Source organism: Notolepis coatsorum, assembly GCF_963971535.1.
Source record: "Notolepis coatsorum genome assembly, chromosome: 8".
NCBI classification, from domain to species: domain Eukaryota; kingdom Metazoa; phylum Chordata; class Actinopteri; order Aulopiformes; family Paralepididae; genus Notolepis; species Notolepis coatsorum.
Window position 1 is genome coordinate 108,527,786 of NC_140172.1, and position 72,089 is coordinate 108,599,874.

The 72,089-nt window shown below is 40.8% G+C and overlaps 1 protein-coding gene across 1 annotated transcript; it reads left to right on the forward strand.

Annotated features, from left to right (window-relative positions):
* The first annotated feature begins 1,221 nt into the window (after positions 1-1,221).
* LOC311233812 (uncharacterized protein) lies at positions 1,222-60,422 on the forward strand. The gene is made up of 12 exons (XM_084320838.1): positions 1,222-1,326; positions 6,301-6,453; positions 15,415-15,522; positions 19,771-19,966; positions 28,885-29,118; positions 29,635-29,741; positions 30,336-30,483; positions 32,976-33,028; positions 33,714-33,811; positions 50,624-50,807; positions 51,762-51,947; positions 58,270-60,422. Exons 1-12 carry the CDS (start codon positions 1,306-1,308, stop codon positions 59,962-59,964), a joined length of 3,183 nt encoding a protein of 1,060 aa, XP_084176964.1. The 5' UTR covers positions 1,222-1,305; the 3' UTR covers positions 59,965-60,422.
* The last annotated feature ends 11,667 nt before the right edge of the window (positions 60,423-72,089 follow it).

Consider the following 72,089-nt stretch of genomic DNA (forward strand, 5'->3'; position numbering starts at 1 on the left):
TGGATAAAGAAGAGAGCAAGTGAAAACAACAGTTTACCTGCCTACCATTACATAACGAAATGCATCCCCCTTGTGGTAGAATGAGGTGAAACAGTTTACCTGCCTAGATTACCATTCCCTTGTTATCACAAAATATAAAAATCCCTCAGCCTTTGTTGACCAGATATTATGGATGATATGTTTGAAAACGATAATATCTGCCTGTAGATTTTAGGCATGGAGTTATAAAGAACGACAGTCTGTCGTTCCCCATCCCCTGTGATTATTTTGGCCACATCCTACTTGCTGTATGCTGTTTATGGCCTACAAGCAGCTACATCATGGTGGAGAACCAGCCAACAACAGGATGGAATTAAACACGTGTGCACGCCCCCTGTCGACGGGAGTTTGTAAGTACAGGTTATGTGATCATTAGGTAATTATTACAGTATTATTATTTCCGTGTACTAATCATATTGTCTACATCACAATACCATAACCAAATTAAACTCGTTAACGTGCCTATAAACACTAAATGTGTTTAATGTTTTCCGGGTTGTGATTTTATTATTTCGGCAACAAAGTTAATAATGTGCATCCACTGCATTGACTTTATTTTTACGGTGCAATTTAAGATTGAATCAGTATTTTTGAGTTTGAGGCTGGATCTGGGGTAAATTAGCCTATACGCCGGTTGATCAACATTCAATAAATGAATCATCTTGAGCTACTACTACTGCCACCAGAGGTTGTGATGATTGTCACAACGTTGCCATGGCATGCAAATCATGACGAGACTGCAGGAAGAAGAAACCTCGCTGAAACTTTGTATCAATCATGCAACGAGTCGAACACAACGTTCACATCCTGCACAGCATACCGTGCTTTGGGTTTATGCTTATGGAAATCATCATCATCATCGCCACGCGTTATGCCCCACGCATGCTCCGTACTTACAGTGGATCAGTTCAACAATTTTAATAACACAATGTAAAAAAAAAAAAACATTTCCTTTCTACCACATCCAGCTTGCAGGATTGATACTAGTACGCTTTCGATAAAGCACGATCACAGCAATCATTTTTGGGTTGCCTGAAAAAACGTCCTGCCATTTAAAATAAAAACATCCCTTTTCAAATTAACAATAAGTTATAAGTCTACTCTCTGCAAAACTTTGGCCACACCTAGATCCTGTCCTATTTTCACCCAAAAAAGAAACCATTCCATTTGTTTGTGTGCCGGTGGGGATCAGGCCTGCTGCCCGGCTGTGTGTAACTTGAGAGGGGAGAGGAGAGAGAGGGAATAAGGGAATGTAGTGGGACTGCAATGGAGCAGAATGCAATACAGGTAAACCCCGACACTCGCTTGATATTATTTTCAAATAAATTGTCATATTTGGACTCACGCAGATCGCCACTCTAACCTGTTGCTATCGGACACAACCCGGCTGTGTGTCGCTCTCATTTTAATTAGAATCGCACTATTATTTCGCCTGCATTTTTTAAGTTTAAAATGTCGCATTGATTCTAATCCAAACCAGCAACAGAGAGTTCTTCTGAGTGCAATTACAACTTTATTGGAACGAGAGTGAACTTTTCTCTGAGGGGGGGATAGATCGCTGGTATATTTAAAAATATAATATGACACGATCGTACAATTTATTTACAAAGGGGCTGCTATTTTATCCAAGCTTAATATTTTCATATTTTGACCATGTTAATGATTAATTTCTTTGTGTGTGTCGTGTCGATCTACGTTCGCCTCCCTTCTTTAGCTACCAACCCCCACCCCCACATTTCCACATAAAATAACATTTATTCTGCCGATTTGGTTATTATCAGAAAACTTTTAATATGCAGCCTTTTCACCCAAAGCAATGTTGGCATTATAGGAACACCGAATACCATTTTGTTGTGACGAAATAAAAAAAATCATTAATTTTTAGACCGACGTGATATTAAAAAAGATTGAAATATCTCCCGAGTGAACTAGGTGGAGCAGTATATGTGAAGCATATTGGTATTATTATAATCAAACCAGCGACATTTTGTCTACAGCTTAAGTTGGAATGTCGTGAGGAAATCTCTGTACTTTTGTACTTGAAATAGCGAGGATTATCTTGATTGTATCACACAACACAAGCCCACATCAAGATATTCGCAGAGGACATTGTGGCGATATTAGGCTACATTTGTCGAAATTGAGGGACGTTAGGAGTCATATTTTGACCAAACGTCTTTGCTGCTTGACTACTAGAAATATTTTAGAACCGAATGTTTGAATTTTGATCACATCAGCCTATATTTTTATAATGTCGATATTGGAATTATAAATGTTGATTATGGTGAATTTTTTTTTTATAGCATGTGAGATATATTTCTAGTGCTGTAACTTTCCTTCCTCTCTGTGAAAAGAACCTTTTGAATAATAGGATATATATCCAAGGTCAGATACAGTATGTGTTTTTAGACACTTTGTTTTTTTTATTCCTCCTTTTTTTTATTTATTTTTTATCCCCTCCTTCCTTTCCCTGTTGAAACGAGTCTTATTGCATTTCCAACATCACGAGAACTGACGTAAGCTGGGTTGTGCAGATTAGGGTTTCCATCTTAAATTCTATATTCAAATTTAGAATGAGAACCAGAGGCTGGCTGAGTGTTATATTCTGTGGCTGCATTAGTAGCCTGCTCCTGGGGGCTGCGCTGCCTCGTTTCCACCACTAGCTGGCCCACTGAGCAACGTGTGCACGCAGTGGCTGGCTGTCTGCCCCTGCAGCAGTGAGGAAGGGGGGGGGTTGGGGTTTCCAAAAGGATGGGGGCTGGTGGTTGGGGTGGGGGTAGGGATGACAAGTAAAGAAGGGGTGAGAATTTGAGAATTTTCCGCATTTAGGGAGCCGGGACATGAGAGGGCAGTGAGGTAGATCAGTGATTTTAGAAAGCTATATAGATGATATAAATTATGGGATTGAATGAATGTTTATTTTAGAAAATGTAACTCAAGAGAAGCCTGGGTCTATTTTCAGTGTAGCCTAGGAATAAATTGAAGAATTTCTATAAATATTTCTATTGGGAGCTTATGATGACTATTTATTATTACCAAATGAATAGCAGCTGCCAACCACACCCGAGTCTATACACTAGGTGTATTATTCTATATGTGGGCCATATATGTGCATGTGCCCGCTTGACCCTCAGCTTAGTTGAGCTTAATATTGCTTTATTTTTTAGTTCTTAACTATTTTCACAGTGTGATAGAATGCATTACATGCGATTGCAAAAATAAAACAATTCAAAAGAGGAGGAAAATATCCAAATGGAAACTGTTAGGCATAAGCTTACGGAAATATCACGCAATATAGGCCTGCAGACTCGTGGTATCTATGAGTAATGTTTGTAGCTAAGCAGATTAATACAGAGCCATGGTTTCTTACACTATAGCTTATTACCCAAAATGGGTCATAGACCTACTTCTCGAATGTTCCCATGTGATGGCAGCTACAGCTACTGATGTGTTTTTATATCAATGATATGTTTTCACATGGGGTCCCAGAGCAAGACACTTAAGATTATCATTTGGAACCCATGCCACAAATAGCCTGCATCTATGTATAGGGGAACTGTTTTTCTGAAACCCTAATGGTTTTACTCTGTCCAGTGTTGATGGATGAGGCATTATAAATCTCTAACCTTTAGGGTGGGGGAAAATATTACTACACATATGATATTGTAATGTTTGCCCTCACAATATGTTTTTGATATAGGCTATGTTGAGATTGTGATGTTTTTTATAATAGTATTTCAAGGCTGTTAGTGAAAGAACATAATATGATGATCTGTTAAATTAGGTTCTTTTTAAAAAGGTCAACTTGACTGCTTAATTGTTTTTAAAGGCCTTGTGAATACATCTAGTAACTAGATTTAAATTACTTTTTAAAAAATAATGCATTTTATTTTCCACAAGGGATATTGTTTTAGCTTTTCGTTGTGGTCAAATGAAACAAAAACAGTAATAAATATAGCATACATTCATTGCACTATCGAAGGACATCACTTAAAGCATTACAGACCATCGAGAATCACAATATTGTTATAAGGTATATAAAAGTATCATGAGAATATCATATGAGGAGCTCTTTGATGATTCCCACCCTATAATGAAACGGCACCAGACCTCGACAATAGCAATACTTGAGAAGTGCGTGCGTTATCATTTGACACTTGAAACGGCCTCAAAAAGTGCACATATCACTCTCCAAATAAAACAAACGATAAAAAGTGTTCCTTGGAATTATTTTTTTCCAAAGTACTGCTCATAATGTTTTTCAGTTACAGACTTAGCCATGATCTTGTATAACGCTGCACAGTGAAAACACAGTGAAAACATGGAACGTCACAGACCCATAAGAGTGAGCCTATAGATTAAATGCAGCTACTCTGTGGCTTCCCCCATGTCCCTAGTCCCTCCCTACCCCTGTTGAAACAGTCTGAAAATAACACGGAGAGGCGTCAACTTGTTTAGTTTGCTTAAAAAAAAATATATATATATATATATATATACATTTTTTATATATATTAGTAATAATAATACATTGGCTACTGTAAATGAAAGCCAATTTGGAACAAAACTACCTCTGGAACAGATGACCAGGCCCGAGACTGGGTCTAGAACACAACATTCTTAAATCCACCACTGCTACTGTACAAAATGCCCTCAGGGAAGCCCTGTTACAGTAGCCCACATATTGAACTGTGGTGATCACAAAGGAATGCAGCAGCAGTATAGCCTATGTACCCAGTGCTGAGATGGGTAATTTGTGTCATGTGAGTGTGTGTCCAGCAGGCTTAGTGTTTCAACGTTAAGAGTTATTTTTTCCAGATGCACTTTATCTGAGCATTTGGGTTTACAAAACGGTTATATTCTGTTCAGTTTTTGACCTTCCTTTTCATGTTGATTTTGATTATGTTAATGCTACAGTTTTTTTTAATGGGCAGGAACTGAAAAATTGTTGTGAAAGGAATAATTCATAATATGTAGAAGTGAAATCTGACCGTTTGGCCTCCTCTTCCTTTTCAGTAGCACAAGTTTCAAGTTTCTTTAATAGTTGTCATACAGAAGTACAGAATACTTTTATACAAAATGTTAATACTGATATGTTATTATGAGCGCAGTTATGGCTATCAGTTGGTTGAGATAGCTTGGCCCACACCATATTGTCAGAAGTTAATTTTTAAACCTTGCACCCAAAGTTGTTTAATATATATGCAGCCTTCGAGGCCACTGTATGAGAATATATTGCTTCTCGTGAGAGGGTGTAATCAGCAATGCAGTAAAAAAGTGTTATGTTATCAGTTGGCAAACAAGATATTTAGAAAACTGATGCACACAAGAAGTATTTTAGAAAGCGTATCAATTTATTTTTCTATTATTCAATAGACAATAGACTTTTTCAAAAGACCAGCTTTTCATTTAACTTATAGTAGTGAAACTGAAACCCTGAAACTCTTTACTGTATGCATTTGCAACCTATATTATGGGTTTATGTAGTAACTTTATTTTATTTGCTTACGATAGCGATTCATTTTATTTTTCACATTTAGAATGGGCCGATAAACCGTGTTTAGGTAAATGTACCCTCCAACATACCTCTGGGTGTAATATAGTACATGTGTTTTATTATTCAAAATGGCTGCGTTCATGTGGTTTTGCTTTCATTAAACTCTGCAATAGTGGATTGCAGTGAATTTATATGGAAATCTAAGGAACGTAGACTTGTAAAAATGTAGGGTACATTCTGTTTTTTAATACCCTGTAAATATGTGATCTATTCAGACATTCTTGATTTTAGAATTTTGTAAATCCAATGTTCACAAACATTTACCAACCTAAACAAACATTTTACAGCCACAAGATACAGCCAATACAACTGACATTTACCTGTTATCTTTTTATAATGACTGATACAATGACATAATTGCATGCAATTTTTAATACCCGCCCTTGGAGCCGGTTGGTACATATTATATATACTGTACACAGGGATTATGCACTTGCCCTGGGGGGTAGTATTGGTACTGGGGATCGAACCAGCAACCCTCCCTATTCCCTAACCAGCCTGCTAACTGTTCTAATGTTAGCTCTTGTCTCAATCTGTTTGGATTGAGCCTTTTTAATGTCCATTAACCTTCTTGGCCAATGCAGATCACATGATGCTGGGTCAAACTGTGCTGAATAGGCTAGAATGGCTGAGTGATTTCTCTTCCACACGCTGTCCCTGTCTTCTACCCCCTCCCTTCCTCCCCCTTTCATCTCCTCCTCCGTCAGTGGTTAGGTGCTCCCTCCTGCCTGCGAGGCAGCTATGCCTTCTATAAGTCGGTGAGCAGCAGAGACCTGGCCGGCGGTCCGGCCCAGGTTTGGAAGCTGGGGGAGTTCTACTACGTCCGCTGTGGACCCCAGGAGCCCGTGTGCATCGCAGAGGTAAGAGATGGTCGAGCTGAACAATACTGTTGAATTCATTGTTTATTGCAGCGTGGATATCTATGGCTAAGACTGCAACAAGGGAATACATTTTTTTTAATGATTTTTAAAGCAGCTAGAAGGTGAATTTCTGCAAGACATATCATTGTCATATTGTTTGATACCTTAGTGTAGTTACAGTAAACAATTGAGACCACTGCTGAAACAACTGGCAGCCGAATTCTCATAAGACTACATTTCCCATAAGCCCTGTCGCTTTTTGTTTTGCCATTGGCTCCGCCCCGCAGCAAGACAGAAACTAAGATAGAAACTATTTTGATGAGCGAGGAGAAGCTGAGAAGCCTTGCCAGCGGTGAACGTGAAGTTATTTTTTTTGATGAGGCAAGTTTTGTTTAGAAAGGCTTCCTTGGCGCCATAATGCCTTCAGCAGAACTCCGTGGATCCGGCCAGAGGACACGCACAATATCAATAGGAAATAGAGGATATTGATGGACGTGTGACGGTCGCTGCAGTTGTCTTTCAGTCTCTTATCGGTCTCGACATGTTTCTTCAGTAATCCTGCCAAGGTGTAGCCATTGAACTTAAGATGATATATTGCTGTCAAAATCTTCATAGTAGCTGCTTTAAAATACACATAATGAATGTTATATTTATTTATAGGCGTCTGGCAGACGCGCTTCACTGACACCTAGAAGTACTAGGCCTATTGTAGACCTTTACACACTGGGCCAAGTTTGGGGCCAAGTTTATTTACTGTTGCAGTGCTTGCTAATATCTATAACTGACGGGCAATAAACCTGACTAAAATGACTGAATGTAAACATGGGCCCAAGCTGTTCCCTAGCAATGCAATTCCACTGGAAATGTCTAGTACATTACAAGGACATTGATATCCAATGGGACAATGTCATAGGGTTACACTTATATAGCAGGTAAATGTATTCCCATTTACTACAATATGATACAGAAAAGGTTTTTAACCCTTTCTCCGCCAATAACGTCATACGACGGGTTTCAAGTTCATGCGAATTCTGCCAATAACGGCGTACGACGTGATTCTGATCATAATTTCATATTTTCGCCATTGGTATTCATATTTCACTCACAGAGCCTTGTCGGATGCTGTGTGAGCCAGCACAACTCTGCAACGCTTCAATACTGCCACCTGGTGGCTGATCGGCGAGTTGCAACCGGAAGTGGATCTCTTGTGATCCCGGTGCGTCTCCCTATTCTGTCCGGCCACTCGTTTATCGTCGCGGGACTCAATACACACACCGTGGATATGGATCTTTACCACCATAACTCAATAATCTACATGATTTGGGCGTGTATTAGTAATATACAAACCGGAAATGGATCGCCTCGATCCCCACCACATAACTGGGATCTGTTTGCTCCACTCTCATCGCCCAACGGTACGAGGAGACTGACGTGAGTTTCAGCGTTTTTGTTTATCATTTTCGATACAAACTGCTCTGATCAAGATATCACCCATACTACATAAACCATTTAACGTCGGTCACGGAATTACCCCTCCGTTCACCCGCGCATGATCAGTCATAACGTTTAGGACCATGTACAGTTGAAATTTTTAATATAGCGTGCATCGGTATCAAACGGCATTTGATAATCTAATATATGCATTTATGTCTATATCTCACGTTCTAGGAAATACTGCAGAAACCGATAAAAACATATTTATACTCTAGACGGTATTTTCGTATGAATGTGTGAATGAAAAAGTAAAACGTTCCTATATCCTGAACGATAGATAATCGATGTTGAATGGGCCATAGTAATGTCAATTTAGCAATACAATTTAAAAAGTTATAGCCCTGCAAAGAAGGTGAACATCTCCATAGACTTACAGTACTGGCAGAGAATGGTATAAGATGATCAAAGTGGTGGCAGGGAATGGGTTAATTGCATGAAAAGGAAATTTAGATTAATGTAGACCTTTTAAAAGTTGTATGTGTAATTGTGTATCACAATATCTGCAAAAATAATAGCAATATATGTTGCCCAGCTTATGGCAAAGCTGGCCATTACATTAAATGTGTTGCACATATACAGTATATGTTCTACTCTAGGGCCTGAAAGCCAAATTCGGCGCTGCTAAGGCATAAAAGAAAATATTGTTTGTTTCCTGTTGGTTGTCAGTTAAGGCCATGGGATTTTTTATTTTTTTATTCTTTCCCACGGCGACTATGGATAGGGAATTTCTTTATTTAATAAAAATGTTCACAACAACATGGATGCATGTACTCTGCAGCATGTTTAATATCCATAATACTAAAGGTTTGACTAAGATTTTTATGAAACTTTATTGTAAACTTTTTATTCTTTTTATAATTTTTTATTTTTAACTCATAAAATAAATTGGGTCGCACCTAAATCGGCAGGGTCGGTCGGCAACCGGAAACAACCCATTTTTTCTTTTAGGCCTAAATATTATTTGGTACCCTCCAAAGGGTTCCAGTGAGTGGTTTGTATTGGATTTTGAGGTAATTTAATTGTATCTTAAGGGGTGATTTTCAAATAACTTGATAAGGAACAAACACATTGACATATTGATAAGGAACAGATGCATTGATATAAGACACTGATATTGTTATATTTCTAATTGATCAATGTCATTTCACATTCCTTGGCCCACCATGATGACCCACCTCCCATATCCTGTTTCAGCCCTTGGTTAACTCATTCAGAGCCACGCCCCTTTGACCATATTAGGGCTAGCGTGCCAATAAGGAAGTCAATGGGAGGACGGGGAAATTTGCGAACGGTTAAACTATATCTTAAATTATGGCTATGGGTCTAAAACACCCCTCGCTTATCAATGACTTGCTTGCAGTCAACATGTACGAAACGGATTGTTTTTCCATTGGTACATTTCCGTTTTATACCGTTTTGAATACGAGTATAGTTTTGGAGATGTCTAGTAATTCCAGAGAAATTCCGCGATAATCGCCCTTTACTGGAATACACAAAACACGTTGTAATTTTTCGGCTGATTTATGAAGGGTTTTCAAATAAACGCTAGATTATCGATAGTATATACATGCACGCTAGACAAGCGGGCTGAAAAATCGATTATCCATGCCGTGGTTAGCGCTAACGTTACGCACACACACACACACACTGCGATGGCGGAGAAAAAACATTGATTAACCCAAGACTGGTAAAATAGAGTCCTTACCTCACATCAGATGTTCTGCAAAAAGATTAATCCAATTCCTGATCGCCATTCCAAATATTGATTGCGTTTATTGATCCAACGTTATAGCACCAAAACACATAATCGACGCTGCTCCCAGTTTTTTGATGCACAGTCCCACCCAATCCAATCCAATGATGTGCAATACCATCCGGGAGACGATAGGCGGCGGTATTTGCCTTTTTTGAGCTCAGATTCATTCCCAATGATAACGTCAGGCTGGATGGATGACAAATGAATGGATATTGCTAATAAAAGAAATAACGATTAAAGCATGAGTTTTCTCGGGTCTTGGCACTCAACGCATGGCGAGTTAAGGTGAGACACCCCAGGTGAATAGGCAAAAAATATATTTGAATAGATATCACTATGAAACTTTCCCAGTTTGTTATGTACCGTACATAACAACTTAGAAAAAATGTATTGCAAGTTTTCTGAGATCTTATATATCGCTGCTGGCGGGACAAAACCTCATAACTCCAAAAACCCAACTTTTCAGCAGATGAAAAAAACGAACACAGATTTGAGGGCGAATAGAGTTACGAGGTTTAGACAGATGATGGCAAACAAATATTTGAATAGATATCACTATGAAACTTTCCCAGTTTGTTATGTACATATAAACTAAGAAATATGTGCACATGTATGGATGCAATAATGCAAAATGAAGTAAAATAAACAACTAAATGTGTGTTATTGACGTTTTATTGTCACTAGTTTCATAGAAGACATGTTTAGGAAGCAAAATAACAATCTCAAAATCAAAAAAAAAAAGTATATTTGCCTATTCACCTGGGGTGTCTCGCCTTAACCCGACTAATCTCGTGGTTGGCATCTAATGTCTACTCTTCTATTCTGCTTTCTTCAACTTTCATTACCTTGGGACCCAAATTGAATACATTAAAGGCTTACCCTGGTACCCAGGTGAGGCTACCATTGCTCTAGCCAGAATGAAGAGCTGTCTTTGTCTTCTATGTACCGGTATTTGTGTATGTATATATATTAGGGGTGGGGTAAAAAATCGATACGTAGTAGTATCGCGATTAGGGATGTCCGATATTATCGGCCTACCGATATTATCGGCCGATATCGGCATTAAAAACAATATCGGTATATCGGTAAAAAAGCCAATATCGAGCATCCCTAATCGCGATACTTTGCGTGGCGATACTGTATCGATACAGGGACGCCAAGTATCGATATTTAATTATTCATAATTTTTTTTTAATAAGGAAGTTGCATTGTTAATTTCAATACCTATAATAGTACAGTAGTCCACACACACACACGTGCATTCAGTTAAGTTGGAATATGACTGTAATGTAAACAGTTCAGTTTGTCAGGTACATGCAACACAGATTACAGTGTTTATATCTGTCTGCTTGAGTAAATACCATGTTCTGCAAAAAAAATTACTTTATTTTATTAGATAAAACATGTTGACAGTTTTACTTTGCAGTTAAAAATATATATATATATTTTTTGATATCGTATCGCGACTCAAGTATCGCGATAGTATCGTATCGCGAGGTCTCTGGCGATTCCCACCCATATATATTAGGGGTGTAACGATGCATTGATTAATCGAAATGCATCCATTCTAATGTGTTCGATTCGATGCATCGATTTGAATATGTTAGAATCGATTATAATCGAAATAAAAAATAAAATAAAAAACTTATTTTTTTTTAATGTTTTTTTTTGTGTGTATTGTTTTTATTGACCTATACTCCATTCATGCCGAGTGAATCAGTTCCCCCAGCCACATTTGTGTATTCAAAATGTTTTGGGGAATTAACTGAAAATTTACAGAAAATTTATCGAAAATGTATCGAATCGAATCGTGGTCAATTATCGGGTCAATAATTATCGGGCCAATATCAGCAATTATGACGTCATCCCGATAAACCTGATAAAAGTAAAATAATAATAAAAATCTATTTTCTTTTCTATTTTCTTTTTTTCACTTTTTTTCTTTTCATGTCATCGTTCACACGCACAATATATGCTTACTTAGGATTTGACTTGATTCAACAACAAAGCAGTCGGGGCAATGGCAAGCCGAAAATGTGGTTATTTGAAGTTTGGATTTTTTTTTTTTTTACAACTGAGGTAGGTAGATTACATTTTTAGAGACTAAAGTACCGAAAAAAGGTACCGTTGGATACCGGTATCGATTCACAGGAACCGGTACCGTATCGGTTCAAATGTGAACGGTACCCATCCCTACTGACAAAGCACAATACCTGTTGGTTTTTAGTTCACTCATTGTTCAGGGAAACACATTGTTAATGACATTGACGGATTGTGAATTTTGTGATTGACTAAAATTATATTTATTTGGAGAGTCAAAACTGTTCTCTTGGCTTTGTTTTGTTCATAGTAGTAACGCTCATGTCATGATAAATCTGGTTAGGTCAAAACTACAGGAATATACATAAAAAAATATATAATATAATACAATAAATATATATATATTTATCGGTATCGGTATCGACCTTGAGGAGCAGAAAGTAATCGGTATCGATATCGGGGTCAAAAAATCTATATTGTGCACCCCTACATTGAATCGTTGCCTGAAGAATCGTAATCGAATCGTTGTGAGGACGAATCAATCGTTACACCCCTAATATATATGTGTGACTGTGCACCAATACAGCGATCGAAAATGTATATGGCTGCAGTTGGATTAAAAAAAAAGCATTTTTAGCTGCGTCATATCAGCTAGTATAAGTTCATCCATCGGTCCATTCCAAAAATTAAAAGACACAATGATGGATATTGGTGTGTCAATGCATCACCATCATGGCCTGGTGGTGCTCCAATCATAGGCCCGAATGTCAAATTCTGAAAAGCCAAAACTCATGCCATTGACGCAAAATGTTGTACACGTATGCAGCTATGCTTGGTTTACAACTTTAAAACTAAAGCTATTAGATTACCCATATTGGATTTGACGCAATTTAGTTTTTTTTTGTTTTCTTCCATAACCTTTCCACTAGTCCTCCTAACTAGGTTGTCCATCTGATTCTCACAAAAGCTGCTGTGTGGCATCATGGGATGAACATCGTTCATCGTGTAATTCCGAAAAGTTGCCAGCCCAAACCATATGACCGCCACATCCAAACTAATTTCTGGAAATCTCATTGCAAACGGGAAGTGAATTGATACTGGGTGAACACTTTCACAAGCGTGTTTCCACCACGACACGGAAGAGGTGTGCAAAGTTGTGTCATTCAGCCATGTGGTGCTGCTATTCACAAAAATAACACGATGGAGACGTGACATTTGCCACACGGACAGAGATATTGGCTCTACAGTCGAAGGTAAAATGGACCACTTTGAAAAGCCACTACTTGTACACCACACATCTGACTGACGCAACACTTTGTACACATATCCAGCTCTCCTCAATCTACAGCACTGGTCTTTGCCGCTACATAATTACATAAAGATAATGTATACAGTGCTCTGGTTCAAGCGCATATCCAGGCAGCAATAACGGGTATAAATGAGGTTTCCTGCAGCCCAAACTGTTGTGGCTTTATAATGAAGAATTTCACATGTGTTTGTGTTACTTCAATTGAAAATGAACCCATACAGCTATGGATTTGTACTATACTGTTATCAACTATATGAAACGAAAATGTCCTTGCAGCTGTATTATGAAGATTTTGGGATACATTTAGTCATTTAGCTGACACTTTTATCCAAAACGACCTACACGTTCTGTACAACAGGTCAGCAGTAATGGTACAACTCTTTCAGCTGAGTAACTTATGGTCATCAAACAGTGTTGAAACTCTGGTGCTACAGTCTTGAGTGCATAAAGACATTGGAGATGTAGGTAGTAATATAGGCATGGAAGATGCACATTTGATTAGAGGATATACCCTTTTGAATGGAAAAAGCACCATGACGAGTGTATTACAAATCAAATGGACATAATCACACTGTACTTGGAACTGGAAAAACCAAATGCTGTCAAATAGGGGTGTAAATATTTGACCCCACTTCGATTCGATTACGATTCGTCAGGCAACAATTCAATGCATCATGAAATCTCTTCATTCGATTCAAAGTCTGCTTTATTGTCGCTTCTCATAATGTGCAAGACATAGAGACATTCGATGTGATTAGATTAATATTCTATCAGTTAATTCCCCCAAAAATGTGGCTGGGGGAACTGATTCACTCGGCATGGATGGATAATGGGTATAAAAAAAAAAAAAATGCGATTCTAACATTTTCAAATCGATGCAGTTGAATCGTCACCTTAGAATCAATGCATTGTTACACCCCTACTGTCAAATATATACAATTAATAAAATCATTTGAACTATTTTAAAATGTTATATTGTGATTTAATTTTGGCTCATTATCGCCCCCCCTAACGTCAGTTACGTGGCGAGAAGGACCCCATGGTATATTTTGAACGACGTCACACTTTGCTCCTTCTAATTCCCTCTATTTCACCATGACATTACTATGAAAACAGAATGTCTCACATGGGGGGAGTTGCTCAGTCAACATGAATAGGGAGTTTGCTATTTTTAGCTATTGCAATGGCTGTTTGTCTATTTTTACTTAAATCATTCACTTTACAAAAAAACACATTTTGTTATTAGGTGATTCACAAACATTTATTAAATACAGATAGTTATTTTCACTGAGTGACCCCCCCCCCCCCCCCCCCCCCCCCCCACGTGACTCATGTATTCCGTTTATATAGTAACGTCATAATAAAATAGGGCTATTGTGTTCATGAATACAATCACGTCTCAGAATTTGCCAGACAGGCGATAATACAGAAATAGTTACGGAATATTGATTGTGACTCATTGTGTGAAATCAAGGAGTCTAGGTGTTGTTCTTTCTGCATGATTGTCATTTCTAAATAGGAAGTTGCACTGATGTTTTTTAGTTTTTTCTCATCAGGATCTCTTTTCATATATATTATTTTTTTGCCACAATTCTCTCATTCCTTTCCCATTGGAGACTTCCTGTTTCCCTGCCTGCCTCCTACATTTTCTTCCATTATGTTTTGTCCTGCTACACAGATGAGGGAGAGGGCTGTGCGTCTCTTTTGATCATTGTCACACAGCATATCTACAGAAATCCCTCTGAAGATTAATTATTGTTTAGCTTAAAGCCCAAATTTGTGATATATAATTTTACCCATATGATTGTGGGCTATATTCTCACATGACTTTGATCTTTAAATGGGAAAATAAGCTGTTTGCAACGTCCATAACAGAATATAGGTCTATTTTACTCTACTGTTTATTCCAACATTACTGACGTGAGCAAACATTTTACAGCCATACAATACAGCAAGTACAAGTAGCCTACAGAATACAGAAAATATTTCTGGTGGCGGGGCTACCCATTTGTTTACGTTTGGATCACTGATGGTATTTGTACTAAAGATGCAGTGATGAGATTGTTCTTTCTTTCAGGATTGCATTTCTCAGTCTCCCTCTATTATATCTTGCTTGTTTGGATTTTCCCCACATCCCCGTAGACGACCGTGTTTATGCATGTGCTAAGATGACTGAATGTTATTTTCTTAGGTGTGGTTGTCAAGCGAGCTAAAAGACTAGGACTGAAACACTGCTGGCTTGGACGTGGAACCAAAACCTAAATTACCCATAACCCTCACTACTGCTACAAAAATGATAGGGGAAACACTAGTCTTTAGGTATTAAGTGCTAAGATGACTGTTTTTTTCCCCTTATGTCCAGGTGACTTTATTATGGGAGGACCAAACACAGCGCCATCTCCTGGCCAGCTCCAGACTGTACTTCCTCCCAGAGGACACCCCCAAGGGGAGGACCAGAGAGCATGGAGAGGTGAGCGGGAGACTGGGGTCGAGGGTCAGAGCTGCTAGTACCTCATCAGAATCAGAAAGGTCTTTATTGCCAAGTATACTTTTCACATATAAAGAATTAGCTTTGGACGTTACTGGTGCGACATTAGCGGACACACATTAACAGACGGATAATACAATAAAGTGGTGGAATAAAATGAAATATGAGCCAAGTTAAGCACAATATAATAATATATTTATGAAATAAAATATAGGCCAGGGCTGTACGACTGTAAGAGGTTTAATACATTTATGTGGGATATAAACTAAATTAAATATAGCTCAATAGATGGATATAGTACAATTATAAGTAAAAATGTAATGGGAGTAGGTCAGGGCTGTGCAACTGGGCAGATGTGGTCAATTATACAATTATATACACTAGTTGAATGAACTAGAATGAAGTAACAATACAGTGGGCAAGTATATAGTCCAGTAGGGTCTCATGCCTTCATTCATTCATTATCCATTAGTTATTTCTTTGAACTACTAATACAATATTTATTTAATGAATGAATTAGTTGATTGGTTCATGGGTTGATCATTGTCCATGGGTTATGTATTCCTTTATTTACTAATGCAATGACATTTACACATTGATAATTAATTCCATCATCCTTGACGGGTTTCATTTACTCGTTCATTGATGTATGCTAACCTCTGTGCATATTCATTCATTAAATATGAATGTGGTTTATTACACCACGGCCTGGGAGAGCACCAGATAATGACGACTGGGAAAGCGGACATCGTTCCAGTCAAACTGTCTGATCACTTTTCCAAAACACCATGCCAGCTACAGATCATCTAATACCCTAATAATCCAGCAAAGCCAAAATACAGACGCATCAAGGAGATATAGATTTGTTTTCCATTTTGCTCGCCTTTTCCTCAGAACAACATTTATTTGCCACATTATACATGTGCAATGGCAGTGAAAGGCTTCCTCTGTGAACCCCCCCCCCCTCCCCCACATCAAGAAATAACTTGATAAACAATACATCTCAGTTTAGAAAAAACATGGAGATCCCTCGCTAGTGTAAACAGTTAAAGTAATTAAAATCTAAACTAAGGTCAGGTATGTGGATGTTCCAAGAAAATAGGCTGTTCATACAAATACAGGAAATATGGGCTACTTCTGTATTGTGGTTATTGGCACTGGTGTGGTGCATTGTCATTATAGTATAGTCTATCGATATTTATCTTTCACACTCATCTGTAGTTACTATATATAGTACATACATAGTTCACTTTGAAGTATTTTATACTGTAGTAACCACTTTCTAAATGGCCAAGCAACTGACATTTTTAGTTGGGTGAATTGTCTGCAACATTACTTTTGAAACCTTGTGTAGGGCAATCGTTCTCTCTTAACCTGTAACATATCACTAGCTGGCAGTCGAACTAGATTACCCCTCAACATATCACTAGCTGGCAGTCGAACTAGATTACCCCTCAACATATCACTAGCTGGCAGTCGTACTAGATTACCCCTCAACATATCACTAGCTGGCAGTCGTACTAGATTACCCCTCAACATATCACTAGCTGGCAGTTGTAACTAGATTACACCTCAATTGAGCTTGTTCTTCTCATAAGTATTTCTCAATCTCAGTTTCCAAATCATTTCTCCATTAAAAAAAATGAAGCGAAGGCATTGAATGGGATGCGTCTCCTCGGTTCTCCAGAAGGAATGTTTCAGATGAACACACACTCTCCATGTGAGCCACAGTTCAATATCTAACCATGTAAGCCTCCTTCGAGGTGCGGGGGGGGGGGGGGCAGGAACTGATCTATTGCCCAAATGTAAATCCTATAGCTGCTCTACAACCAGATTTTCCACATTTTGAATTCTAGATATTCGATAGTGGGAACGTGTCGGTTTCATTTTGAAAAAGTACATTTGAACCCCCAAGCCATGAATGCGTGTAAAACAATTTTTTTTTAAATCCAGACTGCCAATGTATTTGCATTTAATCAAAATGTAATTAAATTCAAAGTAAATGTGATATATCAAACAAAAAGATCCAACCTGTAGCCTGATATATTTAACTAAGAACGCACACAACACTAAAACTTACCGTTTGAAACCATTGTTTATTTAAAACGGGACTAAATAATCTTAAGTATTAAATCTTAAAAAGCCACAGCCTTTACCCAAAGCATTGTGTTTTTAAGGTGTAAATGGGATTGAAACTGAACAGAATGTGTTCTATAAATGTGTGTGTGTGTGTGTTTAAGTGTCAATGCTACAAGGACACTCCTAGCTGGGGGTTGGAATGTGAGCACATTCTCTATATAAAAGGCCCAGCTTCCACCTGGCAGCAGCACTGAGGTGCTGTAGAGAGAGGTTTGGGGGGTGGGGTACGACGTCTGCCTGAAGCACCGTTACACTGGAGAGGGGGGGGGGGGGACACAAGCTTTGCAAGGTATTTTATCTTGTTTTCCATACTTGTTAAGGTTATTTAAGTCAGTTTATCTTACTCCACTAGCTGATGTTTCAACAAGAAGGTTTCAAGAGGCTTTGCTTATTTTCAAAGAAGTATTTTGACACAAGTTACGTAATCATGAAGTTGGTGAAATGTCTTTTTTTAAATCAGCAAAATGATCCGCCATAACTTGAAAGCTTGCAAAGTTTCAGTGTGAAATAATAGAAAATCTCTTGCAACGCCTGCGTTGTGTTTTGCAGTCTGTGTAGCTGCTGTATCATTGTGTCAGCTGAAAAACAGGAATGGGAGGAGGACTGACTAGCTCACCTTCCACTGCAGGGCCAAAATGGGCCAGGACTTCCCATTAGTCATCTACTGTAGTACAGATGGAGTTTCACCCCAAATTACATTTCAGTGATTCGTCAGCTTGGGGGGGGGGGGGGGGGGGTGGTTAAATAATCAGGATTCTTCAGCCAGATTTAATAAAATAAGAAATAATATCTCTATTAAAAATAATAAAGTTATTGGTATGATCATTATTTTTATTTATTTTTCTCTGGCTAACTGGGTAATCCTGCTTCTTGATATCACCCCAGTGGCATAGTGTCAAATTAACAAGAGTGTGGTCAGGTTAATTTAAAAAGGGTCCCAGCCCTGTTAAACCTCACTGCTGTGGGGAGATGTGGGTACTGTTACTCAGGAGCCTTTCAAACATGCGCCACAGGCCATTAGCTCACTGTCTCTGGGTGAACCCACGGTAATCTGACATAGAATTACCTTATCTGTTGAACAAATGTTTTTTATTTTCCCTTTTTTAACATAATATGTAATATGATAAATCACAGGACAATGACAGAAATAATAATAACCATAATGACGGTCCAGTAATTAAATCAAAATAAATGTAGATTAAAAGACATAAAAATAATAAATACAATACAATACAATACAATACATGTGCTCTTGCTCGCTCTTCCTCACTCTTTCCTTCCCCTTCCCTCCCCCTCCAGTAGAATTACCTTATCTGGAGTTGTGCAGGGTCTTTGTGTGTGTGTGTGTGTTCTGTTGTTAGAAATGGCAGGCATTTTGAGTTGTTCTTAGCTGTGTGTGCGGTGTTCAAGCATGTCTGTGTGCTTGTCTATACATTGTGCACTAGCATTTGTCGTTCTAAAGCTGTAAGTACAAAAGAAACAAAAGATCTGTCGCAACTTCGTCCTTCAACCAATGTGCATGAACTGGAAACGACTAGCAAGAGAGAAGAATTCAGCAACTACTTGGAGGCCGATGGATGTTCTAAAAATAATGTTCTTTATTCATACAATTTTAAGTTTTAATTATATGAATAAAGAGCATTGCTTTTGGAACATCCATCGGCCTCCAAGTAGTTGCTGAATTCTTCGATCTTGTTATAAAGCTGTGAAATATTATTATATATTTCATTATTCTTATATATTTATATACTTAATTTCAAAACAAGATGTCCACCGTTATAAAAGAGAGTGGGAGAAAAATAACATGCATGCAAAATGACAGCCTACATAAAGTTCTACCTTAAATTACGAGCTGCCTCGAGACATTCACTGAAATAAATAGTTTCATTGTTGAGCGTGGGATTTGCCCGTATGTTTAAATATAGCCTTTTATTTAAGTAGTCATTCTTTTATGAGAGTCTTCATGGTGGCAATCCCTACCCAGCATTCACTGTGTACAGTAGGAAGGCTGAGAGCGCTACACGGGTGAAACATTTGGACAAAAGCACATCTCAAGCTAGATGGAAACCTTAACGCTTTGTGTGTTTTCAGGACGAGGTTCTGGCCGTCTCCAAGAAGATAGTGCTTCGCGTGGAGGACCTGGTGAGGTGGTCGTGTCCGGAGCCTATAGTGTGGACGGGCAGCAGCCACAAGCCGCCCAATGGCACGATCGGCGTTCATCACACTCCCTCGAACCCCGCCGTCGTGCCAGACAAGACTCCCGAACCCCTCAAAGAAAAGGCAGACAGTAAGTAGCAAGCGACTGCTAATATCATACAGAATTTATTTTTTAAACCCTCTCTGAAGGTTTTCATTTAAATAAAATATAAAAAGGAAAATTGTAACACAAATACATTCTACAGGGATTTCAGTGAGCTAGTCATGTGGCCAGTTGCCGTTTAATGCACCATATTTGTCAAAAATGTGATGAGCTATAGAGGAATAATTGTTTTAGACAAAAGAAACAAATTCTAAATGGCAGAAAGTCTGTTGGGGCAAACTTCCATGGAAAAGTAGTAGTGTAAATGGAAGGTGCTGTTTTGTTTTTCCTAAATGGAGAGTGGGCAGTCCACTCCCCTTTTTACTCTCTATTTTCTTTATTGAGCTTCCATGGAAAAGTAGTAGTGTAAATGCTAGGATGCTGTTTTGTTTGTTTGTTTTTCCTAAATGGAGAGTGGGCAGTCCACTCCCCTTTTTTTAGTCTCTTCTTTTCTTTATTGAGACAGTAAGCCTGAGAGGGAGACGGAGTAGGGGAGACACCGGAGAGAAGGTTCTTTATTTAGACGGTAGGAAGGCCGAGAGGGAGACGGAGACACCGGAGAGAAGGTTCTTTATTGAGACGGTAGGAAGGCTGTGGGGGAGAGAAGGTTCCGGCAGAACTTGATCTTATAGACCAGCAGGTTCCAGAGGTTCTGTTTTGACTTAAACTACTGCACACCCCTCTGGCCAATATTGGGTAATATCACATAAGATACTAGTACCATTGATTCTATCTGTAATTATGAATCAAAACTAAATAATTGAGGCACTGTGTGAACCAAACATAAGATACCGTACTAGTAAATGTCTGTTTAACATAACAGTGAAATTGTAACTTTTCAGGTAGCTTTCTAGCTTCAAACGGTGTTCCAGGAACCCGAATGTCTGCTGAGGACAATTTGTTTACTCTATTATAAAAACACACATCTCTTGAGCTTTTCTCCCAAAACGACATACTGCACCCTTATCGAAGTTTGTTTTATCCAATTGGGCCTGTTTATTATATTGCACATGTGTATCTTTAAACATTTACTTTGTAACACAGTTGGCGTTATCAAAATGGTAGGGGACAAAAATCTAAATGGTGGAAGATCCTGCTTGAATGTCATGGTCCAAGTCATGGTTGTAGGAGAAAGATAGCTGGATATAATGTACTAAGTTTCATTCACTTTTGATGATAACATGCCTAGTGCCCCTATCAGGCCAATTATTTGTTGGAAAGCTGAGAATAATACTTTCATAAGTCTTTCATCTTCATTATCTTCCTTGAAGACGGCTCTTATATAGCATCTCGCAGGAAATTAAGTGACTTAATTGCCTGTGAGAGGCTATGTGAGAGCTGTCTTCAAGGAAGAGAATAATTAGTTTCAGCGCAGTTTCAGGAAAACAAAAAGGTTTCAGTCCTGTAGCACTGCACCCCGAATATGCAGTATGATGAGCCATTACCTGGAAGCATGTTGCTCTACCGACATTACACAGCTGTACAGGTCGCTTCTGAACCATCTAAAAGAACATTATACAACATAAGTGTTATGAAAGGATGTTGAAGTCAAAGTCTTATCTAAAGAGCAGTCTGTTCATTCTGATAACGCAGACTAACGAGACCAGACTCCTTTGTCTTTGAATGGGGAATGACTGAATCTAAGAATATAATTTCTCTTTCATATTTCAAGTCACTGGTAAATTACTGACGATACAGAATTGTCAAAAAGAAAAATTTTGTGATTAAAAAAAAAATTAAAATACCTTTTTCCACCTAAACAACTTTACCAAGGTAATCACGTTGAGATTTCCATCTCTTTTTCAAGTGGACCCTGGGTTGTTCCAGACAACGCCCTGCTTAACACCCCCTTGATGCCACCATCCACTCCCAATGTTAACGTTAATATCGCCTAATTATGTTTAAAATTATGTGTCTAATCTGCCCGTCGCTTATCAAAGACTCATTTTCCAGTCAACATTGGCAAGGCAGATTGTATTTTTATCGCTTCATTTCCGTTTGATAGCATTTTGAAAATCACCCGTTTTCCAGGGAAAAACAACACATTCTATGATAATCGCCTTTTACTGGAATATTCCAGAACGGTGTCATTTGTCGGCCTATTTATGAATAGTTTTCAAATAAACGCTAGATGATCGATAGTATATTTGTGCGCACGCACGCTCGTGCCGTGCGCTGATAATCGCTGCTGTTATTTCCTCATGGCTTTTACAGTCAAAACAGCTATATCACATATAGTGGAAACGCTTATATCTCCGTGAAAACGAGTCTGATTATCCTAACACTGATAACATAGCTTCCTTACCTGAGGTCAGATGGTATCCAAATGGTTTATTCAAATTTTCGATCGCCATTCGAAAAAATCTATAAATGTATTGATCAACCGTGTATACAGTAGAACACATGATCCGCGCGGCTCAGAGGCTCCAGAATGAACTCTGGTAGACCCCGGCTGCATCAGTGAGAAGTAAAATGTGGAGTCAGAAATCCGTTCTCCCATTCACTTTCATTGAGTCCATTCCAAAAGGGTGATTTACCATCTGGGAGACGATAGGGGGCGTTTTTTTCAGATCTGAGCGCCGGCGGTCCCTGGATCTCCAACGGTAGGCTCGCGTGATGCAATATGATTTCAGATCACTAATAAAAAATAAATAAAAAATAACCCGAATATTCTCGGGCGTTTCTACACAACTGCCAGTGGTTGCAGAGTTGTTAGTTACCGTAGCAACAACTTACTACCTTTTGGCAGAGATTGTGATTCATTGTAAACATCTTCAAAGGAACACGTCAACATTATGAGATCTTCTCCAGAGTGAGACGAGAAGATGGATACCTTCCTCTCCAGCTGCACGTTAGCCTAGCTTAGCACAATGAATGGAAGTGGAGAGTACCGGTTAGCCCTAGGCGTTAGCCAACACCTCTCTTGGAGTTTAAGCTAGGCTACTGGTACTGTCAACTTCCATTCATTGTGCTAAGATTCAGATTCCTTTAATTAGCCATATGTGTAAACACATTGGTAATTGTTACGGCAATTACAGTATTTGCATTTTTACATAGGTCTTTTTTCCACATAACAAACAGCAACAACAGACACAGGACAAAGACAGTGCAGCGAAGGATTAATAATTTGAATAAATATATAAAGTGTATACATTGTAAAGTGCAGAGTTCCAGTGCAGTCATTGTTATTATGCCAGTGTCACTTGGGGGCGGGGGGGGCCTGAGGCATTGATCAGCCTGGCGGCTGAGGGGGAAAGTCTGTGACGAGCTTTCACAGCCTTTGGGATCCGCAGCCTTCTCCCAGAGGGGAGCAGGGTGAAGACGCTGTGGCCGGGGTGGGAGGGGTTGGCCATGATCTTTCTTGCCCTCTTCAGCGCCCTGGAGTCGTGCAGGGACCTGGGAGAGGGCAGGGGACAGCCGATCACCCTCTCTGCGGAGCGAATCACCCGCTGCAGCTTGGCGAGATATTTTGCCGCTGCAGCGGGGAACCAGGAGATGATGGAGTGGGTGAGAATTGATTTGATGATGGCTGTGTAAAATTGGACCATCATGGTCCTCTGCAGTTTAAATTTCTTCAACTGCCGGAGGAAGAACATCCTCTTTTGGGCCTTTTTAACCTAAGCTGTAGCCCTATTTTCAGAAATTTCGCCTAAAGGTACATGCCTAAGTAAATGGAAGATTGCTCCACTTCTACAAGGCCAATTTGCATGTTCTTGGTATCTAGGGACCTGGGGGTATGTATTTCCAGTGTCAGAAATATTGTGTCTGTTACTAGGCTTGAGTAAATTGTAATGAAAAAAGGGAGAATATAAATTATGATTTATTTTTGCATCTGTGCCGGTGAATAACACCATGTTACAATTGTGCAACCACAGAGCTCGCTCACTGAGCTCATTCACCACCTTCTTGAGATGAAGTGTAAAAAAAATCTAAGCAAATGAATAAAGGGAAGATGATTAAACAGAAGGATTTGGACGGGTGGCTAGGTGGCGCAGTCACCAACGCAGGAGATGCTGGGTTCGAGCCCAGCTCTCGCCGTTGCTACCAGCATGGCTGGTCGTTCATACTAATACAATTGGCAGTATTAGGGGAGTGGGAAGCTGGTGGGTGGGGATCGGACGTTGTGGACAGCGACTCCTACAGGTCAGGTCGGTTGGTGCGCCTGCGCAGTAGAATCAGGAAGCGACGGTGGCGGCGTGTCCCTCCCACGCAGACCCTCGCCGCTGAGAGATCGCGCTGTGCAGGTGAAAAGATGCGACGGCTGCTTCCTCGAGTACCGGAGGGGACACGTGATGCAAGGCTTCGTCCACATTGCAGCCGGCTTGTGGGAGGCATGGCCTAACAACGTTCGAGACAGGGGAGGGTAGAATTGGACAATACGAAATTTGGGAAGGGAGAAAAATTTTAAATGGGGAGAAAAAGTAGATAAAAAAATAAACAAGGATTTGTAGATACAGTAATAAATGATAATCGATTTTAATTATAAATTCATATTTGACCTTGAACTTGACCATGACCTTATTATGGCCAAATCATCCATCGTCTATGGATAGGGAAAAGGCTCCTATTTCCAATGGCAGGGTTAAATCTGGATTTAGTCATTTCCTCGCGGTTTTAAACGATAAAAGAGATCTAATTAGCATTTTTTCGATCAATTCTTATTTTCGGTAAATCGTATAAAACATCAGTAAAAATGAAAATATACACTTTGACTGCTGTTTTGATATGGTTATGGTCTTTACTCTTGGCTAAAAGATATGAGGACGATTCACGGCGCGGCACTTTGCCAACCTCTAGCGGCTTGGGTGTGCATTTCTTTTAATACAATATATAGATAGAATTAAAGCCCTATTTGTTGCCTGTCAATTCCCCTTTCAGGTGACAAAATCCGTTCAGCGGTTCTCGAGTTACATGCCGGTATGTGAGGCGTGCGCCAAAGTACACATTACCACCCCCGACCTCCGGGGGCTCTAGCTCCGTCAATCATTTGGCGATCTGGAAAAATGTTGGACAGGGTTGTAGCCAATGAGTGTGGCTTTCCAATGATACCCCATAAAGCAGGGTCCCCCAATTGGGGGACCTTACAGCTTAACAGGTTGCAGGCCCATAGATGGATAGATGGATAGAATAGTTTATTGATTTAGAATGGAATAAGTTTTGCTCCCACTTCAAATCCCGGGAGTTGGTCATGCCTAGAAAGCGGCATGACTCCACGGAGGCCACCTGGGTGCCTCTCAGTATGATAGGAGGGGGTGGGGCTGCTTTCCTCCGGAAGTCCACTACCATCTCCACTGTCTATTGAGCATTGAGCTCCAGGTTGTTGCAGCTGCACCAGCTCTGCAGCCTCTCGATCTGTAGGCCGACTCGTCCCCCCTGGAGATGAGACCCACCAGGGTGGTGTCGTCAGCTAGGCTAACGTTCACCCGGATAGCTTTCTTTCTACTGAATGTACACAGAGAGGAAACTGGTACCTGACTCTGGAGAAGATTGTAAGCGAATTTCCCATAATGTTGGCGTGTTCCTTTTTTTTAAACTCACATTTCACCTCAAAATGTTATGTAACATAAAAACGAAAATTCTGAATGTGTTAGTTCTGAATTCAATTAATTTGTTTTGTTGTTGCCGCCGTCTTTATATTTCCCCATTCCAAAACTACCACAGTACATTATATAGACTGTCTCTGGTTAAGCTTCCTGTCTGACTCACACAATTATATACTGGTATGTCTGTTCCCTTTTGCATTCGACACCCGTTTGCCTGAACCGCTCTGCACTTGAAATGTGTCCGTTGCGGATACCGTTGATGTTGCTATGATTATGTGGTGCTGTATGTTTTAGGTTGTAAATGTTCACGGTATGTTCTCAGCTACTCATTTAAGAGCATCTAATATATCTAAGAGTGATCTAAAATAGAGGCCTTGCATGGCATTTGTGTGTAGTTCTTTCTTCCAGCATGGCTGCCTGTAACATGGCAACCATTGTTTTGTACTTGAAACACAATGGTTGCTGTTAGGGCTGGGAATCACCAGAGACCTCACGATACGATAGTATTGCGATACTAATATTGCGATATATTGCGATTTATTACCTTTTTTCAACTGCAAAGTAAAACTTTGTCAACATGTTTATCTAATAAAATAAAGTTCAGTCTGTTCATCTCACTTCAATCATTTTTATTGCAGAACATGGGACAGATGTCAACACTGTAATCTGTGTTGCATGTACCTGACAAACTGAACTGTTTGTATTACAGTCGTATTCCAACTTAACTGAATGCACACGTGTGCGTTAGGGCTGCACGATTTTGGGAAATAATCGAATTGCGATTTTTCTGACGGGTATTGCGATAAAATTTGCGATTATAATAGTACTTTTTTTTAAGCAGCCCCACAGAGGTTTATTGTAAAATGCGGCTTGCATCTGGCGTACGCACTGGGTCTGTTCGGGACACCGAGCCTGAAAATGTTTATTTTTACCTGGGAATCGATACCGGTGCCCAACGGTACCTTTTTTCTGTACTTTACTCTCCCTCTCTGAAGTCTAAACTTCACAACACACAATCTAAAACCCTTTACCTCCCTCTCCTAAACCGTTCCTACAACAATAACAACAACTTGCAAAGGAGATCTTGTATCTCGATGGGACTTCCTGGTTAAATTTTTTTTTTTTTTTTTTGCGATTTGCTAATTTCGATTTAACATCGATTAATCGTTCAGCCCTAGTGTGTGTGGACTACTGTACTATTACAGGTATTGAAATGAACAATGCAACTTCCTTATAAAAAAAAAAGAGAAAATTATATATATATTTTTTTATAATTAAAGGGGAACTATCTTATAAATGGCCTTTTTCAGTGTTTAGCATTGTTTCCTAGCTATGTGGACTTATATTAATATGATCTATGTCTCTAATTCTCATATTGGCGCATTCTTCCAATTCTCCTCTCACAATATTCACCCTCACTGAACTGAGTCATCTGAAAATGTGCTGATTTGTGATGTCAGAGAGACTCAGCTGCATAATAATGTGGCCCCATGTGGCACCAGGCCACACAGTGGTTGGAGCCCAGGCTCAAAACGGCTTAAGATCTTGAGGTAGAAAAATGCTGTTTTTGAGTACTTGATTAGAAGTACAAAACAATGAATAAAAAAAAAAAAAAACATTTACAGAAGTGTTCCATAAACTCACAGGAATTGTGTAAAAGTCCCCAAATAGTGAAAGAAATGGTAAAATAGTTCCCCTTTAAATATCGATACTTGGCGTCCCTGTATCGATACAGTATCGCCATGCAAAGTATCGCGATACTACTACGTATCGATTTTTTTCCCCACCCCTAGTTGCTGTGGGTTGATGTATGAGAAACATATCAACAAAAATGTGGTAAATTTATCTTTTGTTACTGGATCTTGTAAACGAGTCACAGTAGGAACAGTAATGTTGTGCTTTTCCAGTGTTTAACCTACTCTACCACTGCACAGAAATTAGGCATTTTCTTTTTAAATTGGTTACCAATGGTTACGGGCAGCCTCTTATTAATGCACAAACCGGAGTGGATGTTCCACCTGTGTTACACTGTCAAACTATTTAGCAGGCTGTGAAGTACAGGCGTAGAGACTGCTCTGCGTAGGAGTGTGTGAAAAGAAATGGCATTTTCCATTTTGATTTGACCAGAAAAAAAATCCGAAATAATTCTACGATAATGTGGCCTCTTTCAAGAGAAATGAGATAACGAAACATGATTCATCAGCAATATATTTGCTATTAAAATATGATGCAACAGCAGTCATTCTCATCAGCCATAGCAATCCAATTCCTTTGTTCTGTTGCCATAGCTCCCGATCTCATGAGATGCTCTGCCATTATCTTGCTTGGAAGCAGTTAATATGTAATGTAATATATGAAGAATTAAAAAACATTGACACTTTATTTATGATTCCAAAAGAGTGCCCGACTCATCTTGCATGTGTATGATATTCTCAAGTAGCCTACTTAGATTTTTTTTTTATATGATGGTTATGGTATTCTCTAATAGAGAATGGATGGCATGGAATGTTTGTGTAGTTCTCTTTTTTCCAGTATGGCTGCCTGTAACCATTTAAAAAAGAAAACGTATAATTTATATTCAGTGGTAGAGTAGGTAAAACACTGGAAGAGCATGATGTTACTGTTCTACTGTGCCTTGTTTACAAGATCCAGTAATAAGACACCAAGTCATTGTTTTGAGATATTTCTCATATGAACACATAGCAACCGTTGTTTTGCACATAGCAAGCATTCTCCTTTCCATTGCCATGTACAAAACAATGATTGCTATGTTACATGCAGCCATGCTGGAAGAAAGAACTACACAAACATTCCATGCAAAGCCTCTTATTAACCATCTAAAACCGGGTGTCGCACCCAATTGATATGTTCTGCAAAACATGAAATATCTTTGGAACAGTTTACGATAAAGACTCTTTGAATTGTATCTGAATCGGAATTCTCTTCTCTCTGTCAAAATTGAAAGTATCTCTCCGTCGCCCACAGGCTGACTGGCAGTGTGTGGAAGTGCCGCCTAGAATCTTGAAATATATAGATTGGTATTTGTTTTTATCTTTTCCGAATGCAGGCTAGTAAATCCACTGCATTTATCTATCTGAGCTTTTAGCCTATAGCCAATGGAAATACTAGAAATGGTCACGTGGGCTGGGAGGACCAATGGAAAATTCCAATAATTTCTCTATACTCCAGTGCGCTCCACAGATCGTCATTCAGACACGTGCTGTCGTGTTTAACAGAGGTTAGAGGGAGAAGCTTGTCCCTGGTTTTATAATAAAATGTAAAAATGACATGAAAAGATGTTTAATAAGCATTGGAACTTGCAGGATTAATCTAAGCTTTAACGCCACGTCTTCTTCCATCCAGACGGCCCCGTGGAGGTCAGGGGGGTCAAGGTGCTCAGCTACCCCCAGTATTGCCGCTTCCGCTCCCTGCAGAGACGCATCCAGGACGGGCTGGGCATCCCGGCGCTCCAGGACCCACACCTGCTGGCCCTGGGGGGCGTCAGGGTGGCGCGGCCCGACACCAGGGTGATGTACTGCAGGGACACGTTCAGCCACCCAACCATCGACAACAACGCCAGCATCTGGTCGCAGCTCCGTGAGTGTTTTTGAACGTTGTTATTATGCGACTGCGTGGACGAGGACACGCCCCCAAACCGTTCTCACTGTGAACGCACATTGTTCTTATTCTGTGGTATTTTTAGTTCTCATGGTCAATTGACTCATGTTAAACCCTGCCCCCTTTTCCTGATCCTCCAGTCACAACTGTTGCTTCCCTTGGGGGCGGAGTTTTAGATGGTCAGTTATCAGGGGTATCTGGAAGTGTAGGATTGTGGCAGTATTGTGTCATCGAATGCATTTTATCTGGGATACACTTGACAGCATTATTTGTCGCTTTTCACCAGGATTTATGTTGATTATAAAAGGGGCACTTCACCAACAATAATATTTATTTTGCACATAGTCTCACACAAAAACAAATGTGCAAAATAAATCTGCATTTATTTTTGGTGAAGTGCCCCTTAAGAACACCTTATATTTTTACATGTACTTCTATGGACTGACTGCACAGAATTAAACTTTTATTCATTCTTTTCTTCTTTTTTTCCCTCAGGATGTCCATCTTTGAGTATGAGGGGACGGCCTCGCAAGAGGAGAGGCAGAGACAGCAAAGACTCTCCGACCCCCAGCCAATCAGAATCCTGGATCGAGAGGATGGAGGTTAGACTTCCACCACTTTCTTTGTGCCCGTTTTACAATAGAAATGCGTCGAGGCACAAAATGCAGATGGTGACAAAATGGCAGCATAGCAGTTTTATTATCATATGCAGTAAAGATAAATACAATCTTACGTGAACAGATTTAGCGGTTGTAGTCGTTTTATTCAGTCATCATACACAATACAATATGCACAATCATTCCAGACTGTAAATAAGCCAATAAGGTCAACTGTCTTTGTTTTGGCGGTGACTGAAAGTATAGGCTGAACAATAATGCATAATGCTTACCGGTATATATGCCTGTCTATTCTTATCAAATTAAGCTACCCTCCAAAACAAAAAAAATCTTATTTATAACCCTAAAAAATAGCTATAAGATTGAGAGTGAATTACTCGATCTTAAATGTATATCAGCATTGTTCCATAAGTAACCTCACCAATAGAAATGCATATCCTTTTAATCCCTTTCATAGCTTTTTGTACAATAAACTTACAAACATCTCTCAACAAAAAACTCTTGCACACAAAAAGAAAACCTTGATTGTTGTTGTTCTTCTCACATTGTTGTGTCTGTAAATCTCATGCCACCCTCCAGGAGAATGTGATGGGCAGCGTGGAGACGAACTGTGAGGGCGGCTGGCTCCCGCACCCAGAGGAGCAGATGTTCCTCGACCAGCTCTTCGTCTTCATGGATCACAACGGCTCGCCCATCAGGAAAGTGCCCAACCTCGGCTTCAAGAAGAGTAAGTCGCGCTCCGATGTCTCCCCCTGGCTGCTTTCCCCGACTTTTTTTTTGTCCTTGACTTACTAGAAGACCAAATTCCAATGAACCATAGTGAAAGTGTGAAACTATACTGCATTCCTGCATTTTCTTTTTCTTCTGCACACAGAAAAGTACTACAGACTTGTACCATGGTGAATCACTAAAGTATATCTGGTTAAATCACTTTGATTTTCAAACCTTTTATTTATAGTCGTGAGGCCCTGAGGTTTCCCTCATTGACAGTGACGAGAAGTTACATACAGAAAAAACATCATGAATAGCATCATTTCAAATCACACAACATGACCAGAAGGAACGAGTCTCGGTTATAGTGTGTATGAAAAAAGCCACATAGGTTTTACTGTAACTCTGTACTGTACTGTAATTTTCCTATGGGATAATGACTGGATAATAACACAGAGCACTTCACAGGGAAGACGGCAAGTTGTCATCAAAGCTACTCCTCTCCAGAGGTCACTGTGTAGTTATTTTATTTATGTTTTTAGGTCAAATAACTTTTTTGAGAATGCTTTGTCCGTTGTTAAGCGGCACAGTGTGACGTAGGGAATAAGGGAGGGAGGAAGTGATTCCCCAGAACGTACAGAGCAGTTCTGCTGCTGTTGCGAGTCATCCTGACATTTGTTTTCAGTTTTTAAATACCATCTGTCTTCTGAAGGGAGAACCTTTCCTCTTCTTTTATTCTCTGGAGTTTTTAAAGTTGTCTAAAATAATGATGGCCAGGCCAGTGGTGAGTCAGCACGTTGCTGTTCACATAGGAATGGTGTTTATTTAAAGTTCCTGCTCGACTCGTTCAGCGTTTGGGTGTTTGTATCGACACCTTGGCGTCACTGTTTTTACCTCAGTATTTACGTCAGTATTCAAACAGTAAAGTTCTATTCTATTCTAATGTGAACTACAACAGCTGAACTAGATGTATCTTGCCAGATATTTTAAAAGGAGTGGAATACATGAATTGGGACAAGTAAAGCACTCTAAAGGCCTGTGCCAAACTTGACCAAATAGTAGTATTAGTACTAGTAGTAATACTAATATCGTATTGTACAGTCAATATTCTTTAGGGGGGAAACCAAACGTATGAGGATCGCTTTGTACGTCTCGTCTAATGTAATGTATTCCTCCTCTTTAAATGTCTGGCTAGATAAATCAACTGCAGCTGATGTAGTTCATAGAATAGAACTTTACACTGAATAGAACTGTTTACACAAGGTGGGAAATTTACTTCAGCCTACTCCAGGATCCAAAATAGACCCATCTATGCACATGGATGGATGGATGAATGTATACGTTTATTAGCCACACGGCCAAGGCCTGTGTGGGATCTATTTTCAGTACAGTACGTTATACTCTGCAGCATAAATGGACAACGGCAGACGATCCACATATTATCACGACACAATACAGGGATAATACAGTCAACATATCATCACAACAACATAGTACACACAACCATATACAGTAGATGCATGGTCACGCATGTCAGTAGTATGTGAGGAGGAGTTCAGAGTCCTGATGGTTGAGGGAAAAGAGCTGTTCGGGTCTAGTCCTGACCTGCAGCGCCTCCCTGAGGCAAGGAGCTGGAAGAGGTGATGAGCAGGGTGTGAGGTGAGGTGTCTCACTTTACAGTTCACTAAGTATGTGGAGATTAAACTGAGGGGAGTGGGTTGTCTATGACTTTTGGATGCCTTGTTGTTGACAATCCACTGTAGTCGTGTCCATGTTTGACTATCCCTGCTGCCGTACCATTCTGTGGTAGAGGATGTGAGCAGTACGAGCCAACATTTAAAAGCATTCAAATCAAATACATTAGTAGGCCATCTTGGCTTCCTGAAGGTAACGCAAATCTGGCACGTGCAGAAGTACATTATCGTCTGAGGTTTAAAAGGCTCCTGATCCAATATATCAATGCCTAATTCTGTTTAATCAAGGCCCTTTTGGTTATCAAATTGATCGTAGGGAGGTCAGTCGAAATGTCAAAACGGTATTTGCTTTCTGCCTAGGGGCCCCCAAAAGTCTAGGTGACGGCTCTGTTTGTTTATTTTTTTGTTTATTAAAAGGATCCCCATTAGCTGGACGCCTTGACATTGAGCTAGTCTTCCTGGGGTCCAAGACAGACATACACAAACATAACACATACAGAATCAAGCAATCCATAATCCTAATAACAAAAAGATAAAAATCTATTTAATTGGTCATAGAATTATTTTTATTTTATTCAAAGATGGAAAATAATACAATCATGTTCATTCTATTTCGACTAAAGAATGTAGGTGGATTCTGAGTTGTTTCTTAAAACATGCCTTTCCACTGATGGAACTAATGTTACTTGGAAGGTTATTCCATGACCTCACAGCCCTGTAATTGATAGCGTTGTTCAGGCTATTTGTTCTAGGTAGGGGTAGAGTCATCTGTGTGGTCCTGTGTTCTCATGATGCCTCATCTGTGTGTCCGCAGTTGACCTCTTCCTCATGTACTCTGTGGTCAAACGGCTGGGAGGATTTCACAAGGTCAGTACCGCTGGGTTCTACATCGCAGTGGTTTCTAAACGGCAGGGGGCCGGGTGGGTCACAGGATGAGGGACGATGTCCACAGCTAAGCATCCTATCATCCTTATCTTTATGAAGGGAATATACTGTGTACACGCAATTGTTTTTTTTTACTAACAATGTTGAGCAAAATGCAACTTTTTGCCTTCATCCTGTTTGAAAATGTTTGGAAACCACTGTTGCATATTACATATCATATGTACATGTCTTTAGACTTTAATACATTGACATTTAGAATTTTAGTTTTCATCTCGTTTTGTCACAACGATGGGGGGGGGGGACGTTGCTTTCAATTTCGGCTGCCGTGGAAACGGATCGTTAGCTGTATCGCTAGCTGCTTAGTTGTTATTGACATGCAACTGGTGGTATCCATTGGCTTCGGTGAGGAATGCTAACATGTCGTCGTCATTACAGAACACTGTAACCGGTGCCTGGCTGCCCTGGTGCTTTATCAGCACACTAGTCATGGAGATGACCAATCCACCGTTACAGTTTAGGCAGCTGTATGACTTGAGAAAGCACAAACACGCGTCCGCACGCGCGAGGGAACCGACCGAAAATACAGAGAGCAGTGGTTGTAGACATGCTACCTTCAGAGCGATTTATGATCATTGAACATTTTCTAAACGGTCCGTCTCCTCTGCAGGTGACATCGGATCGTTTGTGGAAGGTGGTGTATAACAAGCTGGGTGGATGTCCTGGTAGCACCAGCGCTGCCACCTGCACCAGGAGACACTACGAGAGGTGAGAGGGAAACATGTTAAGTTATCTTAAAGGTGTAATCCGGGTGCGTCCAAGTAGTGTAGATGTCTGAGCACTCGCCTGCTACCACCACCGCAGAGACCTGTAATGTCGTCAAACGGCGACCTGTAGGCAAAAGAGCCCTGCTTGGTATTGCATTTAGTTTAAATGTTTTGTTTTGTTAACACTTTGAGTGCCAGCAGGGGGCGCACGATTTAGCGCTTGAGTGCCGGCGCTCTAGTCAATGGGAGGGCGAGCACATTTGCGAACGCATAAACTATATCTTAGTTTATGTGTCTAATATGCCTGTCGCTTATCAATGACTTGTTTGCAGTCAACATTGTCGAAACGGGATTGTTTTTTAATCAGTACATTTCCGTTTGATACCATTTTGAAAAACGTTCGTCTTTGGAAACTTCCAGAAAAAAAGGTGATTCTGCAGGAATCGCGCTTTAGTGGAATACACAAAACACGTTTTCGTTTTTTCTGCCTATTTATGAATCGTTTTCAAATAAACGCTAGATTATCGATAGTATATGTGTACTTATGCACACTAGAGAAGCGGGCTGGAAAATGTATTATCTTATTTCCTGATCAGCACACACATGCACACACGCACATATGGGACACGCTGAGATATAGGTGAAAAAAAACTCTGATTATCCCAAGACTGGTAAAATAGATTCCTTACCTCAGATCAGATGTTCTCAAAAGATTATTTCAATTCCTGATCGCCATTCCAAATATCGATCGCGTTTATTGATCCAACGCTGGGTACTGGAAACTAGGGATGCATGATATTGATTTTTTGACACCGATACCGATAACTTTATGCTCCTCAAGCCGATAACCGATATCGATAACCGATATTTATTGTATTATATTTTTTTTTTAAATGTGTATACCGTATATATATATATTTTTTTTAGTATTTATAAGCTCCGACGTCATCGGTACTGCTATCGGTACTCGAGAAATTATGGATATTTCTTTTGAGGAATTTAAATGTCGCAAACTAATCTTGTTGGCCGTTTTCTATATCTCTCCTGCCTCGGTGTCTCTGCCTGCGCGAGGGCTGTGCTCACACACACACTCACTCACACACACACACACACACACACACACGGGTGCTGCCGAGTACAGACAGCTCTGCTCTCATCATGGCAGACAGAACGAAACGTTCAAAAGTCTGGGTCTATTTTACTAAAGTCGATGCTGACAACGCTCGATGCCACAAGTGCAACAAGACATTTGCCAGTAATGTATAAGCGCTGGTACTTGTCAATGTGGCTGGCGGGGAGCTAACGTTATTAGCCTGAGCTCCGAGTAGAGTAATGGCTGACAATCCGGAGGTAAATAAACGAACGAGAGCTTCTGATTGGTGGTAAGAAGAAGAGGTGGGTGCAAGCGGTGGGACGTAATTGGCAGATCGACTGTCTGCCTCCGAATGTAACGTGACTACGTCACAGCCAAGAAAGGGAGCGCTGGATTTGTGAAAAACTCCCTGTTCCTAAACCACACGCTATCACTGGTACCACAGTACTGGCAAAACGGGAGGAGGCTATAATAAAAACAAGCGCCCTTCATCCAAATCCACCCACACCGGATTTCTTTTAACCAAAAAATGTATTATATATTATCGGAGCTATCAATAATGTTATCGGGTTTATCGGGATGACGTCATAATTGCTGATATCGGCCCGATAATTATCGGCCCGATAATTATCGTGCATCCCTACTGGAAACACATATTCCACTCTGTTCTGCGGCTCGGCAATGAATGGGATTGTCTCCGGTTACATGCCTGACAAGTAAAATGTGGATTCCGGACTATTTTTTTCCCATCCATTTCATTCAGTCCAATCCAATGGGTGCAATACCATCCGGAGAGACGATAGGGGGCGGTATTTTCCCTGTTCGAGCTCAGATAGATCCCCAGTGGTAACGTGAGGCTAGATTGATGAAAAATGACCCATACATCAGACCAAAAGAAAAAGACAAAGTGGAATAACCACACAGGCTCTTTCTGCCTAGAAGGGGAATTTTAAGAATCCATATAATTCCCTGGGACATTTCAGTCGGTATTTGTGATTGCACACCACTCTCCCCTAAAGCTTAGCTAGAAGTCGGAGAGAGTACCCTCCAATCGATGACGTCACTGGGTTGTAAAATCTGGGACTGCTACATAGACAATAAGTAGGCCTGTCACGATTACACATTTTGCTGGGCGATTAATTGTCCCAGAAAATATTGCGATAAGCGATATTATTGCGGTTTTGAGAGATTTTATTTTTGAGAAATGTATTTCCCAAAAGTTTTCAATTAACCTTTAATTTTTTTTTACTAATATAATAATAGCATAATAATGCAAGGAAACAGTTTCAAAGTGCAATAAACCTTTATTTAACATTGGAAGACATTTTAAATATCCTAAAAAAAAAAAGCTCAGTTTGATTGTTTATTATAAAACAAACTGTAACTGGAAACAAGCCCTCTGTCTGGCTTTTTGTGTCATCCTTTTAACATGTACATGTATTATTAATGTACCTTGCGGTACCATGTACAAAATGTTAATAAAGTATGAGGAAAAAAACTGGAAACGTAATAAATAAAAAGGCAGTGAAACAATAATCAAATAAACACCAAAATATATACTATCTCTATTGGAATAGAGACTTCAGCAGAGGATAAACTAGGGATGGGCAAAAATAATCCAGATCGATTGATCACATGATGTACTCGAGTACTCGTGGAGGAAAACGCTGTACAAAATAAACGTCTTTTCCGGTGTTTTAGACTTTTATTTTGAAACCCACCGACCGGAGCGGAAGTATTGTTGTTATTATCCTAGCAGCACCTATGAGCGGCCAACTTGTCTCGTCCGGTTCTGTGTTTTTGAGCTAATGATAAAACAAATGTTGAGATTGTTGGTGAACAACTAACTTTAGGTTAGTTTTAACTAGGGATGCACCGAATGGGAAATTCTTGGCCGAAACCGATACCGAAAATAGAAAACAGTTTCCCAAAACCGAAAGCCGAAAGGCCGAAAATGATTAATAGAATAGAATTTTTTTTACCAATGTTGTGGAACATTATGATTGTGGAAAAATATATGATTATGGCAAAACTTAACTTAAATAATAAATAATCACTATTATGGGTCCATAAAACATTTATTCAGCACTTCTGAATGCATACAGTACATTAATTCCATCTTTTCTCTGGCTGCGCAGCGGACATCTGTGCTCTACTGAGCGCACCTTTCTAGTCCCCAGCTGAATGTGCTCGCTTGACTCGGCACAGTAGACAGACAGACAGCGTCAATGTGAATAATATGCATATTAGATCACTCAGTGATTAACCGCGGCATATAGTAAATAAGGATATAAAGCATGTTAAAGACGCGTTTATTGGACGCGTTGCGCGCAGAGTTTACATAGAAACAGCACGACTCCCGACAGCGCGACATCATCACAACAACACATGAATAATATGCATATTAGATCACTCAGTGATTAACCGCGGCATATAGTAAATAAGGATATAAAGCATGTTAAAGACACATTTATTGGACGCGTTGCGCGCAGTTTACATAGAAACAGCGCGACTCCCGACAGCGCGACATCATCACAACAACACGCGAGGTTGTTAGGTTGTTTCTGTTTCGGTGACATATTCTCGGTGAAATTTCGGTGCATCCCTAGTTTTAACGTTAGCTACTAACGTTAGATGCAGCTACTACAGGCAATCAACGATGAGGAGGAAGCGTCAAAGCCGTATATAATAGAATAGTAGCCCTGTGGTGCGTAGGCACGACTCGAAACTACCTGTTATAATACATTTATTCATGTTTAACTTGTCCCTGTGTCCAGTCCTTTGACTAGCCCCACCCGTTCATTGTAAACAATGATGCATGTAATTGTATTAGCGTTATTCTGTGTTGTAGCTAAATACGTTGTATTTCGTTTGTTGCTATTTAGCTAATGTTGATAGCATTGAATAGCATCAACGCTAGATCTTTAATCTTTATTTAGCAGTCCAGTTTCTCCGGGCAGTAGCGAGTAACTACTTGGGTCTAAAAATAGCTAACGTTACACTACAAAGAATGCTACTTGGTTAAAAGGAGCAACACTATTGAGAAATGTAGTTAAGCTATGTGGCGTTGCTAGTGCCCCACAGAGCTCCCGTGCTGTACTCTGTAGTAAGGCCAGCGGCCGCCCACACGGAGAGTGACTGACGAGGGGTACTGGTTCCGCCTCATTAAAACAAACGCGCAAATAGCAATTATCGCGCCCGTCAAAATCATTGCATTCATTTTAATTATCGTGCCGATTAATCGATTTATTGCTTATCGCGGCAGGCCTAACGGTAAGTGACGTTCTGACTTTACGAGGCTCTTACACCCAAATTTTGGTTTATATTCTAGCATTGGTAGAAGGTCTGAACCAGAACTTATTTCGGTATAAGAGCTCACACCAGGGGCGTAATTAACGGGGGGACATGTCTCCTGCATGTTTTCAGAAGGCAGTTATTGTCCCCTGCACTTTTTTACCGTCCAACAATGTTACACGTGTTATGGGAAATGTTAAAGGACAAAACGATGAGCCGTTTTATAAATCATTCTGAGTCGTTATTAATAATAGAAAACAGTTTATTTCACCATGGCCACAATGAAAGGACAGTTTACAGACGGATACATCACACACTAGCGTCTGGCCATAAAGTGACCAAGAGGTCTGGGCAGAACATAGTTTATACACACTTGCAAGACGTAACATTAGAACAGATATGATGATGAAAGTAAATAAAAATGGTTCCCAGTTACGGGAAGTAATAATAACCTTGCTTTGGCTGGCTGGGGAGATGTTGGTACCTTGGAGTCTCTTAAAAAGACACACACACATTACACTAGCTGGTCACACTAAACCAGTCAAGCTGTAAAATGATATCTCAACACAGATCTATAATGACATGATAATATTTTCCACGACACACGATAATAAACGGAGATGCGACGCGGCACTAGGACCACGCGGAAAATGGCTGCTTGTTCCCTCTCTGAGCTCAGGTCTCTGACGACCTGAGCTATTGTTATGCAAAGACAGTAGCCAGGTGAGCACCCGGCGAGGGACGAGTCGCATTTTTGTGTGCACGCGCCAAAGTACCGACCTGGCTACTTGTCTTTGCATAACAATAGCTCAGGTCGTCAGGTGTGTACAAATACATAGGACGGAACACACAGAGCTCCCTGCTCCCTCCCCTCAAAGTTTGGTGTGAACGATGGTCTGTGTGATTGCCATGAAATGCTACAGCATTGCTTGGTGTCTGTGAAATATCTGTCTATGACCTTGTTGTATTTAAAAGCCTCTAGGCTGTTGTTTTATACATAGAGTATGTTGTCTACTTGACCCTCAAAGTGCACCAGATTGATGCATTAAAAATTCTAAATGTTCAACATTTTCGCCAGACCACGCTATTAACACATGGCCTGCAGAGCATTGTACCCATCTAATGCCCCTCTCTGCCAGCGCTATAAGTCTATGGAGTGGCTCACCTTCTTTGCAGGGCTATAACTTTTTTAATTTGATTGGTATATTGACATTACTATGGCCCATTCAACATCGATTATCTATCGTTCAGGATGTGGGAACGTTATACTTTTTCATTCATACATTCATATAAAAATACCGTCTAGAATATAAGTATGTTTTTATCGTTTTCTGCATTAATTCCTAGAACGTGAGTTATAGGCCTAAACTCATATATAGATTATCGATTGCCGTTTCTTCCCTAGACACGCTATATTAAAAAATTCAAATGTACATGATCGGTATAGTTATGCGTCATCATGCGTGGAGGAAAGGGGGGGGGGGTCGTTTATAATTCCTTGATCGTCACTAACTGCTTTATGTAGTATGGGTTGATTTATTGATCAGATGGTTTGTAAATAAAGAAATGTACAATTGGGCTGAAAATAACGTTAGTGTCCTCATACCATGCGTCAAAGAGACTGGCGGTGAAAGATCCCAAGTATAGGACGTCGATCGCCTAGGTCCATTTCCGGTTTGTATGTCGCAATAAACGCCAAAATCATATAGATTATTAAGTTTATAAAGCGATCCATTATGTACATTGTGTCTGTCGGGAGCCTTGCAACGATATCTGACGGCCGGATGAATTTAATCGACGCACAGCAGCCATATCCTGTAAGCGAGTGTAACTCGCCCGACCATCCACCAGGCGGCGGTATTGTTGCCTTCACCTTTAGGGTCCAGCTGGAGCGTCGCGGGTGTATATATGAATACAGCGAGGTCTGGCGGTCAAAGCATGGCGGGCAATAACGTTTTAAAGCGTTTCCGGCGGTGGATGTGTTAAAACATAGTGCAACTAGGTATGAAATCACCAACGCACCACTGACCACGCCCCCAAATGTGTCCCCTCCACCATTGAAAACAAAATTACGCCCTTGGCTCACACAAACACTGTATGGGCTCTGTGGTGGGACCGGATAAATCCGTTACGCACGTGGACAGATCTGCATGATCAATATATTAGTAAGACGCGTGGATCAAGTATAAGTAAGATAAGTCGAGGAACTTACCTGAGTCTGCTCCCATTGTGGCCACCTGGGATACACTGAAGAAGAGGTCGCCTGGGCCTTCTGTGGCTCTTGAGGAGGAGGGGGGGGGGGGGCTGTGGCTCTTGAGGAGGGAGGGCTGTGGTTCTCCCAAAGGTGTGACATTAGGCTATTGTCTTGATCAGCTACAGCTCATAAAGTTAGGCTGTGGTTAGACTTTCGTTTCATTGTCGATGAGTTTTGCCGCAACGTAGCGGGAGGCCAGTCACACTTTCGTTTTTGTCACCTGAGCACAGTGATGTAGTACACTGCCAAAGCAGTAGGTGGCAGTAGGTGGCGAACATGAAGGCAATTTTCAACCAATCAGAACTTGAATGTGCCAAATACACTTCCTGCAAAGAAAATGTCAACAAGGCGGGCGCCGCCATCTTTGCCTATTTACCCAATGCAGCACTTCTTTTTCAGCAAAGTGTAATAAAAGTGCAATAAACAAAACGGATACATTCACTGTGTTCTGCCTCTCATTTGTTGAGAAACAAAACTAACATCAACACAAGTGACCACCAAGAGCGGATAGTTTAGTCTCAAAAAAGATTGTGACGTTGTTAGCTACATTGTTAGCTGCATGCTAACATGGATGGAATATGCCATTATAACAGTATAGCATTGTGGCTAGAAGCTAACGTTAGCTCACGCTAGTTAGCCAGCACCAAACTGATGATATCGGGAGCTATCAGTAGCTAGATAACATTAGAGACAACGCCGTGTGTATTAAACAAAGGTGAATAGATGACTGGGCCATTTTGTTTAATGCTTGTTAAGTTGAAAGAGGAGCTTTGAGCTAACAGGGTCTGATAGCTAACGCTAGCTCATGTTAGCCAGTGGCAGTGCTCATGCAATCGGTAATGCTAGCAGAATGAATGGATGTAAACTTTATTTAACATATTGCATAATGGGTACAATACAATACGGCTCAATACAAACAATTGTTAAGGGAATGCAGACTGTTGTAGCTTGGACTGGGGTCCTTATAACAATAACTTGACAACACATGGTAGCTGCAGCTATTTGGGACAGCTCTGTCCCAAACAAACACACACACACACACACACTCTGTTGTCACCGGAAGGGCACGCAGATGGTATCTACTGCGCATGGGCGTTTTCGCAACAACGGCTCCGTGCAAATTACACGACTGTTGTCGGCGAGTTTTGGCGCTACTCCAAAACGGAAAACACAATTTAGCGTTTTCAGTGGGGCCACAACGTATCCGCCAAAAAACGCATTTCTGTGTAAAAGGGACAGCAAACGTATTCAAAAACGTATAAAAACGAGCACAAAAACAGTCAGTGTAACAAGCGCCCCCCGTTCATTGTCTTATCAAGCTACCCCAGGCTTTACATCCCAGTTTGGAGACCACATATAGAGGGTTCCCTCTCTCATTTCTAGCTTTAAGGGAGAGTGGGTGTGTCCACAAATACTCACTCAACTGTCCTGGGACGCAGACGGGAACGTGTGAATTCTTAAAATGGGCTGTATTCCCCTTTTTTTCTTTTTCTTTTTAAAGGCCCAATCCTTGATTTGCAGTTTGACGCCCCCTGTTGAAACATTCACAACAGTCCCGGTTTATACTTAAAGGGCTACTTCGCTGAAAGAAGCTGATTTATTTTGTCTCACATTATCCCAAAGCTGCTTTGTCCTGCAGTGACGTCATCGGAGGACACTGAATCCTTGTGTCGTGTTAACCCTTTCACTACCACAACATAGAAGTTAAACCATTTGTAGTGTGGTAGTGAAAGGTTAACATTCTGTAGTGTGGTAGTGAAAGGTTAACCTTCTGTAGTGTGGTAGTGAAAGGTTAACCTTCTGTAGTGTGGTAGTGAAAGGTTAACCTTCTGTAGTGTGGTAGTGAAAGGTTAACCGTCTGTAGGGTGGTAGTGAAAGGCTAACCTTCTGTAGTGTGGTAGTGAAAGGTTAACCTTCTGTAGTGTGGTAGTGAAAGGTTAACCTTCTGTAGTGTGGTAGTGAAAGGTTAAACGTCTGTAGTGTGGTAGTGAAAGGTTAACCTTCTGTAGTGTGGTAGTGAAAGGTTAACCTTCTGTAGTGTTGTAGTGAAAGGTTAACCGTCTGTAGGGTGGTAGTGAAAGGCTAACCTTCTGTAGTGTGGTAGTGAAAGGTTAACCGTCTGTAGTGAAAGGTTAACCGTCTGTAGTGTGGTAGTGAAAGGTTAACCGTCTGTAGTGTGGTAGTGAAAGGTTAACCGTCTGTAGTGTGGTGGTGAAAGGTTAATCTTCTGTAGTGTGGTAGTGAAAGGCTAACCTTCTGTAGTGTGGTAGTGAAAGGCTAACCTTCTGTAGTGTGGTAGTGAAAGGCTAACCTTCTGTAGTGAAAGGTTAACCGTATGTAGTGTGGTAGTGAAAGGGTTAACCTTATGTAGTGTGGTAGTGAAAGGCTAACCTTCTGTAGTGTGGTAGTGAAAGGCTAACCTTCTGTAGTGTGGTAGTGAAAGGTAAACCCTCTGTAGTGTGGTAGTGAAAGGTTAACCTGCTGTAGTGAAAGGGTAACCTTCTGTAGTGTGGTAGTGAAAGGTTAACCGTCTGTAATGTGGTAGTGAAAGGTTAACCTTCTGTAGTGTGGTAGTGAAAGGGTTAATCGGAGCTCAATGGGATGATGTAGATGAAAAAATAGCCATCTTTATTGCAATCTGTATTGATGTTTTTTTTATTTTTTACATAATTACTTAAACACATCATCCTTTTGGTTGCCCTAGTACGTAGTTGATATGTTCACCCTGCTGCACACACTGCTCCAACCCCCAATCTGTGATGTTATGGTGCCTGTTTGCCGGTACGATCAAAGTCTGTCTAGGGGGGAGATTGCATCATAGATATGACATGGTAGATTGCATCATAGATATGACATGGTAGATTACATCATAGATATGACATGGTAGATTACATAATAGATATGACATGGTAGATTGTGTCATAGATATGACATGGTAGATTGCATCATAGATATCATAGATATGACATGGTAGATTGCATCATAGATATGACATGGTAGATTGCATCAAAGATATGACATGGTAGATTACATCATAGATATGACATCATGGTAGATTTGGGTGGGGCAGAGTGTGCAGCCAAGAGTGTTTTTATTACCCTTTACAAAGTTCTCTACTGAAAGGCTGAGCCCTTGAGTTTTACACGGCTCTTAACAAGTCGCACTTTCCAAAGATCTATAAACATGTAGATGTTCAAATTAATTCCAGATCGTATCTTTTTAACGAGGAAAAAACGGCGCGATATATGCGGAGCATTCATGACGACAATAGGCGCAAAGTCCTATTTCTAGATCATGCGATATGCGTAGCCTAAATATTACACATAATGTAGGACATAGATAAAGCTGAATATAGCACAGACATCCAACCTTAGGACACCTAGCTGGTGCAATGGAACCCACACGCGTCGTTGGCTGCACTTCAAATGAAACAAATGAACAAATGGCCTACTTCACACTGAAAACACACAACTGCTTCACCAGCATAGTGTTGGAAAAGATATCCTCTGAAAAAGAACATGCATAGATTTGTTTGGGGGGGGAATATAGCTCAGTGAAATAATGAAAATGAAAAATATATTCATATATATATATATATCAAGGCCATAATATATATACGGTATATATATATATATATTTTTTTTTTAAATATATATATATATATAATTTTACTGAGCTGTAGTTGATACTACTACCTGGACTGTGACATAATGACATCACCACATTCCAACTCATTCACTCAAACCGAATGAGTTTTCTTTATATCGTGACCGAAGCAGGCTATTTTATAGCACAATGGCTGCTAACTGTGCATTGAAAATCTAGCGTTACTAAACAAAGGATCTGATGCTGTGCTCTGGGCCTTCTTCTTTTTTTTTTTATATATATATATATATATATATATAAATGTAATCATTTTTTTACAATCAATATTGTATTGAATTGCTGGGGAGCATTAGCACGATGCTAATGGTCAGTTGCCTACATTTACATATTAGCGCCAACGACACAATCCATTTTAACATGGACAAGCAGAAAGGACATTGTAGCTGAGGGGCTACACAACCCGGACTGTATTAAAGATTGTTTAGATTAAACCACTACTAAATATTATTACTTGCCAGACAGTACAGTTAGATAAATATGGCAGACACTCAATTGACGGCACGGGGACAAGGATATCAAGTTTACAGTATTTTAATAGTCATATCACTATACAACTGAATTATTACGTTGCTCTCTTAATAGTATAATGTCAGAGTATCAAAGTCAGGGGGAATGAATATTTCCTAGGTTAAGAATACTCGACCGGAGCTCTGCAGGGAGTGAGAGAAGGCGATACAGGGCAAAGCATGGTGGGTAGCTGGAGACGATGATTTCCCCTGTGGAGTTGTAAGCTCCAGAGGAATTGAAGAATAGTCGGATAATCCTGTGATCACTGAAGAAAAGGGGGTCTCGTACGGATCCAGTCCCTGTAATCCAAGTGCCCGATGGCAGGGTTAATAGCTCTTAATCCAAAGCCCGATGGCAGAGATGGTAGCTAGCTAGCTTCGTTTGTGCTGGAAGCTAGCCCGATGACTGTCTTCAGGGAGTAGTTAGATCCAAACGCCGATGGTCTTAACTATACGCTTCTCCACGTTACTTCGCTTACACAAGTCACCATACTGCGCCAATAATGGCTCTACAATATTATGGTTGTATCTAAGTAGCTACTAGCTTTCCGTAACGATACACCGCGGGTAGGTTTGTGTACAACGGTACCGAACGTATTACAATCTCGCCCGGCTGCTTCTCCTGTTCTGCTACTGCCGACTCATTACTTCCACTGCTCACATGTTCACTCGTTCTGCACAATCGTTACTGTGTTCTCGTTTCTCTGCTCTCGTTAGGTTCACACTACGGCTGCTTGCGCCATCTACAATATATATACTCAGACTGATTTCTAGAGCGCAGCCGAATTACTTGTCCGGAATCAATGCGCCTGCTAAGGGCATGTCTGAACTTGCCCGGACACGTCTTTGAACTTGTCTGAGGGGCGCGTCTGCTGGCGCCTCCAATGTCAAGGGCGGTGCCCAGTGAGGCGAGCGAATAATACTATGATGCAAACGGAAGCTTAAAGGTATATAGCTTATATATATAAACAATATAAAAGTTATACAAAATAATAAACGCAGATTCTCAGTATTAATCTGGACCCTTCAGAACAGACATGTTATGAAACTATGAAAGACACAAAAAAACACCATAACGGGAAAAATTAAGGCAAGCAAGTGGGACGATTTGTCACGATTAGATTAGATTCAAATGTATTTTCATTATACAGCACAGTACAACAGAAATGTAACCGTAAAGTGCAATAGTATGGAAGCCCTAAGAGGCCATACATTCATACATTTTATTTACTCCGTTTTCTCGTGATAACGACTTTTTATTTTGTTATCTCGACATAACAAAGATCGTTTTCTCGTGATAACGGATTCATTTATTTCAGGGGGGTACATACAGTACTGTTACATTTGTGACATACAAGATATGCGACATACAAGATATGCAAATATACAGTACTGTTAAACAGAGATCCTAACAGAAAATATATACATACGAGGGGGAGGAAACTGTACATTTGGGGGGGGGGATTGGACATTTACGGGGGTCAGTTTCGAGTTGCAGCCTCCCGCATGCTCTGAGAGCTCACTTTGATTGCGCCGCCTGTAAAGCTGAAGCCTTTGCTAACCGTCTTCTTAGATGACGCACACTAATGTGTATATTATCTGTAACAGTCAGCAAGGCATAAAGCTATTTCAGCCTGTCAGGCCTTGATTGAAGAGATATGTAACGCAATGATCAATATCCTCCTGCTCCTCTGACATTGCTACACTGAATGATGTTTCCTGCAGTGATTTAATATACTATCGTTTCGTTTTCTCGAGATCTAGAGAAAACGGTATTTGTTATCTCGAGATAACGAAACAAATTAATCCGTTATCACGAGAAAACGAATTAAATTAACTCGTTATCACGGGAAAACAGTAAATAAAATGTATGAATGTATGGCCTCTTAGGGCTTCTGTACAATAGTAATATGCAATGTACAGGTTATTAAACTAGGTATACAATATATAAATTAGTACTACTAGCCACGTATAGTGCTAATCAGATGCATGTACAGAGTTGTACTATTAATATGTACAGTGATGCAGGTATAAAGACAGTATGGTTGTAGTCGTACTAGCCAGCAGCATAACTAGTAAGATTAGGTAAGGGATATGTATAGATATAGTATCTACAGATATGAAAATGGATTATGTGCAGGTATGTACAGAGGTACAGACGGATGTGAAATATGAATAAATAAATATATATATACAAATAAAGTTATTATTATTATTACTGTTGTACATGCTATCATACAGAGTATATGGGTAGACTATAGTATTTGTTTTTTCATTTCAACCTTTATTTAAAATTATAAGCTTCTGAGGTTTCCCTAATTTACAGAAACGACGATTGTACAAATGTGAACTGTACATAATAAAAGCAATAGAGCATGAGGTCGGTAGTTACGATTATTATGATGATTGCTATATTTTTATTTTATTTATCCTTTATTTATCCAGGAATGTCCCATTGAGATACAAGATCTCTTCTTCCAGGGAGTCCTGACCAACACGGCACACAACAAGTTTCAACATAAAACAGGGCATTAAACATACAATTCAAATATAAATACAGAAGGCCATTTGTGCAGTGGCAAGGAGCATAATCACATCAACAATAGCATCAGGTAAAACAGTTACATGTTTCATGAAGGGCTAATCGTAGCATACCTTTAAAAGCATTTACAGTAGGAAGTGCCTCTAGACAAAGTTTTACTTGCAGCGTATTCCATAAAAAGGGAGCATAGTGGGAGAATGCAGCTTTACCAAGCTCTGACTGCATCAAAGGAACATTTAAAAGCATCCCATTTGCTGCTCGTCTGGTATTAAAAAAGCAAGTATAAAAGGACAGAAGTCTGGAGATATATAAGGGCAGCTTACCTAGCAATGACTTAAGGATAAAAATCAACATGTGTGATTGTCTTCTTTGGTACAGAGAGGACCATCCTAAGGACTGATACAAAGTGCAGTGGTGGGTGCGAGAGCCTGCACCCGTTACAAAACGTATGGCAGTATGGTACGCAGAATCCAGCTTTTTAAGCAGGGAGGAAGGAGCATGCATATAGATCACATCGCCATAGTCTAATACAGACAGAAAGGAACTCTGCACAATTCTCTTTCTGGCTTCAGACGGGAAACATTTCTTTAGACGGAAGAAAAAGCCCAGTTTAGGTCTAAGTTTTCTCAGTAGGTTCCCAATATGAACATCAAAGGCCATCTTTTCATCAATCCATATGCCCAGATATTTGTAGGATGCTACTTTGTCAAGGTATGTCCCTTCCAGTGTCAGAATCGGAGGGACAGCTGTATTAGCTCGAGAGCGAGAGAAGGTCATGTACTTGGTCTTTTTTGCATTAAGGACCAGTCTTAGCCTTAGCAAGGAGTGTTGCAGTGTATTAAAAGCATCCCGTAGAAGCTATATGGCCTGAGTTAAAGAGGAAGCCACTGTGTAAACTATTTGAAATTTATTTGAAGGATAAACCCCTTGAGATATGCTATCTCGTTTTCGAGGGGGTCCTCAACTGTATCATCGGCGTATAAATGAAACCGTGCTGGGTTTATCCCATTTCTTAGTTAATTTATAAAGATGGAGAATAAGACAGGGGCCAAAATAGAACCTTGTGGAACACCTTTGTTTACAGTAAGAGCAGCTGAAGTATAATCTTCTACTGAAACACACTGAGTTATTTCAGATAGATCGTTTTTAAACCAGCTCAAAGCCATTTTACCAAGACCTATGCAGCCAAGCCTCTGCAGTAGCAATGCATGATCCACAGAATCAAAAGCTTTAGACAGATCAACAAACAATACTGCACAGTGTTTTTTCTTGTCTAGTGCTTCAATTATGTCATTTGAGACTAGCATAGTCGCTGAAGTAGTACTATGGCCTGATCTGAAGCCTGACTGAGACTCGTTAAGAATATCATGGTCAGTTAGAAACTTTTTCAGTTGTTCGTTTACAAGAGATTCAAAGACTTTGGCCATGACAGACAGTCTGGAAATAGTGCGATAATTATTTAGGTCAGACGGGTCTCCGCCCTTTAACAAGGGGAGAACCATGTCCGACTTCCATGAGCTAGGTAATTCACCAGCACAAAGACTGAGATTCAAAATAGAGGTTATGGGTTCTGCAATCAGACCTGCAGCAACTTTGAAGAAGAATGGCTCTATCTTGTCTGGGCCTGAAGATTTCTTTACATCTAGGCTACATCTACATATGAAGGCAGACAAACCTGTAAAGCCTGTTGTGAGACATCTAGTTCAGTGGTTCTCCACCTCTTGTGTCGAGGACCCCCAAATTACTACGTGTTGGGCCCTGGGCCCCCATATGTTGAGGTTTTGTCTCTGGGCCCCTCATTTAAGCATATTTGTGTTTGGTGTGATGTCTTTCGTCGGGAGATAACCGTGAAGAGAGTGGAACTTATAGCCAGAATAGTCATTCTTATACAGTTTCTCATTGAGGTCTGAGTTCTAATCGATAATTTTGCTGGGGACCCCCTGGAGCCTCTTCGAGGACACCTGTTGGTCCCCAGACCCCTGGTTGAGAAGTTTCAAGTTTGTTTATTAAATATCACAATCAAATACACGTACTTCACGGTGAAATACTTTTTTTACTGTATGAAGCACACTCTCATAGTAAAAGCAAGTAAAAGGTAAGTTAAAAAAAATAATAAAGAGGAATACAGTACAATATACAATCGAAAGTAGTAAAATGAGTAAACAGTGAGGTACAATGCAGAAAATGAGGTACAAAACTTTGAGGTAAGGTGCAATTGCATATGTGGTATGAATGTAGTGCAAATCTCTTTAACACATCCAGCGCCAAAAACGCTGTACAGCGTTATTGCCCGCCATGCGTTGACCGCCAACATCGCTGTACAGCGTTTTTTAGATCAATATTAAATTTTTTCGCCATGGCATTCATAATTCATCCACCCAACCCCCGGTGCTGCAGCGGGACCCTAAATGGGACTGCAACGCCTCAATACCGCCGCCTGGTGGATGGTCGGGCGAGTTACACACTCAAAACCGGATAGTGTCATCGGTGCGTCGAGGAAATTCCTCCGGCAGTCACATCTCGCTACGGGACTACAGACAAACACTGGTGTGCATATGGATCGCTGCCATAACGCAATAATCGATATGATTTCGGCGTTTATTGCGCCATACAAACCGGAAATGGATCTAGGAGATCGGCGTCGAATAATTGGGATCTTTCTCCTCCAGTCTCATCGGCGCACGGTAAGAGGGCAGTAACGTTATTTTAAACCCGATTGTTTATTCATTTCACTGCAAACAGTCTGATCAATATATCAACTCATAGTAAATAAAGCCGTTACTGACGATCAAGGAATTATAAACGACCCCCCCCTTTCCTCCACGCATGATGAAGCATGATGTATACCGATCATATACATTTGAATTTTTTAATATAGCGTGTGTGGGAAAGAAACGCCAATCGATAATCGAATTATGCTTCAGGGCCTATAACTACTGTTTTTGGAATTACGGCAGAAAAGATTAAAAACATACTTATATTCTCGAAGGTATTAACACAACAATGTGAATGAAAAAATATAACGTTCCCACATCCTGAACGATAGATAATCGATGTTGAATGGGCCATAGTAATGTCAATATAGCAATACAATTAAAAAAGTTATAGCCCTGCAAAGAAGGTAAACAACTCCATAGGCTTTCAATGGTGGCAGACTGGGTACATTGATGGGCACAACCCCCGGCGCCCAATGTGTTAATAATAGATAAATATAATGTAGTGTCTAAAGTGAGTGTTAAGGTGAGAGTGTTTGTTTAAAAGTGAGTGTGCATGTGGATGTGTGTGCAATGATTGTAGATGATGGGTTGTTACATGGAGTCGTTGAGCATCCTGATGGCCTGGGGATAGAAGCTCCTTCTGAGTCTCTCTGTACTGGCCATGAGACTCCGGTAGCGCTTGCCTCACCGCAACTGTTCAAAGGGAACCAGTTAACCCTCTTTTATCTCCCCCCGTCTCAGGCTGATGCTCTCCTATGAGGAGCACCTCAGAGCGGGAGGTGCCGAACTCAAAGTCCCACAGTCTCCCGTCGTCCCCAAGACCAGAGGACTGAAAGGGAGGAAGCCGCTGCCGAGGGGCCGCAGACCAGGCACCAAGAACAGGGACAAGACTCTGTCGGCCCCCAGCCCCCCTCCGCTTCCCCCCGTAAGTGTTGTAGTCCTCGCTTGTTGTTGGGCTAAGTTGTAATTTCTTTATTTCAGATCCCCATTAGTCACTGCCTCAGCATTGACTATTCTTCCTGGGGTCTGGATACAAACATGTAAAAATCAAACTAGAATAATCAATAAAACAACATAAAATAAAACAGACATACAAACAACAATAGAATAGAACAATAACAAATATACAAACATAAAGAACAAATCAAATATCAATAAAACAACAAACGGAAACATCTCAGAGAAAACTAAAACTTGTTCAAAAACAGCTTGACATTCCATATACTAATATTCCTCATAACCATTAGACAAAGACATTCCAAATTAATACATAACCCAACACAATAATTCATTCATCAGACACAGATTAGACTTAACCAAAATCAATCTCTTTCTGCATTACAGCTTTTCTTAGTCTCTAAGTCTTCTTGAATCCAACGTTACTGGTAATTGAAACTAAATATTGTGGAAGTTTATTCCAGTAGGACATTGTAATGCTGGAACTAGTCATGGTTTCTACCTAAAGTGTTGTTCATGAACCTAACCCTTACCTTAACCTTACCCTCAGTGGAGGCCTCGCGCCTTCCCCAACATAAAAGAAAGATTTATTCATTCTTTTTTTTGGTCATCAGCGATGATTGTTGGCAACTCGGTACTGTAAGGTAATCGTTTTTTAAAGGTGCACTCGCTATAGAATTGAAATAATTTAGAATGAGGACAGTGTAGAACCCCCCCCCCCACGTAATTTAATGGTTGAGTCTAGTCTCTACGTTCCTCCAGATGGCAGGAAGAGACGGGAGATTACATTAAACATTGGTAATACAGCCGATGGCTAAAATGTTATGTTTCATGTCCTTTTGACGTTGCTTCTCTCTTTTTTTGTCCCCCACCCCCCCCCCCCTCCTCTCTTCCCCACCGTCCCCTCTCTCTTCTCTTCCAGGTACTCTCTCCGGACGGCGTGGTGATGAAGAGGGGCAGGGGCCGCCCCCCGGGGAGACGTAACAAGGCTACCCTGATCGCTCAGGCTAAACTCGTGGCCCAGCAGCATGCCAAAACCAAGACGTGCCAGCTGCTCCCCCAGCCTCCCTGCACCAAGGCCGACCCGGCCTGCAGCCTCCAGCACCATGTAAGTCTGGACGGGAGAGCGGGGGCATTCGGCTCCCTCCCGTGTTTACGCGGGCGTTGATGCAAATGTGAATGTAGTGTAACGGCTCCACTTCACGGCGACATATGCATAATGCGTGAGGGTCTGAGTGCAGCAGGGCACCAGCTACTATACCAGCTACACCTCTCATGCGAGCCGCATTCCTGAAGAATGACCGGGATACACTTTTCAATGGTGATTTTAATATTTTAGACATGCATGTATGTCGGAGCTTATCAAATTATAATGTTTCAGTACAGTGGTTAAACTGTTTGGCTCTGATTGCATTGCAATTTCAGATACTTTTGTAAAATTCTATGCAGTTTTAACTAGGTTTAGCGTAAAGGGGATGGGGGCGTAGACTACTCGTGCAGAGATGAGCTACAGAAAGCCCTCGTAGCTGCTTTGATTGATTGTAATGTTCTCTAACTGCACTCCGTAGGTCAAAGCGTTAGACCGTGGACACACTCCATGTAGTTTGCCGTAAAGGCACCAACATCATCTCGCAAGTACAGGGCACGTACATATACGTACGCAGACGGGACTGCCGGACGGTCCACAATCCTTTGCAAGTCATACACTCCAAGTACGGGTTGGAATCACCCAGAGGTCCCACAATAACGATATTATCTTACAATATTATCAACTGCAAATGATGTCCCCAATGGAAAGCTTTGTTGAAAATATATATACATCATCTGTTTGATCTAATCGGATGACATTCTCAGTCTGTTCACCTCATTCCAATGATTTGTATTGCAGTACAAAATCTTTATTTTATTTTTTTAAATCAACACATCGATTGCTGTATGGATTTTCCCCCTGCTCCCAAGTGTTGGCACTGGTACACTAATGGGTGAATGCTAGGTATGCAGCACAGACCGTAAAACTGGCTGGTGTACACACTTGTGCAGACATCCGCCATTGCCTCGTGCAGACATCCGCCATTGCCTCGTTTTAGTCTGAGCTGGACCCTAGAGCAGTGGTCACCAACCCGTCGATCTTGATCGACTGGTCGATCTTTGAGACTGTCCCTGTAGATCTTTCCATGAAAATTAAAAAAAGAATTTTTTTTTTTTTTTTTTTTTTTTTTAACCCTGAGAGTCCACATTACAGTTCTACTTTTGTTTTTATGTGAAAAGTGATGCTGCACTTAGCACTGACTGAGAAAGTACACATACAGTTCTACTTTTGTTTTGATGTGAAAATGATGCTGCACTTAGCACTGACTGCACTTAGCACTGACTGCACTTAGCACTGACTGAGAAAGTACACATTACAGTTCTACTTTTGTTTTGATGTGAAAAGTGATGCTGCACTTAGCACTGACTGAGAAAGTACACATTACAGTTCTACTTTATAAAATGCTAATTGTAAATATGTTTGTCAATGTTAATAATATGAGAGTCCACATTACAGTTCTACTTTTGTTCTGATGTGAAAAGTGATGCTGCACTTAGCACTGACTGCACTTAGCACTGACTGAGAAAGTCCACATTACAGTTCTACTTTTGTTTTGATGTGAAAAGTGATGCTGCACTTAGCACTGACTGAGAAAGTACACATTACAGTTCTACTTTATAAAATGCTAATTGTAAATATGTTTGTCAATGTTAATAATATGAGAGTCCACATTACAGTTCTACTTTTGTTCTGATGTGAAAAGTGATGCTGCACTTAGCACTGACTGCACTTAGCACTGACTGAGAAAGTCCACATTACAGTTCTACTTTTGTTTTGATGTGAAAAGTGATGCTGCACTTAGCACTGACTGCACTTAGCACTGACTGAGAAAGTCCACATTACAGTTCTACTTTTGTTTTGATGTGAAAAGTGATGCTGCATAAGATGACTGCACTTAGCACTGACTGAGAAAGTACACAATAGTTCTACTTTGACGTTTTAATGTTGGACCAAAGCATTGCATGTAATTAGAATACAGGCAAATAAAAGTCATTTAGTTTAAAGTACAATATTGTACTTTTTCTTTTTCTCTCAACGCTTCAATAGGTAGATCTTGCCTTCACCAAAAAAAAAAGAAAGTGATCTTGGGCTTAAAAAGGTTGGTGACCACTGCCCTAGAGGATGCTGGTCCACGTATTCTATGACTATGAAAGGGCCTCAACTAATCGATGAACCTTTCCATTTATAGGGAGGTGTAGTGGTTACGTCATTGCTGTTTCCGGCCGGTCCACCTCGCAAAATTGCAACGTATTTCCACATTGCCCATTTCTAAATCGTCTCGTTTAAAACAAATAAAGCATGAACATTTGCATGGTGTACCTTTCTGTGCGTATTCATCGACAATCTATATTTATTAATATTCGCAATTAATCGTAAAAAGAAATCGCCGAATTGTATTTAAACCAAAAATGCTTAAACAATAATGTTAGTGATGGAAGGGAACTCATTTTGTGGAAAGCTTGCCAATGTTCATGAGGCAGAATTGTTACAATAGCCGTTAATCTATTTTCCCAATGATAAATTCCTATACGGGTGGACCGTGCGGGCAGTCCAAAGTGATGTCAGACTACACCTCCCTATAGAGGTGGTTCAAAAACGTCTATGCGCTACTTTCAAAGTATCCAATGCATTCTCTAAAATATACCTAAAATAGACCTTACCTGTGTCAGCAGGTACTCAAAAATGAATAATCCCAGTAGTTCATCGCGATCGCCATTACCGGTGTGCATTGGGCCTGGCTAGAATACGGGAAACAATAGGTTTCAGTCGAGCAAATCGGTGACAGATTGCTGTGTGCTGCTCACTTTGATGGGGAGGGGATTCCTGCAGCCCGAGGCACTGATAGACAACTCGGAGACCCAGTTCAAAAGGTAGGTGATACTGCCACCTGTCGGGATTTGATCGTCATTTGATCGCAATTATAACGTAGGTAGCGGTGCCAGGGAGACACAGGGGTTTGGCGCTCAACGCTTGGATTTGAAACACGAGAAATCTCAGGTTTGGAGCAGAATGAGTTAATGGTGACAAAGATAAAGAAGCCTTCTTAACTCATTCCCCTCCAACAACGATTATACTCGTTATTGGGCGCCATCCTTTGAACGCCAACAACGAGTATACTCGTTATTTGAACGTTTTTCCTTTTTTTGATTTTAATATTCTATTCAATGTCACAGACCTGTATGTTGCCGTTAAAAGGCATACTGGGACGAGTGAATACTTTCCCTAAGGTGGTTGTCCTTCCGCGTTCGGTTTGCGCGGCCTGATTGGCCACTGACGCTTCTCTCAGTGCCCAATCGCGTTAGCCCTAACTTTCAGAACGCCTCTCAGTTCCACGCGTCCGTCACATCAGCTACTTATCTGCATCAATATACTACTAACTATCAACTAACTCTCTACCGCCGTGCATCAATATACTAACTCAATATACTACTAACAATCAACTAACTCGCTACCGCCGTGCATCAATATACTAACTAACTAGCACATCAATGCACTAACTACTACCGCCGTGCATCGTGCATCATATAGAGAGATGAAAACAATACGTTATTTATATTGATGACGATTGATATGAATAGCGCGTTACGTTAATATAGAGATGAAAACAATACGTTATTTATATTGATGTGATGCCGATTGATATGAATAGCGCGTTACGTTAATATAGAGATGAAAACAATACGTTATTTATATTGATGTGATGTCGATTGATATGAATAGCGCGTTACGTTAATATAGAGATGAAAACAATACGTTATTTATATTGATGTGATGTCGATTGATATGAATAGCTAGTTACGTTAATATAGAGAGATGAAAACAATACGTTATTTATATTGATGTGATATCGATTGATATGAATAGCTAGTTACGTTAATATAGAGAGATGAAAACAATACGTTATTTATATTGATGTGATGTCGATTGATATGAATAGCTAGTTACGTTAATATAGAGAGATGAAAACAATACGTTATTTATATTGATGTGATGTCGATTGATATGAATAGCGCGTTACGTTAATATAGAGAGATGAAAACAATACGTTATTTATATTGATGTGATGTCGATTGATATGAATAGCGTGTTACGTTAATATAGAGAGATGAAAACAATACGTTATTTATATTGATGTGATGTCGATTGATATGAATAGCGCGTTAAGTTAACACTTTGCATGCCACGCCCGAGATTATTCAGGTTATTACCCCCCGGGTTGAATGCCCAATCACGAGAATATTCGTTTGTTCTGTTTTTATTTAATTTTTTTGCGATCTGAAATCATATTTCATCAACCGTGTCTACCGTTGGAAATTCAGCTACTTCAGGCGCTCGGATGTGAAAAAAGCGCCCCCTATCGTCTCCCAGATGGTAATTCACCCTTTTGGATTGAACTCAATGAAAATGAATGAGAAAAAAAAAACCTGCACTCCACATTTTACTTCTCACTCATGCAACCGGCGTCTACCAGCTTCATGCTGGACTCTCGGAGCAGCGGGGAATATGTGTTTTACAGTATACATGGTGAATCACTAAAAGGAGCGATTTTTTTCTAATGGCGATCAGGAATTGGAATAATCCATTTGGATACCATCTGATCTCAGGTAAGGAATCTATGTTACCAGTCTAAGGATAATCAGACCCGTTTTCACGGATATATAAGCTTTTATGTGATTATGTGATATAGATAGATTAGGCGATATTAACGCTAACATTGAAGTGGTGCTGGGCATTCAAGGGACTAATAAGGAATTAAACTTGGGCAGTCAAAGTGTTAATATAGAGAGATGAAAACAATACGTTATTTATATTGATGTTATGCCGATTGATATGAATAGCGCTTTATGTTAATATAGAGAGATGAAAACAATACGTTATTTATATTGATGTGATGCCGATTGATATGAATAGCGTGTTACGTTAATATAGAGATGAAAACAATACGTTATTTATATTGATGTGATGTCGGAAATGGGCTGTGGAACTGAAGGACTTGGGCTGTGGAACTGAAAGCTAGGCGCAACGCGATTGGGCGCTGAGAGAAACGTCAGTGGCCAATCAGGCCGCGCAAACCGAACGTGGAAGGACAACCACCTTAGGGAAAGTATTCACGCTACTGGGACGCCGAGGGTGCAGTACCGGCCAGATCCTCCCAGGTGGCAGTATCGAGAGTGCAGTAAACCCTGTTCCAGCCCGGGTGTTCCGTTTAAATCACTCCGGGCGCAATTCTTTAGTACAGGGAAGCCTAGAGATTCACTCAGTCGCATTGAAACGGGTCCGGGCCCCTCGATGCATGTGTTGTGCCGTATTATGTCGTGGACCAGATGGACATCAGATGGACCAGATGGCGATCAAACAATTGGAATATTCTTTTTGGATTACCCCCGACCTCAGGTAAGGACTATCTGACGTCAATTCCAGCTTGATCCTGCAAGGATTTCGTGCTGATCGGCGTGTGTGGTGTTCATAACGAATGCCGTTACTGGCAATCAAAGCATCAGAAATGACCCCCCCCCCCCTTTATGCATTCATGATGAAACATAATACCTATTATATACAGTTGATTTGGAAATAGTAGCGTGTCCAGGGATGAAACGCCAATGCTTTTAGTAGAATTCACGTTGCGCCCTTTAACTCAACCTCCCAGGAATTAGCCCGGATCATTCCAAAACTATACTTATATTCACCACGGGATAACGTGCAAACGTATTCATAAACAAATGTATTCTTTTTTGCATCTTGGACAGAAGATGGTTACTGTCAAATGACCATAGTATTGTATCCATAGCTATAATATAGAATATAGATATAGCTCTACAAACAAGGTGATGCACTCCTATCTTTTAAAGCGTGGCCTAGCTAGAACAGGATGAGGCCGATAGCTGGCAGTCAATGTGTTAATGACAAGCATGTTAAACTAGGTCTAGTGCTGATCTGAGACCAGTCATAGTGAAGTGTACAATGGTTGTGTGACCTCAGCATTGATCCTAGATCAGCACTCCTATTCTTAGAAGTGCGATACATATGGCCACTGGCCAGTGGTTTTAAGTTTTATTACTCATGAGGTCCGTTCTGGTGTCAATAATGAATGTGTTAAACTAAAAATAGAAGCAGTTTTCCTTCATTCCTGAGGGCGCTGACTTTGGAGATGCAAGAGATTTAATCGCCATAGCTGCAAGCCGTTGGTTTTGATCTCCATAGCGGAGAGTCATTGGTTTTGATCTTGATCTTGATAGCAGCGAGTCGTTGGTTTTGATCTTCATAGCAGTAATTTACATTGAAAGGACCCGTCTCTTCCTACAGTATGTTGCTTGACCCCCTCCTTGTTCTCTACTTCTAGGTCATTAAGCCTCTTCAGAAGCCCTCTTCCCACCTCCAGCCTGTCTACCCAGCCCCAGTCAACATGCCCCTAACACCGGACCTCTCTCCTATGTCCATCCCCATGCTCCCCTTCCAACCCAAACCGGGGAGGGAGATTAAGCAGGAGAAAGGGGATCCCCTGACGCCAGCTCCGTCATCTCCTGGGACCCTCCTGTCTTCCCTGCCCAGGTTCCATGCCGGGGGATCCCTGGGTGGCTTTAGCCCCACTAAAGGCATGTGTCCCCTGGACATCTTTAGGACACGATTGGGCCTTCAGAGAGGCCCAGACAGTCCCACCATGATACTCCAAGACTCTGCACCGCACCCAGCCCAGCACCAGTCCTCTATCCACTCACTCCAACCCAAGATCGGAATCCCAGATTCCACCCATCTCAATGGGGACCAGCCCCAACCTCACCACCACCACCACTCCCACCAGTGCTCCGGATGTATTCTGGATGAGGGAGCCCAGAGGGGCGGCAGCAGGGAGGGGAGGAATCGGCCTCTACTGCCCCCTCTTCGAGTGCTCCCCCTGGACCTGGACTGTAGCGTTAAGGTCCGCCAGCTAATGAGGACTCCTCTGGGTTCGGCACAGCTCCAGAACTTCACCCGGCGTCTCTCTGAGGTGCTGTCACAGGACCTGAACAATAAGCCCCCGTGTTCCCCCATGACTCCTCCGCCCGAGCAGGCCCTACCCCTCAACCTCAGCAAGCGCACGGCTGTCAAGCGGCCTGGCTCGGACGACTTGGACCCGAGGGCGGCGTCATTGGACGGAGACACCGCACAGTCTTCATCCAAGAGGTCCAGGGTCGGCTCCCCAGAACAGTCCAAGGCAGAGGACCTGAGCTTGGGAGGGAGGGCTAGCAAAGGTGGACCAGATCTGGATCTGGAGAACCAGGAAGAACCCGCAGACCTGAGCTCGCCTAGCAGGATTAGGGCCTTCCTTCTGGGCCTGCCACCCTTCCAGGTAAGGCTGGAGGAGGACCTAAACGAGAACAGCTGGGGGAGACCTCCGCCCCCCGAGGCCAATCTGCAGAGAATCAAGGTGGAGCGAGCGGAGGAGGGTGGGAAAGCGATGATGGAGGTAAACGACAAAGAGGAAACCATGACGACGCAGTGTGGCCAAAGGGAGAAAGGTGAGACGGAAAGACCACAGCTGGGGGAGGAAGAGCACGCCATGAAAGTGGAGACGCGGATCATAAAAGTAGAAATCGGGCACGATGTCAAGATGGAAGTGGAGGATTGGAACGAGGAGGAGGGTAAGAATTCCATGACCAACTCCACAGACCAAAATGGTGACTTTGGTGGAGGAAAAAAGCCAGTGAAAGAAGAGTGTGACCCTGAGGCATCTGCTAAAGAACTGCCCGACCCTGTCTTACCCTCGCCACGTGCTTTGACCCTGACTCCGCAAAAGGAACTGCCCGACGCGGTCTTACCCTCGCCACCCGCTTTGACCCTGACGCAGCAAAAAGAGCTATCCGACCCTGTCGTACGCGATTTGGCTCTGACTCAGCAAAAAGAGCTGCCCAACCCTGTCTTACCCATGCCACCTGCTTTGACCCTGACTCTGCCAAAAGAGCTGCCCGACCCGGTCTTCCCCGCTTTGACCCTGACTCTGCAAAAAGAGCTGCCCAACCCTGTCTTACCCACTTTGACCCTGACTCAGCAAAGCTGAAAAAGAGATTCACGTTTATGCCCTGATAGAACCCAACTGGATTTTTGACTATTGTGTCAGGCTTGGGGTAAAATATATTTTTTCTTTTTTAATTCTTTTTTTTATTGTGTTTTTAGCTAATGTATAATTAGAAAATGATGAGCGATTCCAGGCTCAAGTTGGGTTTCACCCCTCTGGCTTGGTTCTGAGTGAAGACAGAAATTCTTCAGAGCTCTGAAGCTGTACTGTACACATGGAGCAGGGATGTGATCTATCTCCCAGGATTTCAGATTTCGTTTTTGAACACAACTTCTATTGGACGTACCCCTGATTTCCTGTTGTCCGGAACACATCCAGGAGACCAACCGCACAGGGAACACATCCCCAGGAGACCAACCGCACAGAGACTCATGACAATCACAGAACCTTTTTTTGTTTGTTCTTTCCTCACAACAGACTCTTATACATTGAGGGCTAGATCCACAAAGAATGGATTGCACGGTGCTAGTTGCACCCTACTTACAATTCATTATGAATAGAAAATGGGGGACCCTGGTGTAAACAAGACGAAAGTCTTTCTCTGGTCTGCATCCCCTGAACAATTGTGTGTATTGAGCCATACTGTATTGTACCCATTCTGCAATCTGTTAATAACATTTTCAATCAATCAAATTTGATTGATTGAAACTTTTATTAACAGATTGTAGAATACAGTAAGGCTCAATACACACAATTGTTAAGGGGATGCAGACCAGAGAAAGACTTTCGTCTTGTTTACACCAGGGTCCCCCATTTTCAATTCATAATTAATTGTAAGTAGGGTGCAACTAGCACTGTGCAATCCATTCTTTGTGGATCTAGCCCAGAGTCTTTTGGTTAAAAACCATGATCACCAAGACTACTCATAACACTATACATTTCTATTACATTATATATGCTATATAGATGATGCTATGCATCAAGATAGCCCTCAAGTGTAATCTGTAGTAGCTTATAGCCTTTGGTTGGCAGGTTGGTTATGGAGGCCGTCTGGTAATTGAAGGGTTGCTGGTTTGATCCCCATTATACCGTCAGTGCCAATACTGCCGCAAGTGCCCCTGAGCAAGGGCAGCGAACCCCCACGTATGTGTATCGACCTGCTCCAAGGTCGGGTATTGTAAAGTAGCTAATTGGCTATAATAATGTGATGCAACACAACAGTCAGTTGCTTGCAATATGTCATTGTTGTTGTATCTGTCCTTGTAAAAAAAATACTAAATAAACCTTTACATAGCCTACATACACATATGGTCATTTCTGTAGCTCGTTTTCAAATTCTACTCTTATTTCTGTAGTGAAATACTGTTATTTTTTAACTGATATTAAAATGTTTAGATGTTGTAAAACGGAGCAATCTGATCTGAACATGGATCTCTTCAAACCTTGCGTTCCATTTTTCTTCTAAGCTCATGGAAGCGTCGCTGTAGCCCCGAGAGATGAAATGACATAACCCTCCCTAGTCTTACACACACAGAGAGACGTGCCTTAAACCGCTTCTGCTAGATGTTATTAATATCTTAATATGCTTCAGTGTTCCCCTCACATGTTACTGTGTGGTGGTCGGCGAGCCAAGGCAGGTCAGATTGAAACATTGTTATTAATGCGGTGTGTTATTTTATCATTTTAGGAAATGTATTTGTGGCGGACCTGTGCGATATTGAATGTGGTGCCGCGACAAAATGAATAAATGGTAACACTTTACTTTAGGGATTACAGATAATGATTATTATTAACGTATGAACTAAATGGTAACAAAGCATTGGAACTAATATTAAGGTTGAACATGAGGATTTGAGAGTGAAATGGATAGTTATTTTAATGAGTGTCGTTGGGAAGCAAAGTAGAAGCCATTGTGGAAGGATTTCCCTGCACTGACTTGAATGATGGATTCTTAATCAATGATTTGTTAAAGTTCTGTATTTTATTCCTAGGTACTTGAATCTCCACTATGTAACACTAACACAATGGCACCCCCCGTGGCCATGAGAGGTAACTGCTCTGTTTTACACTTAAGACCAAAGGAGACCATGTTTTCCACCGCATGGTACCAGCTCACCTTGACCAACTATTTTCATTGGTTGCCTACAGCTCTCTGCCACCTGTTCAATGCCATAGTGAACCTCATTGTCATTGATATACATGAATTAAAAACGATTTGTCCCTAGTGAATCTCTTGGTTACATCAATATTCTGCTGTCGGAACGGTCTTTGCAAGTAGTGATGCACGATATATCGGCCGATATGGCAGTTTTTTTACACATCGGTATTGGTCCGATATCAAGATGGGACCGATATGAACCGATATATATTAAAAAATATATATATATTTTTTTTTAACTTGTTTTGGCCTTAAATAGTTTCAAAATATCAGTCATTTCTGAAAATAAGTTACAAAAGTACAAAAAAATATGCGTTTTGGAAAATAGCTCTTTATTTGATTATCATAAAAAAGTGTTTTCTATACAGAGATATCAACATCGGTAAATATCGGTATCGGCCAGAACAGCAATATTAATATTGGTATCGGACACAATTTTCATCTGTGCATCACTATTTGCAAGTATTTAATGTTTGCTGTTATTGCCTATTACGCCACCATCATCAGAGTAGCTGTCGCGTTTTAGCTAAATAGTGAACATTGGAAATACCTGATCTGTAAGTACGACTCTGCTTAGCTCACGCTTAGCTCACACAATGTTGTAACTAAGAGAAGTCATGCCTATTCTGCTCTTTAGCTGAGGCTAGCCTTTTATGTAGTTGTAATATGTAAAATGCATTATTGTTTTTGATTTCACGCCCCTGGTGGTGCCCGACCAGAGGGGTTGGTATGTGCAGCTTCTCTGGGTTTCCAGTTTCCTCTTGTTCAGCCGTAAGAAGCAATAGTTTTTAATGGAAAAGGTTTCAGGTTTATAATCATTTGGCTATTGTTCATCCTAAAGTAAAATGTTACCAAAAACAAATGTACTTAAGAAACACTATGTTTTATTACAACCTGGAAATGTCTCCTCTGTGAACTGTCTCCGTTATGTTCATGTCCTCTGTGAACTGTCTCTGTTATGTCCATGTCCTCTGTGAACTGTCTCTGTTATGTCCATGTCCTCTGTGAACTGTCTCTGTTATGTCCATGTCCTCTGTGAACTGTCTCTGTTATGTCCATGTCCTCTGTGAACTGTCTCCGTTATGTCCTCTGTGAACTGTCTCTGTTATGTCCTCTGTGAACTGTCTCTGTTATGTCCATGTCCTCTGTGAACTGTCTCTGTTATGTCCATGTCCTCTGTGAACTGTCTCTGTTATGTCCATGTCCTCTGTGAACTGTCTCCGTTATGCCCTCTGTGAACTGTCTCTGTTATGTCCATGTCCTCTGTGAACTGTCTCCGTTATGCCCTCTGTGAACTGTCTCTGTTATGTCCATGTCCTCTGTGAACTGTCTCTGTTATGTCCATGTCCTCTGTGAACTGTCTCCGTTATGTCCATGTCCTCTGTGAACTGTCTCCGTTATGTCCATGTCCTCGGTGAACTGTCTCTGTTATGTCCGTCTCCTTAGTGAACTGTCCATTATGTCTGTCTCAATGAACTGTCTCTGTTATGTCCATCTCCTCAGTGAACTCCGTTATCTCTAACATTGGCTGGATTTGCACACCTACTGTACTGGTATTTCTCCATATTTATATCACCCCCTCTCAAGTTGTGTTATTGACATCATTCTGACATCATTTGTCCGGTTTAGTTGAATAATTATAACGCCAGATGATCTGGTGCGCTTTTTTTTCTTTTTGTCTCCCTTAACTTAACGTTTCTTTTTTACTTGGCTAGTTCCATATTGTTTATTATTTGAATCTTGGTATTCTGTGAAACAGATAGCCTACTGTATGTATTCTTGTCTTTTTTTTACAGATAATGTGTGGGTATTGAATTTGACCAGCAGACCAAAGTTCTTCACTGCTTCACCTTTTAATGGTTTTCATTATTTGGTTTCCACACCTAGGATGGGATCAATGATCAGTGTTGTTGCCCCCCCTCCCCCTCACACACACTTCAAATTCAAATGGCAACCTTTGGGCGCGAGTACGTTTTATTTTAATTTTTTTACCTAGTCTTATTTATGTTCATAATGGCTCAACCTTTAACCTTTCGCTTTAGTGCCATTGTTATGCATGTCTTTCATTAGCTATGTTTATTATGTTAATGACAGCATAGCCGTCAGGTGAGAGAGCCTGCTGTGTTTGCAGGGGAGGGGCAGTATTCCCTTCTAAACCAAGGCCGCATGCTAACTCAGTATGAGAGTTATTCGTTTAGTCAAATAGTTCTTCCTTTTTTTTTTTTTTCTTGTATATTTAAGATTTAGTTTTATTACATGTTTTTTCTTGGGTTACTTTTTTGTTTTGTTTATTGATTCAACATTAAAGATCAAATGTTTACATTGTTATGCATGTCTAAAAAATAAAAATAACAATTTCATCATTACACACTAATGGCAATGTTAGTTTATGTCGAGCATTGGCTACTTAAATACAGTGCCTGATTCAATCATTAGGGGGGGGGGGTATAGAAATTGGAATTGATCGATTTAAAGTGCAAAATGGTTAGTAGCTGAGAGTCCAAATCACCCACATGCATTACTTGGAACAATTGCTACTGGAGCCCTGTGATGGTTTCTTGTTAAACCTGTGTTGAAACATGTCCAGTGGGTACTGCAAGAGGCAGGGTTGCATTACTAATGTCCATTTGTATAGAAGTAAATGTGAGTATTGGTCTTGTAGCCATATACCAGTGGATACATGAACACTTTTAAAGAGTTATCTGGACGACTGAATAATCCTGCTTTGGGAAATGCCTCTCTGCGAAGTTATTTCATGAAGCATGATCACACCGGTAGCCAGATAATAAATATTGAACGTGTGATATTTTGGTTCCTGCTCAACACTTATCTATATGTTTGACTGAATCACATTTTTTTTTAATTCTCTCTAATACCAAATATTCAAATGTAGTTTTGCAGATTTAATATCCAAAACATCAAGATATACCCGTTTTTTAATGTTCTGGTTAGCTTGTTTATCCTGCCTTGTGAAATACCTCTCAATTGACCTATCTCAAACCCTGCCCTCTTTTCTTGGGCGACAGTTGTGATTGGAGGATCAAGAAAAGAGGGTGGGTTTGAGATGGGTCAATACCTTGGAGTGGAACAGTCCTGTGTATGGTGTTCTTGTCACTTGTCTTTAAAGAGGCTGTGTTGAGGTGTTCATTTACTGGGGGAGTAATATACTGCAACAGGCGGCCTATACCTTTTTACATGCTATGTGTGTAATTCCAACAGACCATCATAATGGGATAAAGCGTCTGTAATTTCCTTCAAATAACTGCCTTTTTGCATGGATGTAAAATGTCATAATCTACCCTCTGTTGGCGATCAATAATGTGTTTTTACATGTCTGTTGGCTGTCAACAATGTGTTATTACATGTCTGTTGGCGATCAATAATGTGTTTTTACATGTCTGTTGGCTGTCAACAATGTGTTATTACATGTCTGTTGGCTATCAACAATGTGTTTTTTTTACATGTCAATTTGAACACTGATCTATCAGATGAACTCTGAATTTGGAGAACCGCTAGGAAAATTCTTCTCCATATATTTAATTTTTTACTTGCCAGATTTGTGAATGAACGGGTGGACATGGCGGATTCATACCAGTTAATATTTATTTTTTTTGAAAATAATGAGATTGGACAGAACGGGCTCCTCCTGGGCTGGTGCACTGTGCTGATCTCTTCTCTGCACCTAACATGGCTGCCATGGGATCTTTTATTTAGCCTTGCATGGGAATATCCTTTTATTTCCATATAGAGTTTCATGGTCTTGCATGTCTACATTGTAAATCATGACTTCTACCCCCCCCCCCCACACACACACACACAAAACTGTTGGACGATTGGTCACGTCAAGTACCATTGGATTTGACACTGTATATTTATAATAAAGTTTAATCAGTTATAAGTACCGGTGTGTCGTTATTTCTTCAAAGGAAGGAGCTCGGTAACATGGGTCTCCCAGTCCCTCCACTCTGCAGTAAACAGACTTTTTTTTTCTGGTATCCATTCCCACTTTATCCAATCGGGAGAGAACCCTAGATATTTGTACTTATTTCAAGCAATCTTGCCATGCCAGATGTGCTTACTGCGCTGGCAGATTATTTCACCTATTTAATTAAAGCACATATTTGCTTAAAATTATTTTTATTTCTTATTTTTTGGCAGGTTTTCTTGAGTGTGGAGTTCTCTCCTGACTGGATAAGTGTATTTTCTGATAACTGCAGAGCAGAGGGACTGATAAAACACTCAAATCAATCAGTGATGGCCATCGTAATGTAGAGCTATTATTTTAACAAATAAATACCACAGCACCTTTTTTTAATGTGTCTGTTTTGGAATAAAAAGACCATCTGATTTTCATTGTTTCAATATTTCCAAAGAGCACGATTGCATCCATTTTTAATACAATGTCACTATTTTGTTAACAAAGGTTTTATCATGGTGAATAACTTTTATTATTAATGGTAAATGGGTTGTTACATGGATTTGGTCGTCTGAGGTGTTGTTTAAGCGCTGGTGGGGGAATGACGGGTAGTAATCCATGCCATTTGGCCAGGGTTCTGAAAGTCCTCAGATTAACAAGCTGTTCAGAATTGCTTCCCCTTGATTGCACAATGGGCAATGAATTGGCTTTGATTCATTTATTAGCCATGCCCATGCTTTTATTTTTAATTTTTTTTTCTTACTTGGTAGCCAGGCAGGGAAGGAAAACTATTATTTAAAGTCATATCCACCAAAAACTGTCCCCTTTAATATTTCGTATAACTGCAATGGTATTCCATAATCTGTACTGCTTTCATATCAGTGGTTGTTTTGTCAAATAGTTACAAGTTTTCTTTCAAATTATATTTTTCCACCAAACCACAAATGTCTTCCCTGTGTCCATTCTCAACATAGACAGTAGATGGAGACAAAGGCCCATGTTGCTGCACAATATCATGGTCACAGTTCAGGAATGGAGCAGCAACTCCCAAGAACATATGGCAACTCCACTTCTTCCCTAATTTGGGGGGGGGGGGTTCTTCCCAAAACAACCTTCTGTTCCTAGTGAGTCTGGTAATAGTGTTGTCTCATGGTGAGTATTCCACGTAGAATGGTAAAATTAGATTAGATTCAAATGTATTGTCGTCGTACAAGTACAGTACAACGAAAATAAGTTGACATATATCCAGAGTGCAAGGTAACAGTAGCCTACAGTGCATAACAATATGCAGTGTAACAAGTGATAATATGGAATATATATAACAAAGCTACTGACTAAATATGCAAATCGGTATGTGCAGTGATACAAGTATAAATACACCATAGTAGTAAGCCAAATAACTAATAAGTAGGTATGAGATTTAGATGGTATAGATTGATAGAAGTATTTACAGAGTGTACATTGCACATATTGGGTATGTAAACAGGAATATATACAGATATAGATACATGTATGTACAGTATACACGTGTTATTGTACATAGCTATCATACAGTGTTATATGGATAGACAATAGGTTGAGGTAGGTTGTTATGATTACAGTGTAAGGCAGTGAAGGCAGTAGATACGTATTGATTGAGTGTAGGCAACAGAGTTCAGACTGTACGTTATGTTGAGTATACCAGGCCTACTACTATATCTCTCGACATTTAGTCCAGTCTCATTTAACTGTCAGGTGTACGCTTTTTTTTAATGTTCAAATTCGCTCTTGGAATTCTAGAACTCCGTAAATTGTTCCAACAACCAGCCAGCCATTGTTAAATCATCATTAGAATGTTCTCTAAAAATGATATCTCTCATGTGAGATTGTACACCTGGAGGGAGGGAGGGGCTTGTGTGATAAAATGCCCTTAAAGGAACACATCAACATTTTGGTAAATTAGCTTATCGTCTTCTCCATAGAGAGAGACAAGAAGATAGTTCAGTAGAAGCTTCAGTAGCTATCTGGCTGCACGTTAGCCTAGCTTAGCACAATGAATGGAAGTGGACAGTGCCAGTTAGCCTTCGGGAGAGGTGTTAGTTGGACAATGCCTAGGCCCTAGGCTAACCGGCACTGTCCTCTTCCATTCATTGTGCTAAACTAGGCTAACGTGCAGCCAGATAGCTACTGAAGCTTCTACTGAACGCACAGAGAGGAAACTGGTATCTATCTTCTTGTCTCTCTCTGGAGAAGACTGTAAGCTAATTCCCCCAAATGTTGGCGTGTTCCTTTAACCCTTGTGTGGTGTTCGGGCCTGTGGGACCCATTTTCAATGTTTACTAAAAGAGAAATGATACAATGATACAATTGTGTTTTTTCTTTTTTTTTTTTTTACCTGAGACTCAATGGCCTTGGCTCATTTTATGTAAAGAACCAATACAAATGTTCATTGGGTGCACATTGTTTTAAAATCCCAGTAATGTGGGTCCATCAGACATCGCAAACGGTGGATGAGTACAAGAACAAGAGAACACTGTAGCCTACTGTACTTAGTTAAAAGAAAGAACACATGCAAATACTGACACACATTCTGAATTCTTGCCCCACCAGTATATCACTCCTGTATGTGCAGTGTGGTGGTACATGCAAACACTTATTGAAATACACACTTAACAAACCTACGTACCGTATCATGCACACACAACACAACAGGCACACACACACATGCTTACACATTCTGAATTCCTGTTGCCTCTGTGTGAGCAGAGTGTTTGGGCCAGACGTCCAGTGTGTAAACACTCACACACCGGAGAGGAAATGAACACATTCCAGAATCCGCTGTTAGAACAATGTTTTTTACACTATGGGTGGGTGGGGTGCGGTGAGGTGGGGAGTGGTGGGGGCCCCCGAATAGGTGGCTGTTTCTGGTAGGTCTCATGCGATGGCCACACTGAATGTTCTTTGGCTCATGGTGCTGTGGGCGCTTTAAGAACCCTCTGCGCTAGAACTGTGGTTCTCAACCTGGAGGTCAGGAACCCCTCCCCACGGGGTCGCGAAAAGATGCACAAAGATACATTATCATTTATAATCATTGGTATAAATGCTTTTTTCCCCTGTGAAATAATGAATATTTGAAGTCCAAAGCTTTCCTTCTATCATTAATCAACCGTCAGTCAAGGGGAAATAAAAGACATTCTCTGGTGTCTAGGTTCCACCGTTGGGGTTGGAGTCACAAACGGGCATCCCTCTGTTTCTCTGGGCCACAGAGTTGACATCCCCGCCTGCAGTAGAACATGGTTATTAGTAATAATCTCAAACATTTTCATCACCAGTTGATATAACACAAGAGTGATTCTACCTAATCACGATTTCGTATTATGTACGAAACAAAATCAAATGCATGAAAACATATGCCCAATTCAGGAATGCTTTTACATTTGCTGTTCTCCGCTGTTCTAAACACCGGGGTTTGGTAGGGTATTCCATGGAGTTTGGTTTGATGGAAAGCAAGTCAATGCAGTGCAAAAACACAACAGCAATCACCAATAGATGAATGAAGATCTTGACTAAATTACCAAAACGGCTGGCAGAATGCTATTTGATTCCACATATTTTGCATGTTTCCTGTAAAAATAGGAAGCTAGGAAGGGACTTGACACTTGTTTAGAGTAGCCAGTGCGTCGGCCCATTAGCTAGCAATCAAACATTGCGCAACATTAGTAACGTTAGCAACATAAGAACATTTGGTTAACATTGGTTAATTTAACACGGTCATGTGCTAAACTTAGATACAATTTGCTGTAAATGTCATTCCAGAAAGCATTTCATCAATTAGTAAACGCCCCCCACGTGCAGGATGACTCATCAACATTTAAAACAAATGTTTTCCAGGAAATGACAAACTCAAAAATGTATTGCAAGACATATGTGATCGAAGAACTTAAACGTCTCTTTTGATTTAATGGGGCCTTTAAATCCAGTGCACAGAGGAACGAAAACAAGGCATCAGGTAACCAGGTCTGTGCTGCCTGCTCGTTACCTCTCCTCTGTGGACCGGGCCGGACGCCACGCAGAGGTTCTGGCACAGGGTTTCTCTGAAGGGCTGCAAGTCCCTGGTGTGCCGCTGAGCAATCCTGGAATTAGTTATCTGGTGTAGGAATTGTATGTTCTCTGCTATTATATTACAGGCTGGCCAGTCCCCAATACAAAACCGTTCTCTACTATTAGATTACAGGCTGGCCAGTCCCCAATACAAAACCGTTCTCTACTATTAGATTACAGGCTGGCCAGTCCCCAATACAAAACTGTTGGCTTTTTTGGTCCCCTAGAGAAGAAGTTGGAGAAAAGAGGCATAGAGTTTGAGAAAGGCTGTTGGGCGTGGATTTTGGAATCTACTGTCTATTTACGCACACTGGATGTATCGTCACACTGCTTAGACAGCAGCTGCCTAAGAGGAGCGTTTTTCAAGATCTTTCTTTTTTTGGGGTATTTTTATTGTTTATTTATTAGACTGTCCACATCTTACAAAAGTAAAGTTGTCTCAACTTTAACCATAGTAGTCCTTTGCCTCTTTTTTTTCAATTAAATATGAGTGAATCTGAAATATCAAGTTTGCAGAATGTTTATTGATTTAATTAGAAAAGGCCAATACAGCATGGTTATTTAGAAATACAGTGCAAGTTGAGAGAGAGCGAGAGAGAGCGAGAGAGAGCGAGAGAGAGCGAGAGAGGCGAGAGAGAGAGAGAGAGAGAGAGAGAGAGAGAGAGAGAGAGAGAGAGAGAGAGAGAGAGAGAGAGAGAGAGAGAGAGAGAGAGAGAGAGAGAGAGAGAGAGAGAGAGAGAGAGAGAGAGAGAGAGAGAGAGAGAGAGAGAGAGAGAGAGAGAGAGAGAGAGAGAGAGAGAGAGAGAGAGAGAGAGAGAGAGAGAGAGAGAGAGAGAGAGAGAGAGAGAGAATGACGTGCAACAAAAATTATGAGCCTGATTTGAATCCATCATGTTTTGGACTGTATTTATATAGCAATTTTATCCAAAGCGCTTTACAACTTCACCCATTCACACGCAGACGGCGGAGGCAACCATGATGCAAGGTACCAACCTGCTCATCAGAAACACTTAGTTGCAGTTAGGGGTTAACTCATTAATACCCCCCCATCTCACCACCACTAACCCCCTCGGCCAGTCCTTCATGCCAGCGGCCATCAGGCTCCACAACCAGGGGGCATGGACTGCTGCCAGCAGCTGGAGAACCATTAGAAACGATTACGACTAAACCCTGCACGGACTCCAGTGCAGTGTGTATTATGACAGATAAGGTATACAAACCCTCATCTGCTTTGTTTATTTATATTCAAATCTTTTGTATTACCTATATTTATTATTACCCTACCTGTACCTCCCCTCCCCATGTGCTACTATGGCACCTGAATTTTTCCAAGGGGATCAATAAATTAATATCTTATCTTATCTTATCTTATCTTATCTTAAGAGTCTTGCTCAATGACACTTCGACACTAGGAGGAGCCGGAATCAAACCGGGCACCTTTTGTCGAAGACCGCTCTACCTCCTGTGCCACCAAAGTGCCATGTCACCCCCAATGTTGGCAGTAAACAGTGTCATGCATCTCAGCTCGCCCGGGCTTCCAGGACACGCCTCCTCATGCCCTCAACTCTGACTGTGGATGTGATGTCATCCAGGGAAGCAAGTGTATTAAGGAAGATGTCAGGCGGTCCAAAGGTTGTTGGTTCAACCCCCCTCCTACAAACAGTGTCAATCGCTGCCAAGGGTTCACTGACTGAACAAAGGTTATCCTATAACCCTAGTTATATGATGATGATGGCGAGCGCTCTGCTCTATTGGAACTGTCCCTTTAATCATATGCTATCATGAAAACGTTCAACCACATGCACGCACCCACACCTGCCTGACCACGCCCACATCCGCTCACATATAAGCGGGGTCATGGCCATACTACCAGCTCCTTCCCCAGTCTTTCACAGCCGAAACGGAAGACCCATGGGGTCCTCAGTGAGTCAGAGCAGAGCGCTCACCATATTCATATAACTAGGGTTATAGGATAACCTTCGTTATATTTCATATGGCTTTGCGCTCTGCTCT

Coding starts and splice junctions, on each gene's coding strand:
- LOC311233812 (XM_084320838.1), top strand. CDS start 1,306: ATGGAGCAGAATGCAATACAG. Junction 30,484..32,975: donor CAACCTCGGCTTCAAGAAGA/GTAAGTCGCGCT, acceptor GTGTGTCCGCAG/TTGACCTCTTCCTCATGTAC. Junction 33,029..33,713: donor GGCTGGGAGGATTTCACAAG/GTCAGTACCGCT, acceptor TCTCCTCTGCAG/GTGACATCGGATCGTTTGTG.